Source organism: Xenopus laevis, chromosome 5S, assembly GCF_017654675.1.
Source record: "Xenopus laevis strain J_2021 chromosome 5S, Xenopus_laevis_v10.1, whole genome shotgun sequence".
Classification (NCBI taxonomy): Eukaryota; Metazoa; Chordata; class Amphibia; order Anura; family Pipidae; genus Xenopus; species Xenopus laevis.
Window position 1 is genome coordinate 87,554,455 of NC_054380.1, and position 72,089 is coordinate 87,626,543.

A 72,089-nucleotide genomic window follows, 5' to 3' on the forward strand; every position below is an offset into this window, starting at 1 on the left:
CAAGAAACATTCTTGAATAGATTCCTTGCTTCCATTCGTGTGCTGGAACGTCTTCTAACACCTTCATCTCTATAAATTCTTCCACAGATCTCTGCAAATTTTCTTCTTTTTGCACTGACTGTAAGAATCTGCTTATTGGACGATGACAAAATTTTATCTGATATCCTTCTCTTATTATATTCAATACCCATTCGTCTGTTGTCGATCTCTCCCATTGGTCTTAAAAGAGAGAGAGTCTGCCCCCTACTTCTTTGCAAAAAGGCCTGGCGTCAGAAACCCAGCTTTCTGTTCTTGCCATCTTTGGCTTTGGATTGTCTTTTATTATTTCGATCATATTCATTGACTTTATACTGTCTAGGTCTTCTGAAGAAATCTCTATTTCTTGCTGCATATCTTGGTTGTTTTGCTCTGGGTGAACGACTTCTGGACTTGTGACGAAAAAATGGTCTTTTAAAACCTTTTGGTCTGTCTTGTGGTAAAGTTTTTGCTTTCTCACCTTGGAGTCTCTCGATCAATGAATCCAACTTGGTTCCAAACAACCTTCCGGCTTCAAAGGGAAGTGAACACAAACTGTTCTTTGATGTTACGTCTGCCTTCCAAGCTTTCACCCACAGAGCCCTGCGGCCCACTGCTGACAATGCCATGAGTCTTGCTGATAATTTTACCATTTCTACAGCAGAATCACAGAGAAAATCTGTGGCCAACTTAATATATTTAAACGAGTCTAATATTTCATCTCTTGATACACCGGAATCAATATCTTCCTCTATATTGTTAATCCAGCACTTCAGTGTTCTTGAGACTGACACTGAAGCAATTGCAGGTTTTGCCACTGCTGCTGCTGTTATATGCGCCCTTCTGAGCGATGTATCTGTTCTTCTGTCCATTGGATCTTTCAGCCCTGCTATGTCTTCCACTGGGATTGTTGTTCTTTTTGATAATCTAGCAATAGAAATATCCACTTTAGGAGGCTCTTCCCAAGATACTATATCTTGCTTATGTAATAGAAACATTTGTTTAAATCTTCTGGACAGTTCTGGCCTCCTGGTAGGATCCTTCCATTCCGCTTCCATCATCTCCTTAATAACTGGATTGACAGGAAATGTATCGGCTCTTTGTTTAGAGAAAAACAGCAGTGAATCTTTAGAAGTACCTGTACCTTGTTCTTTCTTTTTGTCTTGATCTTCCACTACTTTATTTACAGCTCTAATCAGCTTTTGGGTTTTGTCTGTCGGAAAGAGATATACACCTTCCCTTTTCTCCTTTTTTCCAGATGAAAAAGAAGAAGATGAAGTTGATAATTCGCCAGATTCTGAATCCCCTGAAACTTGATCCAAAATTATAAGATCATCGTTATTATCTGATGTAGAAGGACCCACAGCTTTTGCCAAGGGGTAACCCCCCCCCTCCGCTTACCCTCAGGTAGCTTCGGAACGGCCTTCAAGTCCCTCAGGACCTGGTTCTTGATCCTCTTCGCTACCTATCCCAGGTAGGACAGGAAAAAACATGAGTGGGAGGGGCTTTCTGTGGGGTTTAAAGTCTGTGTTCAACTATTTACTACCTGTCCTACCAGGAGGCATGGGATATTAACCCTTGATGTGCTGCCTGTAGGACGTAATGGAATGGCTAATTTTCGCCGGGTACTGAATTTGCCCCTATGTAAGAGTTTAGGAACTATCACATGGTTGTCATACCCAATGGCTTAAATCAGCCCCTACGCATGCTAAACACAGAAAAACATATATATTTTGCTAATGATTGTTTGTTGTAAACAAAAATACGTGTGTTTTTATGAATCTCTGTGAATGGGTCTGGGCAAAAAATACTTCTCACTCTATTATGCAAAAACGCAGATCATGCAATGATCCAAGAAGTGGGTTTTACTCACAATGATTCACATTCTGCCATATCCTTAAAGGACAAGGAAAGTCTAAAATAGAATAGGGCCAGAAATGCTGTATTTTGTATACTAAATATAAACATGAACTTAGTGCACCACAAAGCCTAATCAAACAAATGATTTATACTTTCAAAGTTGGCCACAGGGGGCTTTCATCTTGTAACTTTGTTAAACATCTTTGCCTGACCCTGGCCCTGCACATGCTCAGTGTGGTCTGGGCTGCTTAGGGATCGTCATAAACAAAGCTGCTTGAATTCTGCATGGCTGGTAAATAAGGCGGGGGCTCCCCCTGCTGTTCATAAGTATGATTGTTTCCCTGCTCAGCAGTTAGGGACCATCTGACAATTCCTATCCACAGCAGTAAATGAAGGGAGAATTTCACTGCATACAATCAGGTTTCTTATAAAAACGGTACACATTTTTTAATAAAAGTATATTGGAGATAGGTTTCTTTTTCATTAAAGAAAGTAAAAATGGGATTTTATTTTTTTGCCTTTCCTTATCCTTTAAGGCAGGGATCCCCAACCTTTTGAACCCGTGAGCAACATTCAGAAGAAAAAGGAGTTGGGGAGCAACACAAACATGAAAAATGTTCATGGGGTGCCAAATAAGTGCTGTGATTGGCTATTTAGTAGCCCCTATGTGGATTATCAACCTACATTGAGGCTCTGTTTGGCAGTATACCTGGTTTTTATACAACCAAAACTTGCCTCCAAGCCTGGAATTCAAAAATAAGCTCCTGCTTTGAGGCCACTGGGAGCAACATCCAAGAGGTTGGAGAGCAACATGTTGCTCACGAGCTACTGGTTGGGGACCACTGCTTTAAGGGCTATAGCACATAGAGGGATGTGGGGTGAATGTATTTTAATTATTATTTACAGTGCTTTAATTACCTTCCCATAACACAAATATCTCACTCCCTCTTTGATTGTGCCGAAGAGGAAATGTAAATCCCTCTAAAGTGGTGCGTAAACATATCAGCTATAAAAAATAAAGTATAATCATTCATTTTCAGGTTGGAATTAGATCAATAAGGGATAACATGGGGAGATAATACTTAAACTTTCATTTCAATCACTAAAAGACCAGAACTTCTGGTAGAAAAAACAGTTAATAGTGATGGGATTGTAAATGTACAGAGTCTTTTTGAGCTTTCAGACACTTAATAAACCTGAATATCTGGTTCATGCCTGGGAACCCTGTTTTTTTTTCTTTCTATTACCACAAGTGCTGCCCTGGTCAAATGTCACCTGAGGCAAGGTTCTGACTTTGCATCATAACAGAATCACCCCTTGTGTCAACATGTTGCTTCAATTGCTCAGTGTTTAATAAGTTAGGTAGCGCTAGTATGTTTGACTTTGCAAGCCTTGCACTAGATATGCTAGTGGAGAAAACAAAAAGCAACACACCTTTCAATTTCTCTGTACTCTATACCATGCTGTGCACTCCATCTGCCCTACAAGCCAGGCAATACAATGTACCAGAGCAGAGCCTTCTCAATAATGATCCATGGTAGTCATGGTATAATAAGCTGGCCATACACATGCTGATAAAGTTGTACCAAACGATTTATTGGTAGCCCTATGCTCCTGAATTTTCAGCAAAAAAAGAAAATGTACTACAAATAACTGATGTGAATAAACTCACAAGGACAAGGTGCTGTCAGCTATGCAAACAAAAGGGGGCCTCTAGGCACTCTAGGAAATGCACAGGGCCACAGACAGTGTCGGATCCGCTTCTCAGTGGCGCAAAAACGCAGAAGGGAGCATTCTCATGCAATTATCCAAGAAGTGGGTTTTACCCACAATGATTCACATTCTGCCATATCGTTAAGGGCTATAGCACATAGAGGGATGTGGGGTGAATGTATTTTAATTATTATTTACAGTGCTTTAATTACCTTCCCAAAATATCTCACACCCTCTTTGATGCTGCCGAAAAGGAAATGTAAATCCCTCTAAAGTGGTGCGTAAACATATCAGCTATAAAAAAATAAAGGATAATCATTAATTTTCTGGTTGAAATTAGATCAATAAGGGATAACATGGGGAGATAATACTTAAACTTTCATTTCAATCATTACTATAATGTAGCGCACATTCTTGTTCTCGCAGAAAATAAACTCATTGGCAGGCTAAGTTGTACTGGCACTCAAGGCGTGATGCTAAGTAAGCCCCCTGCCACTTCTCTCTCACCCCCTTAAATTGCTAACTTCTTATGCACAGGGCCACAGACAGTGTCAGACTGGGCCGGCGGGACAGTGGGAAAAAACCTGGTGGGCCCCATGATCTTGTGGGCCCCGCCGGCCCAGATCCGCTTCTCAGTGGCATGACCCCTCTTTGTCGGAGGCCCTATGTGTTTTGTGCCCAGCTGCACCAAATTGTCTAAACTTTGACCTTTAGGCTAGGGTCAGACGATGTCAGATCTCGCCTTGTGGAGAAACACAAATTGGGAATCCGCTGCTTTGCTGCTCTTCTGCTCTGCCTGTACCCGGAAGCATTGTTTCTGCTCGGGTGCAGACAGAACTGGCAGATTACTGCTGAAATGCGTCATTATGCATTATGCAGCAAAATCCGTCCGCAGTCAGGAAGACAAGCGGAGCGGCATGGCAGCGGATTTTCCGCTCACAGAGAATCTTCTTTTGTAAGGATCATCTGGCCGTAGCCCTATTACTGTTATTATCTAGCTTTTGTTGCTGTAACTACTTGCTGATTACAAAACAGAATGGTAAAAAAGCAGTCTACACATTCTGACAAACTGACACATGTATGAGCTTCTATAAATGTGTCAATTTTCTAAAACATTATTGACTGGAAAACTGAGTGACTGGATAGATAAGGACCAGTCAGAGAAGAATTCTGCTGCTCGGTGAGTGTAAATAAAGCATGGAGCTAGTCACTGGATGAGCCAGAAAAGAAAGAATGTACACACAGAGCTACTAGTAGCAGCTACTTGTCACAGCTACAAAATAGACAATAGTGATAACTGGCTTTACACTACATGTGTTTTAGAAGAGGCAATTCTCAGTACTGTCTATGGCAGGGTATTTTTAGCATTTTGTAGCTACAACAAGAAGCTGCTACTAGGGTAATTGCACACTGTGAGATTCAGAGAGATTTAGTTGCCCGCAGGGCCGGATTTACATAGCAGGCGCCCCTAGGCCAACTGTCGTTCGTCACCCCGTCCCCTCCCTTTTATTCAATCAAATTTCCATCATTGGGACCAGAGCAATGGGGAATTGGCGTGCAGGAGATTTTAAAAACTATTATATCTCCTGCACCTCCCCAGTGTTTTTGAACCAATGTGGGTGTGGTTGGGCAGCATGCCGCCCCTAAAATCCTGCCGCCCTAGGCCCGAGCCTTGGTGGCCTCTCCACAAATCCGGGGCCTGGTCGCCTGGCGACTAATCACCTCTTCTTTAGGGTGACTGATCTCCCCAAACTGCTTCCCTCTGTCTTCTGGCTGCTACAATGAGAAAACGCCTATGGCATGGCACTCGCGGCACTTCGTTTTCCGAAGTTGGCGAAGTTTCCTCGTGAGGCAATTTTGAATGTCTTCAGAAAACTAAGTGTCGCGAGTGTCATGCCGCAGGCATTTTTTCATTGTAGCAGCCGGAATACAGGGGGAAGCAGTTCGGGGGAGATTAATCGCCCCACAGAAGAGCCGATTAGTCGCCGGGGCGACTAAATCTCCCCGAATCTCCAGGTGTGACCTTACCCTTAGTATCACCATGTGTCTTCACCCTAAAGCTAGTGGTCTTGGTGCACTTGGCAACCTGGCCAGTCACAGCGCTCAATAAGCGCACTTGCGCATGCACAAACGAACGTGCTGGAGGCAGAGAAAGTACGTGTCTGGCGCCCCCCAGTTTTGAGCCCTAGGCACGTGCCTACTCTGCCTACCCCTAGTTCCAGCCCTGCATTTATGTGTCAAAATCTGCTTCCTGGGGCAGTGAAAATATGTGCCCAGCTCATGTTTATATTGATAAAGCTGGACAAGATTGGTGTTTTTAATGTGCAAACATTTATTCATGCTAGGATTGTCCTTACGAACTTTTTAAATATGGCATAATCACAAATTGCAAATATGTATGTGCACATTTATGTTTGGGTTACACTACAACTTTTATTTAAATTATATTCACAAAATTACTGTCAACGCTAAATTTGTGCACAACGATCCTGTACGTTAGCCATGCTCACGTGAACACCTTTCTCATTTGTGAGTTATTTGCAAATATTTGTGCTCAGTGTGTATTCCAAAGATGTGCCCAGTGTGGCACTAGCCTAATTTGGTATAGCAGAACACAGACAATAAGATTAGTAGGGGCTTGAGCAAAAAGAACAAACACATTAGTCAGTGATTGCCATTTTACCAGTGTGCACCTATTCAAAGGCAAAGAATAACAGCGCCACCTACTGGTAGATTTTCTGACTACTGTACAGTGCATTCTTATGGAAGAAGTTTATTTAATCCTTCTGTGCACTTTGAAACATCCACAACAGGGACATCACAACATGTGGCTCAATAGCCACACAACACAGAAGCAAATGAGCTGTAAAATGTTTATGGCAGTATCATTCTCTAAATGAATAATGTATTGTGCAAATTGGGTTGACTGTGCTATGCACTCTTTTAATAAAGCGGTTGTTAACTTTTAAATTCATTTTAAATTCATTTTTAGTATGATGTAGAGTGATATTCTGGCAATTTGCTATTGGTATTTTTTTTTATTATATGTGGTTTTTGCATTATTTAGCTTTTTATTTAGCAACTGCAATCTGCCCAAAGTTTATCCGTATTTGTCGTTTCCTGCACATTTAAGGTGCAACTGCTGCATAAAGGAAAGTTCTGTCCCACAAATGCCGTTAAAAATATCAGTGGGTACATTGCTTATGCTTTTTTCAATTGTGTGACATTATGTGTCTACATTAAACTCTGTACATTATTCTAGGGTTGCACCAAATGCAGGATTCGGTTCGGGAATTGGATGGGATTTGGCCTTTTTCAGGAGCATTTGGCCATATTCAAGTGCCTGGGCAAACAGAATCAGAATCCTTAAAATTACATTACGTTTTGTCATGTGAAAAAGGAAATTGCTTTTTTTAATTAATAATTTGCAAATTAGGATTTGAATTCAGTTTGGGATTCGGCCAATACCTTCATGAAAGATTCGAGATTCAACTAAATACCAAAATAGTGGATTTGGTGCATCCTTACAGTATTCTCTGTAAATTCTCATTCTCTCTGTTAATCTCTATTCCTATGTCACATGTTGTATGCCATTTACACTACTAGTTATATCTACATAGCCTTTATCAATAAGGAGTTTGTTTAGGCTGCCTCCACTTGCATATGCCATGACGATTAAGGTGTGTAGCTTGTAAGAATGACAATATTAAAGTGAATGTACGGGAAAGTGACAGGAACAGATGTCACAACAATCTTAACAAAAAATGTGGACTTATAAAAAAAACAAAGAGCCCAAAAGGTGATAAATAAATTTACAGCCAAACAAAATATACCTATTATCCTTAAAATGTTGGCTTAGCCTGCCAGGATGAAAACGACTTTCCAGCCCAAGACAGTTTCCAATAGCCCTTATTTCCACCTGGGGTCTCTGTGACAGCCATAACAATTAGCAATGACTACGTCTAGTTATTATGAGAGTGGGCCCCCTGACGTCCGGTTCTCTAATAGGTCCTACAAGGCTCGGTCCAACACTGTATTCATATAGCCTGTCCATAAAGTATATTAATTACTTGCACTCACCATCCTACCCGTCATATTTTCCTATAAAATCTTAAACCTTAAACGAATGCAGCAGCTTGGAAGTCTCCATACTTATGAATTAGCAAAGTTAAAGAATGGTTGATGAGAGTATATCTTTATGAGAAATGAACGGCTCAATCCTTAGGGAGGTACAAACAATTTTTTTATATATGGCATCCTTGGCAGGTGTATTCCCAACTGGAGGAACATTGAATGGTTCAATCATTGTATATTAATACTTATTGATGACTGGCTATGAGCTGATGGTAATGTAGAGGAAGATGCCCCCACCCCCCTTTTTTTTTTGTTTTGTGTGTATATGTTTTATTTTTGTTTTGTTTCTTTCTTGGTTTATAATCATAAGTACAATTGGAATCGATGATCTAGATTGGGTGCTATTATCATATCATATTGTGATATTGTATAATGTGCGTTCTGCTGGACTGCCTTTATCTTGATTGTCTTATATGTTATTGGCAATATGATCACTGTACTGAAAAATTTGTTGATAAAAAAAAAAAAATCTTAAACCTTAATTATTACTAAAGCAACTAAACACTTCATTTTATATATCCAAAATATGCCATAAGTGCAGAGATGCAGAGAGGAGTTAAAGTTAATTTTTCAATAAAATTGATGATTCAGCTATTATGTCTTAATGTCTCATATATCTACTATCAATATATTGGTGATGGCAGTAGCACACAGCACACAGTTCCCAATAAATAATTTATGGCCAGGGGGCATTTTGTATAGTCTATCTATCTATCATCTATCTATCATCTATCTCTCTATAATGGAAAATAATGTTATTTTAACAACATATGTAGTAGAGATACTAACATCTACATGGGGACATCAGGAAAAAACCTGGTGGGCCCTGGACCTCATGGGCCCCGTCAACCCACTGTGATTGGAGGAAAGGAGGCAGAGTAATGTAAGCGGGCTTCGCTTACATTACTCTGCCTCCTCTCCTCCAATCACAGTGACGGAGAATGAAAAGATGTTGCCGGGGGGTGGCCAGGAGATGCATCACATGGGAGGGATGTTTAGACATTAGAAGGGGGACCTGTGGGACATAGGGTGGGGACCCTTAATATAGCCTTGCATACCACGGAATCCCCAGTCCATCACTGTTTGCACCCTAATCAACATAAAGTTCAAAATTCAAAACAGAGCACCCTTATGTTCAGCAAAGCAGTTTGTGCAAATTAAACAAAATCAGCAAGGCAGCAACAATTCAGAAGTATCCATTTTATCAATTGATAAGATTTGGATAAATCTGGAGTAATGGCAAAATGAATCTGTTTCATAAATCAGTTTTATTATTCTTCTTTTTCGCAATTTATTTAGTGAAATGCTAAACCTACAATGATTTTATTGATGGCAAACAACACTCATACTGTAAACCGCCAACAGATTTCATTTGCTCCATCTGGCTGATTCCAGGATGTGTCAGCAATTTGCAATGCATTGCAGCATGCTTGAGTTGTTTGAAGTAGGAAGAATAGTAGGTTGAAGAAGTACATAAACTAAACTATATGCTAAAAACTTTAAGGAATAATAAAATCGATCTGTTAAAGGAATTAAGCATCCACTACAGTTGACTGAATGTTTATCTCAATAAATGTCAAGATCTAACAAACCTCTCAACCAAAATATATTTAGCAAAATTCATAGCATTGTTTTCAGTGGACCAGTTTACCTTTTTGAACCTACCCAAAATACATCCTAACAGGGGCAATAATATAGTGAGCGCCTTATTTAGCCCACCTAGATATAATCTTTTCACCCAGTGTTCAGGAGAATCAGTAATTCTTCATATGTTTATACATTTTGGGGGTTATTTATTAAACTCCGAACTAAAATCCCGAATAATTTGTGATTTTTGTTTAATAAAATATGACTTTTAAAAAATCAACAATTTTTCTAAATTTATTAAACCCCAAGGATGGAAAAGTCAGAATCAGAAAATCCAGCATCTCAGACCTGTCGATGTTGCATATAAGTCAATGGGAGAAGTCCCAATGATTTTTTGATGTGCGCTGGGTTTCGTGCAATACCCCAAAGTTTTCGGGCAAAAAAACATAAGAAATCAGAGTTTTCGGGTGAAAAATCCGAAAAAAATCTTGAAAATTCGATTTTTTTTCCCACAAACCACATTTTTGGGAAAATGTAATAATAAATAAGCATAAAAAACTGAGTGGAATTGATCGAAGTTTGCAGCAGAAAAGTCGGACTTTGATAAATAACACCCTTTGTGTCTGTACCTGGGAACCTTTAATCAGCTTGAGAAGAAAATCTCGGGTGTCGGGGGAGTGAATCCTCATTGCTCTGAACGCCACATGTCTCTCTTAGGGTAAGGCCACACCTGGTAATTCAGGGAGATTTAGTCGCCCAACGACTAATCGCCTCTAAACAACTCCCCAAACTGCTTCCCCCTGTCTTGCGGCATGGCACTCGCGGCTCTTTGTTTTCCGAAGTTGCCTCACAAGATAACTTTGTGCGACTTCGGAAACCGATGTGACATTACCCTTAAAGGGAAAGCTTCAATCAGTGTGGAGTGCCAGCAGTTAGACAGCTCCTACTGATTGTAATTACTTACCTGATACCTCCGGCCAGAGCTCCTGTTAGCAGAAACCTATACCGGCCCAAGGTACTTCTGTGCCAACACCAGAGAGCAATACTGTTCCTTCATTCTTCTAGTGGGTGTGCCTGTGCAGTAAAATAAAAAGATGAAGTTTAACAAAGAAGCTGACCTTTTCACTCTACTGTGCATGCAGTGGCCCACAAGAATATGTTTGCTATGTGCATCCCTAATTTAATTGATTGACACTAATCTCACACTACAAGTGGTGGGATAACAGGGAGGGCCTCCCAAGACAAGCTTCCCCCACTTGGATTGACATCCACCCTCCCATTTTGTGGGAGACGCACCACATACCCCTGCATTGAGAAACAGAGGCACATCAGCTGTGGAGAGATTCAGCCAGAATCTGTTGAAAGACTAGTAGAAGGGCTAAAACCTGGGGCTCGACTATGAACTAAACTGCTGTGCAGTTGCCAAAAGTCTTTCTTTTATTTTCTAACTTTGACTGTAGACTGATTGATTGCTACTGGCAACTGCACTTGTGTCATTTATCACTTTTGTTCATAAATCAGCCCCTGTATTTGTATACATGTACAAGGAAGTGTTATGCTGAGGGGTCATTGACAAAACTCGCAGTCAGAGATGTAGTTCATTGTACTGTCTACTGCGGAGTGTTATTGTAATATTTATGCTATGGATCATTGTGCTGTTTAATAATGTCACTGTACCATGTTTTTCTAAGAGTGACTTGTTCTGTACATGTGTTTTTAGTTTCTGTGTTTTGTATTTATGCAGAACATGTAGTTGCTACATAAAGCAGCTTTGGTGTCTAGGCAGCACATACAGTAAGACTGCGATCAGATCATAAAAACAATAACATGAAGGCATTGTCAGTAAAAAAATTACTATACCAACAAATGCAATGGCCCACAAACAAGAATCGCTTGGAAATTCCTGAGCTTTACTTAAATGCATTGTCCTGGCTCAAAAGCAAAATAATCTCCATGGTTTAAAAAAGAATAACAATAATAATAACAATACGGGGAAAGGAGTCAGCTGCAAAATAATGTTGTCTATATGTTACAATTTGTTGAATGTTATGTACCTAAAGACCGACTGCTTTCAGAGCTATGAATGTGTATAGTAGTGCCCCTCCTTTTGGATCATATAAAAATGACTCCCAGCAAAGTACTTACAATGTAAAAATCTGTTAGCACAGTACCGATGGTATTATTCCAAGAATTTAGAAATTAGACTTTATTTCTGTATTTTGTATTCTTTATTCTTTTATTATAATAATATAACAAAATATCCTTTGTATAGTGGAACAAGCAATTGCACAGGGAGAAAGAGTGTTCAATTCAAATGATGCCCGCACTGCCTGGCCTCCATGTTTCACTGGGCAGTTTTGGGCAGGTGGGTCAGGACTCACTGGGAATATACCATTAAAAAGAACTAGGAGAATGCATGAGGTACATGAGGTGGAAGGCACATGTCAGAAAATCAAAAGGTGAGGTGTTGCATTTGTTCGGTAATCTTACTACCATCGGTGCAGTCGCTCTATTATGTACAATGATCTTATTACCATCTATGTAATGCTCTGAATCCATTTGATACAGATTTCTTACTGACATGACTGGGGTTAATACAATTCTATGAAACAATTTAATTCAGTTCAGCGTTGGACTGGGACACCAAGGGCCCACCCAAAAACCTTAGACCAAGGGCCCACTCCCAGTATTATTTTTCTTCCTTTCTTCGCTCAACTTCTATTCCCCTAGTCTCTTTTCTTTACATACTATAATCTATTATTCCATCTTTTTAGCCTTTTCTTTTAAATTTAGCCTAGAAATAGGGAATGGCCATGAAATAAGCCAAATATTCAGAAGCAGGAGGGCCCACTGACACCTGGGCCCACCGGGAGTTTTCCTTGTATCCCGGTGGGCCAGTCCGACACTGATTCAGTTATTTTATCAGCATGACTGGGATTAATGCATTGCACATTTTATACATTGATCTAAGACTGGAGTTAATGCTGTGCTCTGAATCCATTTAATATCAAGAAATCACATGAAATAACATGTCTGGAATGGCATTATTTTTTTTTTTATTTGTAGTTTGTAAAATTAAATATTACTGTCAAACACAAGCATGTTATGACTGTGAATAGATTTGCTTTTTATATTACCTTGCAGCCAGCTATTTTTTACACCTCATCATAAATTAGCCATTAACAAAAAGGGAGCGAGCAAACTGCAGTTTCACCACAAAGTGTTTTTTTCCAGAATTTCAGCACCATTGAATCCTATGGATCACCAGGGGAAGATGTGCTTGAAAAATGTCTTACTCCAGTTGGCATAATTTCCAGAATTGCTGATCTGCATCGCACACATATATAGTATATATTGAGGCAGCACCTATATAAGTTCTCTGCACTCTTAGGAACTATAGTAACCACTCACAGGCCTGGGCTTAGGACAGAAGAATTTTAGGGGTGGCATGCATCTGAATGGGTTCCAAGCCCTGGAGACATGCAGGAAATGTGTTAGCTTTTTAGCTGTTTTATTTGTTAGATGTCCCACAAACCAATCCCCAGTGCCCCAGACCTGATGAGAAAGGACTTGCACATGTGTGCACACGTACAGGAAGGGACGGGGAGCGAAGAGAAGTACTAGACCACTAATTTATCTAATGCTATCCCCCCAGGTATTGACTGAAATTTATCATGACATGTGGGATGTTCACCGAATTCCATAGGAGTGCATAGGAGTTTATAGCCATTTGCATAATCCTTAAATAAAATATCCATAGCTGTGGTTTTGCTACAGATGTCCCATAAAAAGGTATGGCTATTGTGAAACAACTTCTAGTAAATACAATATGAAAGCACCTAAAGATGTATTACGATTATCTGCTATTTATAAAATTGGCTGTATGTAACACGGTTAAAGATTTATGCATTGTTCTTTTCTGTATGGCTAATATTATTTTAAGATGGTTGCCAAAGATCAATATACAATAAAATACAACAATAACAATATAAAACAACTTTTTACACATCGCTATTACAAAAGAAATTGCTTTCACTAATTCTTCTGTGACCGGCGCTGCATTTCCAAATGATAATCTTGGCATTTAATAGGCTGTTAAAGGAGAACTAAATCCTACAAATGAATGTGACTAAAAATGCCATATTTTATACACTGAACTTATTGCACCAGATTAAAGTTTCAGCTTGTCAATAGCAGCAATGATCCAGGACTTCAAACTTGTCACAAGGGGTCACCATCTTGGAAAGTGTCTGAGACGCTCACATGATCAGTGGGGTCTGAGCTGCTATTGAGAAGCTAAACTCAGTGGTCATCGCAAATTATCTAGCAAAAAATTAGCTTTGTCTGTAATATAAGCTGATGCTACAGGGCTGATTATTAAATTCTGATTCTAGTTGCACTGGTTTCTATGCGGCCATGTAGTAATTATCTGTATTAATTACTAATCAGCCGTATATTGTGACATTTTTATTCTACGAGTACTGTATATTTTAAGTCAGTCACTAAGCTCAATAAGTGACAGCAGCACAGAGTATGTGCAGTGAATCAGCAGAAAAGATGAGGTAGCTACTGGAGCATTCTTGGAGGCATGGATCTTCCCTGCTAAAGGGTTGTGGTTGCATTAAGCTGGTACAGAATGCCAAAACATAACGTACAACATTTCTAGTCTACTTTTTTTAGTTAAGCTTAAGTTCTCCTTTAATAGGGAGACTTATGACACAGGGCTAAATGTACAACATTTCTAGTCTACTTTTTCAGTTAAGCTTTAGTTCTCCTTTAATAGGGAGACTTATGACAGGGCTAAATGTACAACATTTCTAGTTTACTTTTTTAGTTAAGCTTAAGTTCTCCTTTAATAGGGAGACTTATGACACAGGGCTAAAAGCCTTTAAATGACACCCCTGAGTTGTTGAGCTCCATACAATTCTATACTTGGCAATTGATCCACAAGGGAAACTTTAATACTTTAAAGCCAAATGGCACTGGACTAGACCAGCAGGACACTAGGAAAAACTAGGCCCTGGTTACCCACCCAGACCTACTCCCCACTTAGGACCTCTCTGTGCTGCCTTCTGATCCCCCCCCTGGCCCCGATCACGGCCACAGGAAAAGTACAAGGCACTTTGGGGAGGACAGCCTTGTACTCTTCCTGTGTGCTTCTTGGGACCCTAGCGATGTGGTGGCACCTGAGGCAGAAGCCTTGGTACCCCGGTCCGATACCGCACATGGGGCAGTTTCTCAGCCTGTGTATAAGCACAGGCCAAGAAACAGCCCCTTTGCTTTACAGTTTTCTGTCTGCACCTGGAGTAACCGTGTCAGCCTGGGCGTAGACACACAGAGAGGATTTTAGCATTGAACATGTTAGTTTGCATATTGATGCAAATGTGTTTGTACCTAGACTCACACAGTGGCAATTGAAATTGAAACAGCCTTTCTGATTCCCAAGTTTTCCTGTTATTTCATAATCTTAGCTGTGAGACTAATTTCTCTGAATCAAATTTTAGAGGTGCCAAATGCCCAGAGATTGGTTTATTTAGAAATCATATATATCATTACATTGTGGTATTACAACAGTTTGTGTTTAGGTTAGTCCATTGCCACACGTTAGCTGTTATTGGACTCCAAAGACTACAGTATGGACTAAAGTTTATGGACTCTGACCCTGTAGCCCCTTTGTGACCTGAGGGTATCTGCTCCAGTTTCCTAAGGCAGCTGTCAGTGGCTGCTAGTCCTGCTTATTGTGCCCCAAGCAGATTCTTTGCCTTGCTTGACAACGTGTACCAATCAGTTGCTCTAGTGAATTATTTAAACAGCTTTTGCATTGCATTTACTGGTTATATTGTATGTCCTGGTGCATTAAACATGCACAGGTTCTAGGTATGTGTTCTGGAGCATAATATAGAGGGGGTTATTTACTAAAGTCCGAATTTTTCTGGGGTTTTAAAGGAGAAAACAACAATTTTCGTATAAAATGTGTTTTTTCTTCAAAATTTATTAAACCCAGAGGCTGCATAAAGTCTCTATAAAAAAAGTACTCATCTGAAACCTGCCGAGGTCACGTGGAAGTCAATGGCAGATTTTACAAGAGGAAGACATTATGATCTGCGCTGGGTTTCATATGAGAATCTGAAAATAAAATTATGGTTTTCGGGCGATTATCTGAAAAAATCAGAGTTTTTGGGCGTCAATATGCACGATTCAGATATTTTCACTATTTTATTGAATCTCTTCACCAGATTTTCTTCGAGTTAATTTATTGATAAATGAGGTAAAAATGCGAATGGGAGTTTGGTCAAAGTGGTTTTACTAAAATAATGAGAAATTTTGGGATTTTAGTAGATAACCCCCATGTTTGCTCTGCATATGTACTAGGCAAGTGTTCTGGGGGATTAACCATGCTCAACATATCCCTAAATCAGTGTTGTGCACCAAAAAATTACAGCAAAGAATAAGAAAAAGATGCATTTAGTGTCATGACAGTAGTTATTGGAGACAATAAGGATGCAAATGTAGGACATCTTTTATGATAAAGCCATGGGGAAACATGGAGGTGGTACCATGAATGGAAACAGAGAGAGGCTTACTGCATTTTGCACCATGATCAGTTTTGCCATAGGAGGTACCATGTTCCCAGGAGAGATAGAAACCAGACTGACCGCTTAATGATTTACATTACCTGGAAACATGCAAGAAAAGGTAACCATAAGAAATCGCAGGGCACCGTAGGGGAACCTTTTCTGAGCCTCCTGGGCCTATCCTCCCCAAACCCACTGATGGCCAGAGCCCCCTGTAAAAGTTAGAAAAAACATTGGTGGCCAGGGCCCCCATACATGTTAAAAAAAAACAGTAGTGTTCAGGGCCCCTCACAAGTTAAAAACATTGGTGGCCAGTGCCCCTACATGTTTAAAAAAAGGCACCAGGGCCCCCAACACATTCAAAATAACATTGGTGGCCAACCCCTTGTAAAAGGGGCACCCTTGCACAAGTTTAAAAAAAACATTGGTCGCCGAGGCCAAGTCTGGACTGAGAATCAAAACAGGCCCTGTCATTACAGGTCCACAGAGGCCCAAACAGCCTGCCCGGCCCACTAAATAGTGATAGTCTATGGATTCTTACAGCAGCCCCTCAGGCATTTGCCAGAACCCAGTCCGGGCCTAGCCAAGCCCCCCTTCAATTTAAAAAACATTGGTGGCCAGACTCCCTACAAGATAAAAAAAAAATGGTGGCGTGTCCCCCTCGCCCCACATGTTGAAAAAGGGATTTATACTTACGATAAATATTTTTCTAGTAGGCCCGAACTGTCAGTGCAGACGTATGGGTTATGTCCAGGTTCACCTCTGGAGGCAGGACAGAAGAATTGGTCTCTTGGCCCCTCCCTCAGGATATATAGGCTGGCTCCACCTCTGTTCCTCAGTTCTGTTATAAAGCTCAGTGAGGTGGTTGAAGAGACAGCAGATATGAAGGAAGGTCAAGAGAAAAAAGTAGGATCATAGAGAGATAGAGAGACAAGAGAATAGAGTCCACAGACCCATACTAAAATCAGCCTGGGTGGGACTTACTGCACTGACAGTTCGGGCCTACTAGAAAAATATTTATCGTAAGTATAAATCCCTTTTTCTCTAGTCGGCCCTCCTGTCAGTGCAGACGTATGGGACGTTCCAAAGCTGTCCCTCAATAATTTGGGTGGGTATAGCTGATTTAAGCCAAATGAATTTCAGACCTGTCTACCAGTAACTGCAGTGTGCAAAACTTTACGGCCAAACACGGCCGACGTAGAAGCAAAAACGTGTAACTGGTAAAACTTGATAAAAGTGTTGGGCGAAGCCCATGTAGCAGCCTTGCAGATTTGTTCTGGAGTAGCTGAATTCTGGAGAGCCCATGAGGTGCTCTGTGCTCTAGTAGAGTGAGCCACCACTCTGAACGGTTGCTGTTTGTGGCTGAGCAGGTAGGCTTGGTTGACAGTCTCCACGAGCCACCTAGCAATAGTGCGTTTGGACACCGCTAGGCCTTTGTGTGTAGGCGAGTAGGAAACCAAAAGAGAATCCGATCGGCGAAAACCAGCCGTTCGCTGTTTGTAAATCCGAATTGCCCTCACAACGTCCAACTTGTGAAATGACTCTCCTTGTCATTATGCGGATTCGGGCAGAATGAAGGAAGAACAATGTCCTGATTAATATGAAAAGCCGAGACGACTTTAGGGAGGAAACCAGGAACAGTGCGAAGTACAACCTTGTCGTTGTGAATAACCAGCCAAGGCTCTTTATGCGACAATGCCGCTATCTCAGACACCCTCTTGGCGGAAGTGATCGCAATGAGAAAGGCAACCTTAAAGGAGAAGGAAAGGTTAAAACTAAGTAAGCCTTATCAGAAAGGTCCATCTAAATATACCAGTAAACCCCCAAAGTAGTGCTGCTCTGAGTCCCCTGTCAAAAGAAACACAGCATTTCTTTCCTTCTATTGTGTACTCATGGGCTTCTGTATCAGACTTCCTGCCTTCAGCTTAAACCTCATTGCCCTGGGCAAGAGCATGCTCAGTTTGCTCCTCTTCCCCACTCCCCTCCCTTTTCTACTGTAATCTGAGCCCAGAGCAGGGAGAGACTCAGGCAGGAAGTGATGTCACACCATGTTAATACTGCAGCTCCTATCCAAAACAAACAGAGTGTTTTTAGAGCTTTTTACTCAGGTATGGTAAAACATTCTACAGAATAAATATAGCATTCTAGCTTGCACTATTGCAGCTAATCTATTGGCAATAAAATGCCTCCATAGCTTTCCTTCTCCTTTAAGAGTCAACCATCTGAGGTCACAGCTGTGAAGAGGTTCAAACGGCTCCTTTTGTAAAACAGATAAAACTAATGTCAGATCCCAAGGAGGCGCGGGGTTCCTAAATGGAGGCCGGGCCCTCAATGCCCCTTGGAAAAACTGCTGAATATCCGGATGATCCGCCCACTTCACTTGGAATAGAACAGAAAGGGCAGAGATGTGAGCCTTAAGAGTGCTAGGTGCCAAACCCTTTGCAAAACCTGCAGCCAGGAAGTCAGTAATAATCTGTGACGTGCTACTTTCCCATGATTGTTGATGGCTGGAGCACCAGGCAATGAACGTCCTCCACACTTTGTAGTAAGCTTTGGCTGTATTCTTTTTACGAGCTTGCAGCAGAATATCTATAGCCGCCGGGGAAAACCCCCGTTTGGACCACAACTTGGTTTCAAGTGCCAGGCCGTCAAACGCAACAGAGGTAGATTGGGGTGACGTGCTGGTCCCTGCAGGAGAAGGTCGGACCGCATGGGCAGTCTCCAGGGTCTGGAAATGGACATGCTGATCAGATCTGAGTACCACAGTATGTTGGCCCAGTCCGGAGCAATGAGGATAGTGGTCGACCCTTCCTGCTTGATTTTGGCAATGATTCTGGGTAGAATCGGAAGCGGTGGGAAAGCATATACCTTGTGAAAGTTCCAGGGAATCACTAACGCGTCTGTGAACGCTGCTCCGGGATCTTTGGTTCTGGAGCAATAACATGGAACTTTGAAATTGTGTCGGGATGCCAGAATGTCGATGTCTGGTACCCCCACTTGTTGGTGATTTGGGAGAACACCTCGGGATGTAAACTCCATTCCCCCTGGTCTAGTGTTTGTCTGCTGAGGAAGTCGGCTTCCCAATTGAGGACTCCTGGGATAAACACCGCTGAGATGGCCGGAACATGGAGTTCGGCCCAGGTCAGGATCTTGGCAGCCTCCAGCATCGCCTGTTTGCTGCGAGTTCCCCCTTGCTTGTTGATGTAGGCTACTGCCGTGGCATTGTCTGACTTAATCCTGACCGGGTGCGCCCGGAGGAGGCTGGTCCAGCCCTGAAGAGCCAACACAATTGCTCGAAGTTCCAGTACATTGATTTGTAGATGGGATTCTTGGGGGTCCCAGCGACCTTGCAGAGTGTGTTCGCGGTAAACAGCTCCCCAGCCGAACAGGCTGGCATCGGTCGTCACCACTTCCCACTTGACTGGAGCCCAACTTTTTCCCGATTGTAGGTGCAAGCGGTTGGTCCACCAAGAAAGGCTGCTCCTGGTGTGAGGAGAGATGGGAATGGGTTGCTGAAGATCCTGATGATCTTTGTTCCAGCATTGTAAAAAATTGCGTTGTAGAGGACGCAGATGAAATCTTGCAAACGGAACTGCTTCGAGAGCAGATACCATGAACCCTAAGAGCTGAAGGCAATCGCCGGCCGTCACAGTGGTTTGCTGTAGAAGTTTGGTGGTATTGTTGACAAGATTGTTGATCTTGTCCTCGGGAAGCTGTACTATCTGGTGTTGGGAGTTGAATTGTAGGCCCAAAAAAATTATGCTCTGGGAAGGAAGGAGGGAGCTTTTGCGGTGATTTATTAGCCAACCGTGTTGTGACAGGGTTTGCAGAGTGATCTCTGTGTCCCTGACAGATTGCTCCTGAGACGTAGCTTTGAGCAGGAGATCGTCCAGATATGGTAACACATGAATCCCCATTGTTCTCAAGTGAGCGATCAACGGTGCAAGCACCTTGGTAAACACTCTTGGAGCTGTACAAAGTCCGAATGGGAGAGCCACAAACTGGAAGTGTTGGTCGTTGACTGCAAAACGGAGAAAGGGTTGAGAACTGGGGTGGATGGGAACATGGAGGTACGCATCCTGGAGGTCGATCGACGTCAGGAAACAGCCGGGTTCCATGAAGGCTATGGCCGACCTGATCGACTCCATTTTGAATTTGTGGTTGTGAATGAATTGATTTAACCTCTTGAGGTTCAGTACTGGTCGGAAGGATCCCTCTTTTTTTGAAACCAGGAAGAGATTGGAATAGAATCCCTTGAATTTTTGAAGGTGTGGCACAGGGACAATAACTTGAGATTGTTGTAGGTCCAGGACGGCTTGTTGTAAGGCTTGTCGTTTGTGTGGAGGTACTACGGATGGAACAAATTTTCTTGGGGGCAATTTGGTAAAATGAATTCTGTAGCCATTCTGGATAATTTGCAGAACCCAATTGTCTAGGACGTGAGTTTCCCAGCATGACAGGAAGTTTGACAATCGACCTCCTACTTTGGATGCTGGGTCGAGGTGGGGGCAGTCAAGTAGAGGTGGGTTTAGTGGTGGTAGGCTTCCGGTGCCTACCCGGTTGTTGCCACTGCGTCTTGTTACGTCTTGCACCTTGGTCTGAGCCGGTGTTACGAAAGTTAGGCGAGCGAAAGGAACGAAAATTGCGGTTAGGAGTGGACCATGTCCGCCTATTGGTGGATCTGTTGGGTTGATCCATGCGCCCTCTTTTTCCTGGTGGAAGGAAAGTACTCTTCCCACCGGTGACTTCCGTAATGATTTGCTTGAGGTCAGGGCCGAACAAGGACTCACCAGTATAGCACAGTTTCAATAGCTTATTCTTAGAGGCGGTATCCCCTGACCAGTGACGAAGCCAGAGAGCTCGTCTGGCCATCACCGAATTTGCGGAAGACCGTGCTGCTAGTCGAATAATTTCTAACGCTGCATCGGCTAAAAAGGAAAGGGCCGTGTTCAGTCTACTCATGTCCCCTGTTAACTCCTGGGCTGAAGTAGGAGGGTTCTGGGCAATTTCTTGCGCCCAGTGTCTAGCTGTGCGAGCAAGGCCTGCAGCCGCTGTGGCTGGTCTGAGGATTGCTGCCGATTGAGAATATGCTCGTTTGAGGGAAGACTCTAATTTTCTATCCATGGGGTCTTTAAATGCGGACTCTTCAGTTGGTAATGTAGTTTGTTTGGAGAGTCTAGAAATGGCCGAATCTACCCTAGGAGGCTTATCCCATACTTTGCGCTGTTCCTCAGGAACAGGGTAGGTGTCATAAAAACGTTTTGACAAGGTAAAACGGCGGTCAGGTTGTGACCATTCTGTATCAATAGTTTTAGTGATGGACGTAAAAATAGGAAATGCACGGGCTTTCTTTTGATGGACCCCCAGCACCTTATCTGCTTTTGAGACTGTCACAGTTTCATCTTTTATTTCTAAAGTAGCCATCATCTCCCTCAGGAGTTTCTTTGAAATATCAGGTTTAGCAAAAGTAGGCTGTTCAGTGTCTGAATCACTCTGTGAGTCTGAGCTCAACTCCCCTGACTCTGGTGCAACTGAGTCCAAACAGGACATGGCATCTATGCGGGAGGAAGGACCTGCCTCAGAATCTGAAGCATCAGGTGTGGAGTCCAGCGCCTTGCGCTTAGTGTGTTGGAAAGAGGGTGGCTGAAGAGCAGTCTTTACCCATTCTAAGAAGTCCCCTAGTTGTGGAGGAACTTGTGGTGCTGCGCTGCCTGTGGTTGGTGTATGAGGCAAAGAATTATCATTACTGTGCTCCAACAAGGGTGAATTGTTATTTGTGAGCTGCTGAGGAGACAGGATGGGCGGCTCCATGGGGCTGCAGTCAGTACAATATATGGATTCTGACTTACGAAGTGTATGCTTACATTTCTTGCACTTGGCCCCTTTAACAGGCTTTTTAGCTGGTCTCTTAACAGATTTAGCAGTCTGTATATCCTCCCTGAGTTCTTTCAAAGAATCTGACCTCTCCATATTATAGAAATATGATGCCTTTACCAGACTCCGTGTGCTGTTGAAGCTGGTGGCTGCTGCTGAGACACTGCCAGATGCTGCTCCTAGCGTGCGCAGCTTAACTGTGTAGCTGGAAACACGCCAAAATAGGTAGAGGATACTGCGCGCCCTGCAGCTATGCGCTCGTGGTAAAACAAAATGGCGGCGATGACGTCATCGCGCCGCGCCATATATGGATAGGCGCATGTGCGCGACCTAGGCGCGCCAACCAAAGGCGCACTATGATCGCGTCATCAGCGAATGGCGCGCTCACCACGCCAGGGAATCCCAGAATGGCCTGGGTCGCTGTGGAGGGCGCGCCCTTAGGGAAAAAAGACACCATGCGATCTGCCAAGTGAGACATGAGCAGGGCTGATAGCCACAACTCATACCTGGCCAGGGCGCTGAGTGAAGCAGCACCACTCCACTTGCTGGAATGACAGCAAGGAGGGATAGGCAAACGAAGGAGGCGACAATCAGAGAATGTGGTCTCCTGATTTTACTTGCTGCAAACTGCCAGCAAAGATAGATAGGCATACCAGTGAGGAATAGCCAAACAAACCCGATGGCTTGTGGCCCTCTGATTCCACTTGCTGCAATATGCTAACAAGGAGGGAACAGGTATAGAGTTGATATATTGCCTGAATATATCCTTAGGATGTGTGGTCAATATTCCACTTGCTGCAATATGCCAGCAAGGAGGGAATAGACAAATGTTGGGAGACAGCACTGCATGCCTCCATCTGTAAAAGAAATAAAAATAAAAAAAAGTAGTAGTGAGATTTCTATCCTTCACCTCCAAGGCAGGACAAAAGAACTGAGGAACAGAGGTGGAGCCAGCCTATATATCCTGAGGGAGGGGCCAAGAGACCAATTCTTCTGTCCTGCCTCCAGAGGTGAACCTGGACATAACCCATACGTCTGCACTGACAGGAGGGCCGACTAGAGAAAAAACCATTGGTGGCCATACCTACTGAAAAGAACAGTTTGGTCACCAAAGAACATTTGGGTTCAGTGGAATTTACCTTTAAATTTTGGCAAGTGGTCTTCTTCATTCTTTTCTGTCATGGCTTCTTCATTATTATCCAGAGTGGCTTTTCATTCTTTTCCATCGCAGCTTCTTCATTCTTTTCCGGAGCAGTCTTCCTCGTTCTTTTCCACTGCTTCTTTTGCAGCACGGCCAGGCCCCCCAATAAAACCCAAAATCCCCTAGGCCCAGGACGACAGTCATCCCTTGTATCTACACGTGTGAAACTAAAACTGAGGAAAACTGAACAGAAAATTAGAACACTGAGGCTTCATTGTTGGAAAATGAAAGGACTCTATTCTTGAGACAACCCCATATCAAATTAATGGCATCAATATAAGTTGGCACAGAGTAGTAACTGCAAATACCAATACCAATATCAGCATGGAATGTGATAAAAACAGGAATAAGCGAATCAAGGTGCAAATCACAATAGAAAATGGAAGACTACTTAAATCTGACTAAGATTTACACTGAATAATGCCTGGCAGTCTACAATCTTGCTGTACAGGCAGAAGAGGCAGCTAGTAAGGGAGAACAAGGGAATGTACACAAAATAAACTTATTTATGGAAAGAAGCAACGCATATCAGCTGCCCCTGTAAAAAGTAAGAGGGAAGTCAATTTGCAGCTGGAAAAATACATTGGATGGAACACTTGAATAAAACCTTAAACAGCCCTCTGTACAGAATATCAAAGGGTAAAAATGTAAAACATTAAATAATAATTCTGCACCAGACAAAAGAAAGCCACTCTGCATGAATAAATGTTCAGAGCATATGTGCCTATCTGCCTATTGCCAAACAATTTTAAAGGAATTATTTATGTACTGTTAGGTATCAAATTTAAAATATTTTTTAGCATTGTAGGAAAATATTCCACTTTTATAAAATAGACCTGTCCAAATAGCAGCCCACAACCCTCCCCTTATGTGGCTCCCCACACATAAAAGTCTGGCATGCGCAAGCTTTAAAAGGTATCAGTACCTAGATTTACTTGCCTTAGTACAATCACATACCCATAAATTGACATGCAACAATTCTGAAGAGAACACAAAGATCAGCCTAACACAATTATTCTCTAGGTCCAAAATGCTTTCACATTGCTTTAGGTTATATTATGTTAGGGTTTGAATGTAATTTGCAGTTTGGTCACTAGATGGCAAAAACTTCTAAGGTTGTTGGATAAGACTCTCCTAGCAAGTTTCAAGCGAGTGGAAATCAGGCGAAAATATGCACTCATCTCTAACTACTATCATAATCCAAACTAGTTCATGGTGGAATCTATATATGAGGCTTGACCGGCCTTATGTTTCCATGCATACTGTATTTCTCTGTTTCTTCATCCTAACTGCTTAGTGCTATTTCTGTAAATTGCACAAAAATGTGAGGAACTAAAGCCTTTTTTTAACACAATCACTTCATTTCAGGGGTTTAAAAGTAGTTGGACAAATTAAAAAACTGAAAATAAAATGTTCATTTCTAATACTTGGTTGAAACCCCTTTGCTGGCAATGACAGCCTGAAGTCTTGAACTCATGGACATCACCAGATTCTGGGTTTCCTCCTTTTTAATGCTCTGCCAGGACTTTAGTGCAGCGGCTTTCAGTTGCTGTTTGTTTGTGGGCCTTTCTGTCAGAAGTTTAATCTTCAACAAGTGAAATGCAGCTTAATTGGGTTCAGATCAGGTGACTGACCTGGTCATTAAAGAATATTCCACTTCTTTGCTTTTAAAAACTCCTGGGTTGCTTTGGCTGTATGTTTTTGGTCATTATGAAACGCCTCCCAATCAATTTGATGGCATTTAGCTGGATTTTACCAGACAGTGGGGGTCATTTATCAATACTGGGCAAATATGTCCATGGGCAGTAACCCATGGCAACCAATCAAATTGCTGCATTCAATGTTCTACTTGTAGGTGGCTTTAAAAAACTAATCTTTAAAATTGGTTAAGGTTTTAGGCGGTGAATATTCTTAATTAGAACCATTTTCATGGTCGAGGTGTGATAAATCGCACCTCCAAATGTACATTCGAATTGGGGGATTAATTGACATTAAAATAAATCTAATTTACTATTTGACCCTTAATAAATCTGCCCCTAAATGATGGATTTTTCTTTCCCTTTCTGACAGACTTCACTGGATTTCAGCTATACTGTATAAAATAGCTGCAGAATACCAGATATAATGAAGATAGTCTCACATAAATTATTCAAAAGTAAGCCATTTTGTCTTGTGGTAAGAATATTTTCTGGGCTATGGAGTGGAAGTTGAACTCCAGAAATTGAATGGTATGGCTCGGCTGAAGAGCACTCTTGCTGCAATTTATGAGCCAGCCGTGTTGAGTCAGTACCTGAAGACACATACTTCCAAAATATGCACTTCACCGAGGGACACTCTCCTCCTCAGAATCTGAAGCCAGCCCTTCCACTTCCTCTGAATCCGGGGCTAGCGACCAAGGAGCTTCACGCTTTTGTTTCTCATTCTGTATGTGTAGTACTCTCGTCTGCTGTGTTAGACTGTTTATGATTCACTGTAAATATTCTCCAAACTGATAGGACTTGGGCTGAGGGTTGGTTTCAGAGCATGGGTACTTTGTGGTAGTGGTGAAGGAAGAGTTGGTCCAGGAGGCGTGTTGAGAACTGAGCCCTCAGAAGCTTGGGTAATAATGGGTTGTGGAGATAACACGTGCATCTGTCTTATAAAAATTAGGCTTACAATCAGAGCAATAGTTTCTTTGACTCTTTTGTGGCTTGGATCTCTGCTCAGTAAGAGAATCAGCTTCTCCATTATTTATGGGATTCAGCTGGAGCAGTCACACGCTAGTAAGGTAGTTTATCAGGTGCAGTTTGCAGAGTGAGCTGGAGGTGCTGCTATGTTCACCTGCTGATTTGGCTGGAATGGCATCCTTCGGAACTCTCCGCTAACCTTGTATTGCTACAGGCCTTTCAGTTATCCTTGCATTAAAGATGCCTATATACAGCTCTGCATGCCCCATATGTCATGTGTGCCTTAAGTTACTAACTAAACTCATTAAAGAGAAAATATGGAGAATTGCAAACCAGCGTTAACCTCCAAGGCAGGACAAAAGATCTGAGACGATGTGGAACCAGACCAATATATGCAAGGGGAACTTTGCGGCTCAGAACTAACATAGTATACAGTGCTTGTCATTGTGCCGTTGTCTGTGCTACCTGGGAGAGCCCCATTGGTAAATAAATACCGCATCTATTTTTTTTACCAAGCCATAAACCAGACATGCCAGGACAACTGCTCAAGCAAATAGACAAACATATTTGAAGCCATATGTGTCAATATATAAGTAAAATGAATATCTGGCATTTTGACCCTAGACATGCCAATATAATTACAAAATAATAAACATATTAACCCGACAGGCATGTATACTTCCTACTGATAAGGGATAATTAGCATATTAATCCTCACTGTGCTAGTATAATCTATGTAGGAATGGCCAATGAGTACTTTAATACAAAACTGTATATTATCTTAAAGGAAAGTGTAGTCTCACAACATCGTACCATAGGAAACAAAATGGGTTTAAAGTTCTGACATTATGAAGGAAAACATCCACTGTTTAACGTAAACACTGGGCTATGTTCATTCAACTTACCCCCCTTTCTTTATAAAGAGGGAAACTTTTTCAGCTCTTCAGATGTACCTTTGAGCAAACCACTCCTTTAAAGGGGAACTTAAAATTAGCTTCACCAAACTGGAAAAAACACAAATTAAAGATTCTGTATGGTTTCTGAAATAAGTTTATCTTCAACATTCCTCTCGGCCTCTGTTTCTCCTCATCCAGTCTTCATTCAGGAGTTGTGTCAGATGAATGATCAAATATATATATCTTAATAGTGGGGCTCCTTTTGCCTAGAAGATGCATTAGAGCTCACTATTGAAATGGGAATTGGTTATTTGAGTGAGCTCTAATACATCTGATAGGAAAGGGAGCGCCCCCCCCTTAAGGAATATTGTATGTTTCATCAGACACCCCATTGCTGCATGAAGACAGAATGAAGAGAAAGATCCTGAGAGAGAAAGTGTATATAAACTTAAAAATTCTGCATTATTTCTGAAATTAATTGGTTGTATTTAGAAAGTTTCTTAATTCAGTATAAGGAAGTTTATATTATTTTTGCAATAGTTCCCCTTTAGGCAGCAGCCACTTTTAAGAAACTAATCACGGGTTTCTTAGTGGAGTGGTACTTGGCTTTATCAGCTTGTTTTATAATTGAAACTAGCAACAAGAAGCTTCATTTTCTTGAGTGCCAGAAAATCAGAATACCAGCAAAGCTAAATGTGGTAATAAATGGTCAAACGCAGGTCGTTGCTGCAAAAGTGGAGATGCTTTTAATTTGAACTCAACATGTTTCAAGCAAGACCTCTTTCACAAGTGTGCTTGAGAGAAAGCTCTTGCTTGAAACTGTTCAAAATAAAAGCACAAACTTTTGCAGCAACGACCTGCATTTGACCATTTACTACCACATTTAGCTTTGCAGATTACTGGCTTCATTGGACGGGAGCAGTGGTTAATAGGTCAAGGAATCAAATCCACACTACTGATTAAAAACAAAAAACCCAGAAAACTCCATTGCAAAAGGGTGGGAATTGTGCACTGCTATGCCAATTATCTACTTCACAAGAACCAAATGTGAAAGTTTTTGGTTTGTAAATATACCAGTTCAATTCACACTTCTGTTTGTGAGGCTTAAGCACAAAAAAGACTGCAATTTACATGGGTTTAGTAACCACTGCTTCATATATTCTTAAGTATGAAAGCACTTCTTGCATGATTATGTGCTTGCTGCATAGATTATTTTGGTAATTAAGGCTGCAAAAGAAGCCTTTACCAAGATTAAAAAAAAAAAAATTAAGCCTTTAACCAATTATGGTATACAATTCTAAAACAGAACATCCAATAAGGCTTCACAGGTGTTTTAGTAACTATATTCCAGTTGATTTTCCACTGCTTCACTACCTAAAATGGTTTAATGTTTTTCCTATACATTAGCCAGAGTTAAAAAGGTGGCCACTGCAATGATGTGAGTGAGCGCCAGAGCTGCAGCAGAACAAGTAAGCCAACAACTGCAGACAATCTGGAAACAGTTATACTAAAAACAGGTAACCAGATGAGGTTCTTTAATTTGAACAAGACAAGCTGCTGAAGCACAAACCATTAACATTCTGCACTTTTGAGCAAAATACTAGAGGAATTAAGAAAAAAAAAAAATCAATCTTTTGTACAGTGGGTAAAACATAAGAATTTGCCAAGTCCCAGCAGGGTTTCTGCTCACACTTTAAAAAAAAAAAAAAAAAAAGTCTGTATAAGGACAGTCAAGCAGTCCCATCTTCCATGAAATGACTTGGAATCCAGGTGATAACAGGAAAAATGTATTTCCACATTGGAATGTCCACACAGGAGGCTCTGTCAAGGCTAGATTTGTTTGGGGAAGGGAATCCTGCCCCCAGAGTCCTTTCAGGGAGATGGCTTGAGATTTAAAGGGGAGATGAAAACTGCTCAGTCATCAAACCTTATCTTCTTTCCCTGACCCTGGTTTCCACCTCCGAATCCTCCACCTCCTCTTCCTAGATTAAAGAGTATTACATATGTAACAAGTCAGTCAGTAGAGGTTAAAACAAAAGCATATGCATTAAGAAAGTTGTCAGGGCAAACAACATGTATACATCTTAAAGGCTATAGCAGCATTAAGGATCTAGTGATCATGCCAGTTTAACCATTTGTGGCTTAATTTTAGAGTTCCCATATTGCAAAGGAAAGAGTTTACTTTGCTGTGACGAGGCTACATTGGACAGGATCACTCTGCAAGAAGCACTAGAACACAGACAGATTAGCCATCTGATGTATAGCAGTGTAGACCTAGCCTCATGTCCTACACAGTCTGAGGGAGTGGTTACAGGGCATTTTGCAAGTGTAATGTAGGGAAATCTTTCCCTGAAATTGCAGATTACATAAACTCAGTCAGTGCTCATAAATACAAAAAGCACAAGGGTGACCGACAAACTGGGTAAATGATATGAAAAGCACACAATTCCCTGGTTTCCCTTTACTGCTGGCACCTGAGCACATTTTAAGAATATGAAAATTACTAATGCCAATATTTCAGATGGTGAATTTCCCTAGCAGCTGTATTTACAAATAAAAGTTTCAGCTTGCACATTATTTCCATGGCAAGAAGTCTTTTAATCAGCCTAAAAAGCTGGATAACTTACCTCCAAATCCTCCTCTTCCACGTCCACCTCCACCTCCTCTGCCACCAAAACCTCCACGGCCACCTCCTCTGCCACCAAAACCTCCACGGCCACCTCCTCTGCCACCAAAACCTCCACGTCCGCCACCAAAGCCTCCGCGTCCTCCACGTTGGGAATCTCCTTTAGGTTTTGCGAAGTCAAGAGTAACTTTATTACCATCAATTTCCCCATCCTCCATGGCCTCTCTGGCAGCTTTAGCATCTTCAGCAGAAGAGAAATCTACAAATCCAAACCTAAAAACAAAGCAAAAAATGTACTAAATCAGCAAGACATTTTGTGCCATGGTATTTAGAGGCAGGCAATTGATTAAGTCACAAAAGTGCATTAATAATAATGCAAATACAACTTCTGCCATAAACTGCTGGCAGGACAGAGCACAATGAACATTTAATGTATTTATACTTTCCACAGAATATTCTAATTAACTTACCCCTTGGATGCTCCAGTATCTCGGTCTGTTACTATCCTGGCATTAATGGAGCCATCAAATGCTTCCTTTAAAGTTTCTTCAGTGGTGTCTTCAGAAAGTCCTCTGACAAAGAGTGTTTTTGATTGTACTGAACCTAGAAAATGTTGACAGGGCAGATTAATTTGGTTTCAGCTTTCACATATTGCACAGATCAAGTGTGCAATAAAACACTAGTGCTTTCCTTGGCTACAAATTAGATCTTGGCCACAGCTTCTAAAACTTTAACGTAAGCAAGCATGTATTGAAGCATTTTTAGTTCAGTGTTTGAGGTTGATGGCAGACAATATTTGTTGCTTGTACAGATGCTGGATCAGTACTTGACTATCTAGAGAAATGATTTTCATCATAAAAATTCTCAGATAAAAGCTCATCACTTCCAGCACCTTATCCTCCTACCAGAACAGAAGCTTCAAACTAAATTTTTTAGCATGCAGAATTCTGAATACATGGCTAGGTACAAGATGCTTTCTGTTTCCTTCTGGAATAAAAGTCACATCTCCAAAGAAAAATGATCAATTCAAAAGCTTAAGTATCAAGTTTGATCTTTTAACCTACCTCCCCTTCCACCACCTTGAGGTCCACCTCCTTGGCTAAACTCCAGCCGTATCGACCTTCCCTCGACTTCTGTGTTGTTACAAGAATCCATTGCCTCTTTTGCATCTTCCATAGAGGAAAACTCAACAAAGGCAAAGCTGTGAAGCCATAGAATAAAATATAATTAACTGTTTTTTTCTGTCCGTCTTTAAAAGGGAAAATACCATGGGGGGGGTATTTTTTGGCTTTTATTAAAGACAAATGGTGTTAGAAATTCTGAAACTCAAACATGTAAAAGTCAATGGCAGATGTCCAGTTAACTATAAGATTTTCCAAGCAGCAATGGGTTTATGGAAATAAAAAAAAAAAATTAGTTTTAGTCGGAGTAGTTTTCAGAAAATGAAAACATGTCTTTTTGATTAAGCAACTCCCTAGCTGTATCAATAAGTTAATAGCATCAAAAGCTAGATAGATACACAATTATTGCATCACACCCATTACTGCATGTAAAATATATAGCAGAGTTTACATTTCAGGGGATCCGCACAATGGTGTAAAATCAAGAAGTGCAATATATGATAGGACAATACAACAGTAAAATGATGGGGAAATTTAGGGTATGTAAATTTGAGGTTTCACTGTAAATGGCTAGCCAATATGGAGAGTAATTAGCCAAAATAAACCTTAGGATTAAGTCTAAAGTATCATTATTCATATACTTATATCTTGGGCAAAATCAAAGAGGCACAAACATATTTCCATTACTCACCCTTTAGCCCGTCCCTGGTTCTGTGGTATCCGAATAGATGTTGCTTTTTCAAAGACTTCTCGCAAACTATCTTCTGTAGCACTATATGACAAGTTGTTTACAACAAGAACCTTAGAATCACCTATGGAGAGAAAAAAAAATTACTGTTTTTTTGCTTGCATAATCACCATGACTTGCTAGGGGTATAGAAAAAAATCAGCAACAAGCAAACATGAAATCAGGGCAGTTTCATATATAGACGTTTTCTGGATCAGATCTAATTGCCCTTCATTGCAATCTGCATTTTTCATATTTTGCAAGATTGCAGAACACTGAAGGTAGGTCCATAGCGGTAGTATAAAACCACCTTGTACACTAACCATTAAACAAGCAGCTCTTGTAAACCAACCATTAAACAAAGCAGCTTTTGCCATCAAAATTTATATTTTTCTCATTAAAAACGGCACATGATCATCACTAAGTGAAGCCAGTCAGCCCCAGCACTAATTACATTCTATTATAGACTTGCATAAAATCACATGCTGAAATACATACCTGCAGGCCCTCTTCTGCCTCCAGAATTCTGGCTCTTTTCACCAGTGAAGTCAACAAAGAGAGAGCGTCCTTCGATCTCTGCTCCTTGCTTTTCTTCAAGAGCTTTGTTTGCCTCAGCTTCAGTGCTAAACTCAACATATGCAATCCTGCAAGAGATCAGTGTTCACATCAAGCAAGGAAACATATTCAGGACTTAAGGCTGCAACACATCCTCCACAAAGGCTTTGCCAAACCTAAAGCAAACAACTTAACTGCAATCAAAAAAAAAAAAAAAAGGCATTCATGCTTGCTTTGGCTAAACTGCAGTCCATCTTTCCTTTAAGGATTAGGCTGAATCCAAATCCTCCAAAACTAGGTGTGATGCAGTTTACTTTTTTATAAAATGGAAGTTTTCACTTTATATATGGATAGTTGAAATTGATTAATTTTACCCTTTATTTGATCCATCATTTCCAGTAGGAATTCGAATATCTTTAGCATTTTCAAATATCTCCTGCAGCTCTTCAGCACTTGTGCTATAGGGAATGTTCTTCACAAACAGAGTTCGAGAATCCCTCTCTGCAGAGGAAAAGTTTAAGATTGCATAAACCGCTAGTAATGCAGATTAAATAAATTAAAGGTAGTTTTAGACAAGCATGCTCCTTTAAAAGCAGTTTGCAGAATGCATTGCTACTGTTCAGTTTTTGTTTTTTAACTGTGAGCCGCACTCAAATGTAAAAACAAGTTGGAGAGCAACATAAACATACAAAAAATTCCCGTGGGAGTCAATTATGGACTGTGATTGAGTATTTGGTAACTCTAAGGACTTACAGCCATCAGGAGTCTGTTTAGCAGTACACAAGATTAATGAAACTACAGCCAATATAAATGAGACAACAGAACATACCTTTTTTATTTTCAGCATTTTTATTTTTGTCAAAAGCCACTGCCTTTTCAATCTTCACCTCTAAACCAAGTATCTTCTTCCCAGACAGTTTCAGAGCCTTCTCAACCTCTTCTTCAGAAGAGAAATCCACATAGCCGAACTTCCTGTGTTAAGAGGGTTTTTTTTTTTCAATTAAAAGGAAAGTCTTTTAAAGCTTTGAATATGCTATTTCTAATTCTGGAGATATCTAGGGACATTAATAAATGTGCGTAACGTCATAAATAAACAGAAGCCATGATTGTTCAAAAACCAATAATCTCAACTGAGGATTGTACAAATCTGGTCTTTACAAAAACAACAACTAGACAGCCTTTAACTGCTTAATTTAAAGATTCTAACACAGTAGCCTTGCAAAAACAAACATCTTTGCCATTTTGATGTAACAGATGCTTACTTGGTAAACTTTGCTAAATGCTAACTGGCCAAGTCCATCCCTCTACTACTTTTAATGCAGAATGCAAGAGCAACAGTTTAACCTATCTACATGTCCTGTCTCTTCCTCCTCGTGCAGCAGAAAATGAAGAAGTGCCATGCAGACTTCAAGCTGCCGACCAGGAAAGCCCTTCCCTAGTCTTTATTAAAGCATGAAGAACAAAAACAAAAAAACAAAAAAAAAAAAAAAAAAAACAGCTACTGGTGTAACTTACCCAGTGCTCTCAACCACTTTTACCTTTCTAAACATTCAGAACAGTTTAGCAAACTGTAAATTACATATTAGGACTGAATTTCCCAAGTCGTATTTTTAACGATACATGGCTTCCCCCAAAGCAGTAATAAAAAATTAAGATAATATGGCAGATCTTTAGACAATAGAGAGATGCCAAATATGCATTTCACAGCCAGTATAAATGTCTTTTAGAGAGATATGCAAATATACTAACTTTGTGCCTCCAATCCTTACATCCTGTATGGTTAGGTTCTTCTTTGAAAAGAACTCCCTCAGGGCATCTTTAAGCTCATCAAAATCCAATGTGGAGTTTAAGTTGCCAATAAATATGGAGAAACCTGAAGAAAAAAAAGTGTAATTACCCCCAAGGATAGATTAGATTGTCTTGTGTATGTATAATATATATCATACTCAGGCTACAGACACTTGGCAAAAAAAATAAATTGGCTTTGAAACAAATTTAACATACCTTCTGATGCAGTGTCAGTTTTAGTTTTTTTTGCCTCAGGAACATTATTTTTTGGCATTTCTTTTTTGCGTTTTGCAGGGCCTAAGAAAACAAAAAGCCATGTTTTATTGAAAGGTTAACTGGGTGTGGGGGGGGACTATATGGACTGTGAAACATTAAGAGAAAACCACCTTGCTGTTCATCGTCATCATCCTCCTCATCGTCTTCATCATCATCGTCATCATCATCGTCGTCATCGTCATCATCATCCTCCGCTTTGGCAGGGGCAGTTTTCTTCCCCTTTTGAGCTGATGCAACCTCCATTGGCTCCTCTTCATCCTCATCTGATTCTAGCAAGAAGGTGGATACAATTTCCTCAGATGACACAAGTCACTAAATTATATGGGAAGTATTGTCCCAAGAGCAAAACACAAATCTCAAAACTGTAAAGCATATCAGCAAGTTAAAGACATCAAGGTTTTCAGTATTAAGTCCCATATTGTTCATCACATATGCCAGAAAAATTACTTATGATAGAGCATAAGGTTTATCACAACAAAACAGAACCACCAACCTTCATCCTCAGATTCCTGTTTTTTTCCTGCAGGTTTCTTTGCTGGAGGTTTCTTGGCAACAGGCTTTTCTTCCTCAGACTCATCTAGAAGAAAAGTTGCTCGTTACACCATTAAGAATCATAATCCTTGCATTTCAACCAATATTTAAGTTGAGCAGGAAGTCCTACAATACCAATGATTTAGAATAGACTACCTTCTTCATCATCAGATTCCTGTTTTTTCCCTGTAGATTTCTTTGCTGGTGTAACCTTAACTGGAGGGTTCTTGGCAAGAGGCCTCTTGGCAACAGGCTTTTCCTCCTCAGATTCATCTAAAAGAAAGTAGTTTTTTTAGAACACCAAGCATTAAAGATCAGCAATCAGGTTTTATTGGATTCTGAAAATTTTAAAATTGGCTTCACTCTGCAAACAAGGGAATTTTGCATAGCATTCAGTGTAGTACATATGGGAACTTACAGAATGTTCAATTCAACTTTATGTTTCAATTGCTTAGCTTTCAAATTATCTGCCTTCCCCTACTGTTTCTAATTTAAAATGCAATCCCTTAGCAGCTATTTTTAATTTGATATCATGTTTCATTCAAGGACTTGAACTTGAGGAGAGACAATTTGTATTTGGTTTTCATTTGTAGTTTAGCTTTTTATTTAGCGGCTCTCCAGTTGCAGTTTCAGCTGGTTGCTAGGGTTCAAATTACCCTAGCAACCATGCCCAGATTTGAATGACAATATGGATTAATAGGGGAGGGTTGGAACAGAAAGATAATATAATGTAGCAACAACAATAAATTTGTAGCTTTACAGAGCATTTGTTTTTAGACGAGGTCAACGACGCCCTTTTGAAAACTAAAATGTCAGAAGAAAGCAAATAATCCATAAAAAAAAAAATAATGAAGATCAATTGAAAAGTTGCTTAGATTTGGTCATTCTATAACTTACTAAAAGTTAACATGAACCACCCCTTTAATAGCCATGAAAGTCTTTACCTTCATCCTCATCCTCATCATCTTCCTCAGACTCCTCTTTCTTTGCTACAGCTTTCTTAGCAATTGGTTTTTTAATAGGTTTCTGGTCTTCCTCATCTGCAATAAAATATGCCATTTAGTTGAAAATGTCCTAGCAGATAGTTATACACTTGCTCAACTTAACAGAATCATACCAGAGTCATCTTCCTCTTCTTCACTCTCTTGTTTCTTTGCCTGCTTCCCATTCTTGGCTCCTGGAGTGGCCCCCTTCTTTCCTGGTGTGACTGTAGCTTTAGCTGGAGTGGCTGCTTTTCCAGGCGTTGCTTTGGCTGGAGTGGCTGCTTTTTTGGCTGGCGTTTTCTTCACAGGTACTTCCATCTAAACAAACAAGTGGACCCAAAGCAAGGAAAAGGTGTCAGATAAAGGTTTGAAAAGCCCTTGTGATAAAAAAAAAAAAAAACCAAAAACCTTTTGCAAATGTATTTAAAATGTTCTGTTTAGAATTTACAGACCTGACTCACATCTGTGCTCTGAGCTCTCTGTAGGGGGATTTACCAAAAAAAAAAAAAAAACCCACCACACTGACCTGGCTTTATTTATGCCTCCATCTCCCGTTTCATTTGTACATCTTTGATGGGATTGGCTGGCAAGATTTAGCCAATAGGATTAGTGAAATGTAAATGAAGCAGGAGGGGAGGCATGCGCAGGAACCAGATCAGGGTCAGCTTCCTGAATGGGCAGGCTGGAGTGTCTGTGATACCTAGCCGAGAGGCAGCCGAGGGATGAGAGGCTTTTAGCAGCAGCAATCCACAGGTTATGTGGTCTGTAACAGGAAGCAGCATGGGAGTAACATCTGCCCATTTCTTGTATGTATGCCTTTCAGTTGAGAGCAAAAGTAAGCTAGACTGACTTCAGTATTTAATATGGCTGTGTTTCATAGGAGTACCTAATTGCACCCACAATTAGAAAAACACTTCAAAGTTTATTTGAAAGATTAAAATACAACTAGAGTAACCGCTATCAGAAATACATTAAGCAGGGAGATTACCTGTAAACTACCTTACAAGGACCAAACACAAATTTTTCCTGTTTGGTTAGGCATTTTTTCATTTTAGCCGGCGCAATCACACGCGGCAGTTCGTTTTCTGAAGTTGCCTTTCGAGGAAACTGCGGGCGACTTCGGAAAATGAATCACTGTGATTAGCGTCGGCGTTTTAATTGTAGCCAGCACAGATTCAGGAAGGCATTTGGGGAGATTGGTCGCCGCAAAAACGAGGCGATTAGTCGCCAGGCGACCAAATCTCCCCAAAACGCACTGTGTGGACATACCCTTAAAGTGCCCATACATTATAAGATAAGCTCAAATGACGAGGTCACAAAAAAACAAAACAAAACTTTCCCCCTGTATACACACCAAAGACATTAGTGTTAATCCAATTATGTGGCTCTAAGGTGAAACGGGAAAAGGGACTGTGGGGCAAGGACCACAAAGACATTACGATCCTCAATTTGGGAAACGTCAAACCTGTCCAATCGACACCTGCCTAATTATTGGCAAAACCCATAGGAGAGTCTCCATACATTAGCAGATAACTGCCAAATTATTATTTTTTTTTTAAATAGGACTAAAGGTTTTTCTGTTACAGTACAAAGTTATAGAAAACCCCGTTACTGGAACAGTAACTTAACATTTCTTATGCAAGAAATCAACTGTAGCCTGCACCAACAGTTCTAGCCTTCATAAAAGCTTATATTCAATGCTTTAACAAAAATACAGTTATAAAACAGCTTCTGGAAGTCTTTCCAATAAGGCAAAAGGGCGACATGAACGAAGTAAGATCCAAGGGGCAGCACTCCACATTTCGGACTAGCCAGACTTTTAAACTGGAAGCCTCACTAGGAAGACACCCAGAAGAGTTTTAACAGTGTGTTTTGATCAAAAATTAAATTTAATAGACTTTTTAAGATGGTATTGGGGCAGGGTAGTTTAAAAAAAAAAAAAAAAAGTTGAGGGTTACTGTTGCTTTAACATGGCTGTTCATATTTTGAAAACAAGCACCTTATATAAAGTAAACAGCCTGGACACCCATCATGAACAGTAGCGTTTTTTTAATTTTTAAATGATTTAAAAACATAGCAGCCCTTCAAGGAGGTTGCATGAGATGCCTATTTAGCGTTTAAACTTACAAAGTAATTAAGATAATATAGCGAAACCTTTGTGCTTTGTTTTGCTGTTCATTACTTTACAACCATTACATCTCTCTACAAAAGTACAAGACAATCATCACCTCCTCCTCACTGCTTTCATCTTCAGAGTCCTCCTCTTCATCACTGTCATCCATATCTTTTGGAGGTGGTGGCGCTGCCTTCTTGGGCTTAGCTTGTGTTTTTGCACCCTGGTAAGGAAGATAAAAATTGTAATAAAAAAAAACTCCACAGAGTATCCAGCACCAACAGGAACACAGGCACTATGTACAGCATTTGTATAAATGAAATCAAACTTATCAAGAAAAATATAAAGGGACACTGCACTAAAACCAATTCATTCACAACAATGGGTAAATTTTATCCCAGCCATTATATCTATTATAATACTTATTGACTGGTAGAGCTAAACAAGCATTCTACCACTTGCCAGATAAACTGGGATCAATGTCTGGATACAGCACCAGTGGCCACTCCCCCTGAAGAGCCGACAAATACATTGCTACTACTCCACGTGTAGAATAACCCGCACGTGCCTTTAGGGTCCTTGGGGAACTTTAGTTTAAGGCACACAAAAACGAATAACCAAAAAAAAACAATGGCAGAAGGTAAAGCGAATAACACTCAACTGAATTGCCTAATGTGCAGGAGAGCATTTGAACCTTTTAAAAGATGTAGCCTAATCCTACACGACCACGTGCATCTGCCATTGGGGGAACTGTCCACGTGCGTGCCCCGGAAGTAAGGCCACGTCTCACGCCTTTTCACTTAAACTAAAATGGCGCCGTCACGACGGCAAATAGAAAACTATAATGGACTACTACAGTTGACGGAATGGGAGAACTACTATAGTAAGCACATGGTCTATACAAAACAAGACACGGATACATACAATTACTTTAACCTGGCAATAACACCTACATAACCGCTTACCGACTGTCACGTGGTGTAATAACGTCAAGCAAAATCGCCAAAGCGCGCTTTAAATCTCGCAAATGCGCATGCGTTACTTTGCAACCCACCGCCTTTCTTGTCTTTGGTTCCATACTTACGGCTAACCCTGCTTACCGCGACAAGTACCCTATAAAACCTTACTCGAGTGCAAGGCTTCCGCGGAGATCATCGAAGATACAAAAAACGCACTCATGCCTGTCATTAATATCCGCGCATTTTAGGCGCGTTAATGACAATAGGCGGAATGATTTCAGGCACAGATTGATCAGATATTAAATCGCAACAAAAGCGAGCGCATTAAGAAAAATATCATTACCTTAGCTAGTTTCACCATGATGGCCGGTGTTGTATTTGTGAGATGTGAGAGATTGATTATTCACGTGTCTCTAGAATGGAACCAGACAACACAATGCTCCTGCAACAAGGAACCGACTGAACGCAAATCTTTGGCGAAGGAGCTAATAAAGACTTCTTATCACGTGCTACTGAGCAACCAATCCACACGTCTCTAAGAAAGAATGAGGTCCACCCCTTATCCAGCAGCCAATCGCAGTATATGCCAGGATCTGACCAACCGCGAGCTAAAAAATGAAGTTGGAACGCAAACTTCTGACTCTGCTATTCCTTCAGCGCGCGCGAAGCAATCTGGGACCAGATCGCGATCTCTGTAACCAATCGGCTTTCACTTGTGCGGTTTCGTAGCCATTTTGAGTGAGCTTACCATGTGCTTTGGTAAATTCTACCAAGATGGTGGGTGAAGCGTACACATCCCACGTGGTTAACACGGAGTGCGTGCCTCGCGACTTATTTAATTGGTTGCATGGTTTCTGTAGCAAAATGGGTCGTCTTGCTAGTCTTATATACGGGCACGTGGTTCTAATGCTGCTGAATAACTTTGTATGCCAGAGACTGAGCATAAGATACAGTGTATTTTACTAACTCATTTTGTAGCCGCTGCGGTATTTGCATTGGCTTATTACCTTGATTGTACTATCTTAAGTAATAGGTTAGATTTTGTTGACCACTTGTTTTATCGACCAATATGGAATGTATATTGACTGTGTGTGGGGTCGTTGGCTAAACGTCCAGAATCGGAGTCCTCTACTACCCTTCTCGCATAGAATGTAAACTCTACAGGTCAGGGTCCGCCTCCCTCCAGGATCTCTCGGCACATGCCACTTAAAAAGATAATAAAACATGTATATTTAATTTATTTGTATGTGTGAGAGTTTATTACCTCCATTTGTGCTTTAAATGTGTTCTGCACAGAGTTGTGTAAGAAATAGTGCTGTATAAATACCTGCCGAAATATCCAGTCTGCAGCAGTGCAGCTATTGAGTTTTAGGTGTGCAATGGATAGCCAGCAGTGCATTAGTGTCAATATAACTAGATATGCCCATAGGCATGACCTGTTAGGTATAGCAAAAGGTACATACATTATTATTGAAACATTTCAGAGGCCTCTACTTGATAAGAGAACTAGATCAGAAGGTGATTTTTGCAAAAGCTTTTTATGTGTTTTCTTTTGTTACATAGACTCTGTTAAATAACAATATTATATATACTTATGAACCAACAAGCAGCTAGCTGATAGGGAACTGAAGCCTGTCTGTACTTGTGTGACTGCAGGGCTGTGATTGGCTGTCCCCCTCCTACTGTGCTTCTGGCAGGGACCGTTAGGACACGCCCACCCCTCATTTGAAACACAGACAGGGACCAGAGAACATCTATAGGGAGCTCCAATTAAGGGGCTATTTTTTAAAGATAATAATTTTAGCACCATGTAAAAGCAGCACCATAGTATATTACTTTTAATTGCCTACAAAATTAGGGTTTTTCCCTTTAAATCTTAAAGGAGAATTAAAGCCTTTTATAACCAACATGGTGCCTTTGCAGGACCCATTCCCCATCTGCATTACCAATACTCCAGGAAGGGACCCCAGCAGTTAAAGGAAAACTATACCCCCAAAATGAATACTTAAGCAACAGATAGTTTATATCAAATTGAATGACATATTAAAGAATCTTACCAAACTGGAATATATATTTACATAAATATTGCCCTTTTACATCTCTTGCCTTGAACCACCATTTCGTGACTCTACCTGTGCTGTCTCAGAGATCACCTGTCCAGAAATACTACAACACTAACTGTAACAGGAAGAAGTGAGGAAGCAAAAGGCAGAACTCTGTCTGTTAATTGGCTCATGTGACCTTACATGTGGTTTGTATGTGTACACAGTGAATCTTACGATCTCAGGGGGCGGCCCTTATTTTTTAAAATGGCAATTTTCTATTTATGATTACCCAATGGCACATACTATTAAAAAAGTATATTATTATGATAATGGTTCATTTACATGAAGCAGGGTTTTACACATGAGCTGTTTGACTCAGTATCTTTTAATAGAGAACTACATTGTTTGGGTGGTATAGTTTTCCTTTAAGGGCCCAGCGCAGAGCTGTCAGTGTTGTTGGTTACTGACATACTTTGTAATGTCACATCGTGTCAGAGTCTTTAAAGTAGTTTTGGTGGAGACCAAAACCCCATATGTAATAAAGGGCACTAGATTTGTCCAGGAGCAATAGCAACCAATAAGATGTTTGCTTTTAAACATGTGGCCATATATGTAATCATGACGATCTTTCTTGGAAAATATCTTTCAATACACACGTGTAGAGTTGAAACGTCAGATATACAGGTAGAAAGTAGTGATGGTGTGGTGGATTAGGTTGGGTGAGGGCAAATTAAAACCTTGCACCAAATCACTTTCAATGCACATACTCCTGGTTAGGATGGGAATGAGCTAAGTATGGCAGGAGGAGTACAGTTCTGTGCAGGTGTGTTTGAAGTTAAATGGGTGGTTCACCTTTAAGTTAACTTTTAGTATGTTATAGAATGGTCAGTTCTAAACAACTTTTCAATTGGTCTTCGTTATTTTTTAATTATTTGCCTTTTCTTCTGACTCTTTCAAATAGGGGACACTGACGCCATCTAAAAAACAAATGCTCTGTAAGGCTACAAATGGTTGGAACTTTTTACCACTCATCTTTCTATTTGGGTCCTCTCCTATTCGTATTCCAGTCTCTTATTCAAATCAATGCATGTTTACTAGGGTAATTTGGATCCTAGCAACCAGATTGCTGAAATTGCAAACTGGAGAGCTGCTGAATGAAAAGCAAAATAAGTAAACAACCACAAATAATATAACAACATGAAAACCAATTGCAAATTGTCTCAAAATACCATCTACATCATACTAAAAGTTACTCAAAAGTGAACAATTCCTTTAAAAAAATGATTCCCCTTTAAGGTCTAAAATTTGGTCAGGCGCACGTGCAGTAGAGTAAAAAAGCTGTCTTTTTGCGTATATGGCTTTTCGGACACTAGCTTTTTTGGTTTTTCAATCTACTGTCCATGCACATGCCCTGGCCAGAACATTGAGAAGATGGAAGAAACTTGAGACAATGGTGACAATGAGCTTCCATGGCAACACACTAGACTGGTGCAGTTTTTTGCTTACAGGAACATCGTCCTGGGGTATCAGGCTTATTTGGTTTTTCAATCTACTGTCCATGCACATGCCCTGGCCAGAACATTGAGAAGATGGAAGAAACTTGAGACAATGGTGACAATGAGCTTCCATGGCAACACACTAGACTGGTGCAGTTTTTTGCGAACAGGAGCATCGTTCTGGGGTATCAGGTCGATTATAATCAATGGGGTATCTAGCATTTTAGCACCCACCAGTGATTACAATTTTAGTTCTCTATGAGGTTTCTGAGATATTTGCAGTTTCCAACGTCCAATACCAGTCTTTCGGCTCAACTGTTCCAAGGGTTAACTGAAGGGTTAAGCTGGAGCCTGCATATGAGAATAACATGGGTCTGAAACTGTTAAAAACTGTTAATGAATGTAAATTGCAACAGTACTCAGGGAAGTACTTTGGGTAGATTAACAGCAATTTATTTTTAGGATTTTAAATCCCCTTTAACCATTTCCTAATGATGTTACAGATATAAAGTGTGAGCAGGAAGCATTTTGCAGTCTTCGTTAGGCTTCCCTAGCTTTATAAGCATCAATTAGTTAAATTTTTCAGATTGCTTACCTGGTTTCTCCGAGTGACAGCCAGTGGTATAACTATAGAGGGGTAGACCCCACAGGGATGCCCAGGAAACAGGAGGCTTGCATGTGACCCAGAATATAGCCTAAAATTTGGAGAGTTAGAGATTTTATTAAGTCAACAGATGACAACTCCTAATGGCTAATAAGCCGGTGAAGTACAGAAAGGCCATCTCCCTTAGACTAAAAAGGATTTCCTTTTTGTCTGTAATAAAACAGTACATTGTACTTGACCCAAACTAAGACATAATTAATCCTCACTGGAAGCAAAATAAACCTTTTAGGTTTATTTTATATTTAGATAAACGAAAAGTAATGTGGGTCGCATCAGAGCTCACCCAATGCACTTCAATATTTACTTGATTTTATAGTAGACTTAAGACATGAAGATCCAAATTACAGAAAGATCCATTATCCAGGAAGCCCAAGTTCCTGAGGATTATGGATAACAGGTCCCATACCTGTACCACAATAACTATTTTCTTTGATATGCTTTAAAGGGGACCAGCCACCTTAAGAAATAATTCCAAGTTCTTTATTATCGTGTTAGCTGAGCAAAATAAACTTTACTTACACTATATGTATCATTAAATTTTGTTTACTTCAGTTTTAGAATTACACTATCACATCAAGAAGGCAGGAGCCATTTTGTGGACACTGTTATTAAGATACATTTTGTATCACCCCAAAAACTTGTGTATGCACCAGAATGGGGAAAGTACTGTCCATACACAGTGCCCTACATAATTATAGAGCCTAAGGGCTATTCCACACGGGGAGATAGCCACGCGTTTGCGGTCGCGGCGACAAAGCGCCGCGCCAGTCGCCGCGACCGGCGCAGGCGACAGTTTTGTATGGGCGCCTATGTAAAAACGCCTGTGCTAACCACACGAGGCGATGCGCTTTTCAACAGTCGCCTGAAAATGCCTCGCCCGTGTGGACTAGCCCTAAGGAGGGAAGGGGCAATGTGAAAAGTGCAGTGATATGTAGGCGTTGCAGAATTGAAAGTGAAGGTAATTGCCTGATCCACCTCTATGCCTCAGGCATAGAGGTGGGGCATATAATATTGGATTGCCAGCTCAAATATTTAAATACCTTTATAACGGGTATGAATGTTTTAATGAAGAAAAAAAAATTGTGTTTCATGTTTTATTTGCAAAGGACTTTCATTGTGCTGCTTTTTATGTGTAGGTGACAGGTCCATTTTAAGATTTGTGAAATAAAAGTAAATGTGTATTATTTTCAACTATGTTGTTTTAACGCACTGATTGTTGCAACAGCTTTTTAAATGTAGGTCAGCCAGGGGTGCTCAATCTTTTGCATTCAACTGAATGAGAAATTAACTATTTGCTATTGCCAAATACTTACCATACTAATGAGTAAATAGGAGGGCAAATAGGCATTCATACCAAACCCCACTTTGCCGTCAGCCTAGTCCCCTTATTGGCCACCTCAGAAGAGTTAATTTTGTTATAAAATTCATAAGGAGGCATTTTTGCATGATTATGTGATTCAACTGATTTGGAATACAAATTCTTTTTTAGTTAGAAGACATTTCTGTGCCATTTGTTTGATGCACAAGAGGTGATTTTGTGTGGACGGGCAACTGAATGCCACATCTTATTGCCCTTAGAGTAATTGGAGTTTCATGAAAACCATTTTCTTTCCACCTGCATCATCAAGACCTAGAGACAACATTTTTACGGAGGAATGTAATAAAAGTCACAAAGAACAAAACAATTCCCACCAATATGAATAAAAAGCCAAATCTCGCAATGTCATATTGTTCCTTAAAGGGATACTGTCATGGGAAAATATGTTTTTTTCAAAACGCATCACTTAATAGTGCTGCTCCAGCAAAATTCTGCACTGAAATCAATTTTTCAAAAGAGCAAACAGATTTTTTTAGCTGCCCCCAGCTATGTTTTACTCCTGTATTGCAAGTTGGAGTAAGATCACCCCCATCCCTCCCTCCCCCCAGCATCTTAACAAAAGAACAATGGGAAGGTAACCAGATAGCAGCTCCCTAAAGCTCCCTATAGAATCGACGATTTTTCTTGCCGAACGACCAATTTTAGAGAAGTCCAACAATCCTCCGAACTTATCGTGCGGTTAGTGGGATTTGAATGATCGTACATCTTATGATTTCTCGGCCGACATCTGTCAGGAAATTGATCGGCCAGGTCAAAAAATCTTTGTTGGTCCCAGTGCAATCTATCTATGTTTGCAGGGCCAAGCAGGCAGCTCCCCTTTGTTTTCCTGGCAAATTGGTCTTTTTAGTTGATGGTTAATTTGTACGATCGTTCCGAGAAAATCGTGGTCTCACGATGAGGATCGGAACTTTTAAAAATCTCAACATCTATGGCCAGCTTTACACAAGATAACAGCTCCCTGGTAGATCTAAAAACAACACTCAATAGTGTCCCAAGTCCCACTGAGAATGATTCAGTTACAGTAGGAGAAATAGCCTCAGTAAGAAGTTTTATTACATTGACTGCGCATTGGCGCAAACATGTTTTTTTATAAAAGAAGAAGAATATAATTGAAAGTGCATTTGTACATAAGGTTTACTGAAGCTTTTTTTATTGCATAAGAAACACGTCCGGCAAAAATAGAGCAACTGTGATAATCACATGGTAAACTTGTACAGCTTCATTCCTCAGATATATAAATTAAATTTGACCTTGTCACTAGCTATATCTAGGATCACCTAGGGCTATTGCAATGAGAAGTGATGAAAACCTGGGTTCTTCCTAATTACAGCAAGAAACTCTGTCATCGGACAAATAGTGCTAATGGGGTTTTTAATAAGCAAAATACCAGTAAATTTAATTAATTAGCAAAAATACCATAAACAGAGTGGATTTTCTTGATGCAGATATGTCTTTGATTTAATTCTGTTCACTGCCGTCACATGGTGTGGTGCAGTTGTTACTTATTTCTTGGACATGTCACTCCTGCAGAAGCTGCTGAGATGACAGCATCTACAAAAAAATATAATTCCTGATCTTGTACATCTGGTTAAGGATTTTCTGTGTGGTAGTGCAGAAGGGGGTCCATTCCCCTCAATGAATATAACTACAGTACTACATTTGCACTGCAGACAATGGCAGATGAAGATAAAATGAAGTGTCAGGTCAGGGAAGAAGCTGCTTGTAACATCTAGGGTTGCCACCTCACCCTTTTAAAACCAAACACATATGGAATTCACAGCCTGCATGGCAAATTAGCAATTAATTTAGATGCATGATGCATGGCTGCACATAAATCAGTTCAGTCTGCAGCATACATCTAAATGAATTGCTAATTAGCCATGTAGCCTGTGGATTCCACATGTGTTCGGTTTTAAAGGGGTTAGGTTGCAACCCTAGTAACATCACAAAATTGTACTCATTGCACATTCTGTTAATAATATGGAAGTTATTAAAACAGAGTCATTATTTGAAGACTATTCTGTACAAAATGTTGTACACGAGAAACCTGCAAATAAATGACACTTGTTTATTAACTTTAATAACTTCATTGTGAAGTGTGTGTGGTGAGTTATAAAAATGTGTGTCTTTGGACTAAGCAAATGTGGCTTGCTAAAGACTCCCAGGATTGCATACCATCAAATGTACTGAGTATTGCCAATCATTTTAATAATGAAGCTTGTTATAATGCTTTATGTTAGTGTTCCTCAAGGCAAGTCATACTGCGCAGCTGCTATTGGTTATATTAAAGAGACACTGACACCAGAAATTAAACCGTAATTGACATCTATCATGACATTGTCTTTGCATGCTATCTATAATTTTGCCATAAATGTATTTGTCCAATGCTTTTACATTATCCATCTGATCCCCCATGTTCCCTATGAGTGGGCTGCCATATTTGAGCTTCAGTAGTCCGTTAGCATAAGAAACTCTGACAAGTTGAGATGGGACAGTCAGGCAAAACAGTCAGGTTTAGGAACTTCAAGTAACAATTACAAAATCAGACCTATTAGTGAAAAACGATCAACATGAGCTACAGGCATCTTATAATGTACATTAATATTTTGAAGATTTTTTTTAGTGTCAATATCCCTTTAAGTATCTCTTTCCTTCCCTAAATTGACGTGTGTACTAGAATCGTGAGAGAAAACAATTACTTTTGCATCTCTGTATTAAAACTTTGCATTTCAATGTTCTCATTGTTCTGGGTACATTTCTTTCTGCAAAGGCAGTGTTGTCAGTACCATATCTTCCCTGTCTAACTGGACACACCACCAAGATCTCCCTCTTCCATATTGATTTCCCAGACTATTGACACTAAGGGGTCTATTTATGAAGCCTCAAATTCTTCTGGTTGAGTTTTAAAGGGGAAGAAATCTGAATTTTTAGAGGAAAAAAACTTGATTTTGTAAAAAGATTTATTATGATCCAAAGCTGCTAAAAATTAGAATCCAAAAATCTTCCTGCTAAAACCTGTGGAAATCATGTAAAAGTCAATGGCAGATGTCCCTTTAACAACTGGAAGATGTTTTTTGCCTTCATGATTCTTGATAATTTCAGGCAGTTTGACGCTGGTTTTCGTTCGATAATCCGATAGTCAAAGTCGAGTTTTCCAGGCGACAATTTGAAAAAGTCGCACGATTCCAATTGTCGCACTATTATAAAGAAATTAGAAAAATACGAGTTTTAGTAAATATGCTCCTAGTTCTTACTATTTGATGTTTGCATTATAACCTGTGACAAGAGAAATGCTAATTACAGCTATTCACAACTTTCCCTACACGGACAGAGTATTGGCTGTGTAGCATCTGTATAGCCAATAAAAAGTGAACAAAGGAAAAACATTTTTGCAAATTACATTTCATTGGCTTGTGGATACACAAAGCCATTTTTTTTGGAAAAGAGGCCACCAGAATCATGTCCAGCAGATCCCTTTAACAGAGGAAACAAGCGGAGGTTGTTGTGGTGGACAGAAAACAGGACCTTATTTGATCCCATTCAATCCTATGACCTCAAGTGGCCAACCTGTAGCCTTTCTAATTCCTATAACTTTGCAAAATATAGTCAGATAGTGGGATTGCATCTCTTTCTTGCCAGGGACACTAGCTAATCAGACAACCTAACCATACAGTGCTATGAACAGTTGTTTCGGGCTTCTATATAAATCAGGAAATTATTCTCTCTTCCTTCTACCCTAATCTTACAATGTACCTAAATATTAGTTTAAACAACTACAGCCAACAGATGTTTCAGTGTCCTCCTCTGCCACCATAAACTGAATAGCAGTATCCAAGAGAACAGTAGCTCACAGGCTTGTTGACACAATAAATCAACCAGAAACAAAGGGCCAGACCCTTTTTCATGAGGGCACATTCTACAAGAGCACAGAGCATGCATTCAGCCATGCAAAACCTAGCTGAACATATTAGCAAGGCCTCTGCCTGGTAATAGGTCTAATTCAGTTTTGTACTTTATGCCAGCTGTTTTTGGGCTAAAAGTTCTACCATCAGCTTTTCCATAGTAGTCTCAGACTACTGTAACAGTTGTTTTTTGTGGTTCTCCCACTCTCCTTGAGAGAGAGCTTTTAGTTATCCTCACACGTCTGCACTGACGGGAGGGCCAGCTACAGAAAATGGGTATTTTGTACATATTGGGATATCATCGTCTGATAGGCCCAAGCTGTCTGTCCAGTAAGTCAAGGCCAATTTAGTATTGGTAGGTGAAGATCTCTTCTACTACTATTAACTACTCTTTTGTCCTTCCACCAAATGTGTAAGAAGACTAACCCAACAAACAATGTTTTCTTCAGCACACCACTTACTGTTTCAGGGTGAATCCACTCCCAAGCTGCCTCCAAGTCAGCCCAATTCCTTATCTTGAATAATAGGATATGAAGCACACCATCCTCAGGCTTTGCCTTTAAAACATTTTATTCCAGCGGAATTCACACACAAGCTTTCGGGGGAAAACCCCTTCCTCAGGGGGTTTCCCCCGAAAGCTTGTGTGTGAATTCCGCTGGAATAAAATGTTTTAAAGGCAAAGCCTGAGGATGGTGTGCTTCATATCCTATTATTCAAGAGAAGACTAACCCATACACCTGCAGGCCCATAAGAGACAATATTTTTCTTCCAAACAGGTGATGCAAGGCTATTATGATTAACATTCTAGTCCATGGTATAAAAAAAAAAACAACGTTGCTCTACTGGGCATATTTTCAAAGCATCAACAGACAGTTTGCTAATGGCTCCAGACTTGTAACTGCAGCCCTCTTTCTAATTATAGAAATAAGAGTTTAATGCAAATCTCTTTTGGGACATCATGATGCTCCAATAATAATTCTAGTGCAATCTGGGAATAAAGAGTAGCAAAGGTGTTACAGAGATGAGATAGAAAGCATGAATACCAAGGTCTCAATGTATACTATGGCACTGCATAAAAACAAAAACAGACATGGAAAGATAGACCCCAGTCATTTAATGTAGAGTATATGACCACAGCTGTTTACTTTTTTTTTAGCATAGTGCTATTTACTTCTTTAAAAATTGCCCTTGTCCTGTTGTGTCCCCTTGCCCTAACCACATGCTATGTTAGCGTACTGATGTGTCTTTCAGTCAGGGCCATATTTAGGTCAGGTGTCACCCTAAGCACTGCACCCCCCGAAGTTGTGTATGTGATATCACAAGTGGGTGTGTCTCACTTCCTTTTATGTGTGATGTCGTGTACCATGATGAATACTATAGCCCATCCAGCTCTGCCGCTGGATTTACAAGGCTAGACTATGGTGGTGATGCTCTGCGGAGAGTTTTTTTTGTTTTCTTTTAGTCTAGTAATCTAGTACATAGGTAACCAGGAGGCGCCCAATAACCCATAACTGCCAAGCATGTAGGAAATACGTGCTGGCAGGAAAATGGTCTGACTGCCAAGCACATAGTACAAATGTGCTGTGCAGTAAATGGTTCACTCATTGCACTGGTGGCTTTTGCCACTGTACAGGCAAGTTTGATGTGCCTCCAACCCCCTAGGCAATGAGCCAGGGGGCTGCCATCTCAGTCCTGCGATGTGATCATCACAGGACCCAACTTTTTACCTTCCTTGGAAGGAATCACAGGACATTGACAGGAATGCACCAGCACCCAGAACAAGACCTATGCTGGCAGAGGATTAACATCTTCTAAACATTGCTTCCTAGACTTATGAATGGCTAGTTTGGCTAAAGCTAGGAGCAAGTTGGAGAGAAGGTCTTTATTGTCCTGGGACACTGGGCATTCAAAAATAAAAACATGAGGGGAAAAGTGTAACCAGAACTGTAGGTGGAGTTTACTCAAAAGAACCAAAAGAGGTTGCAATCTGACACATGAAAAATAAGCATGAAACACTGACTTCCCTTTGCCACAGAATGGACAAGCAACTGGGGCGTCTGTAAAATGGCTAAGTGCTCTCCTATGCTCAATGCATCTTGCCCAAATTAAACATCCTCCTCCACATGGTATCATATCAGGGAATAATGGCAAGGAAGTGTACAGTGGGGAGCATGAGAGAGTACAGTAGCTTTCTTGTCATTTCATAAAAGAATGTCAAGGTAAAATTCCCCAACTGGCTCAAGTTGGGGGAAGGAGGTGCCTGAGGGGATAGACATGTCTTGGGTGATATTATCATGGCTGGAGGTGGAGAGTTCCAAACAACTTTTTACACTGATTTGCGTTATTTCAAAAATTTCTTGTGGTGATTCCTTGGGTGCTCCGCCTCCGGCATCCCTTTATAGATTCAATCTGTAGTAAAGTTTTGGAAACACTCACAAACGCAGCTTAACTGCAATTAGGCTTTTATTCCATTACCACACAACATGTTTCGGGCACCTGGCCCTTTCTCAATTAAGCTGCGTTTGTGAGTGTTTCCAAAACTTTACTACAGATTGGAGGTGGAGAGTTCCAAGGTGGACGTGACTCCCCAGTATGTAAAACCCCATCAATACAGGTGCAAGAGTCAGGAGAGAGGGTGTCCTTGATCTACTGGAGCAGACAATGTGAAACGCTAGTGGTCAGGAAACCCATGTGCTGCATAACTACCTGAGCTTCCACCCAATCTGACCTCTCAAAATCCAGGAGATCCCCAACTCTGGTAAGCTCAACCCATCAAAGGCAGTGGCGGATTCTAAAAATTCTAGTCTTTAAAGATGGATTTTAAATTAGGGGCTCGGTTAGAATGTCCTCCCCTTGAATTACTTCTTGCCTTAACACGGAGACCATGCTCCAGATCTTTTAGAGTAAGCCGGCAATGGTATGTACTTCTTAGGAATCCTTCAGGCTTGATGACAAACAATTGCTGGTCATACCCCATGTTCTGTACCTGGTGATAAAAACTGGATGCTAGTGTACACCACTGTGGAGAAGAATCTGCATACAAATATCTCTGTATCTGCTGGAAACAAAAGGTGTGCACTAAAGTGCATATGCACATAACTCCCTGACCTTCATATATCACCTTGAAACACCTGCAGACACCCAGTACTTTCCCATCCAGAGAAAGTCCAGTAACCTTCTCTGAATCATAGCAACTAATTCTTGGGTTGGGCTAAGCCATATCAGCCAATACTAGAGCTGAGCGGCCACCAGCTGGTTGATCACCAAAGCCCTCCCCCTCATAGAAAGCACTTTAGCAAGACCCTTCCACTTTTCCAGGCGGGTAAGGACATGATCCTCAAGTTCAATGAAATGCTGTAAGATGCTCCTCAGCTGACAGGTAGATGCCTAAATATTTGATGACTTTAGTCTCTTACGACACGTCATGAAAAGCAGGAGGCAGGGAGTCTACAGTACTACAGTAGTGGACCCTCCAGGAGGCCTGAGCTCTTGGACCAGTTGATCTGAGCAGATGAGGCAGCAGCGTAGCCCTCTTGACATTCAAGTACCCTCTCAAGATCAACTAGGTCCTGGGCCACGGGATTACATCATCAGTATATGATGAATGAACCACCCTCGTGTCGGGTTCTCTGAGCACCAGTCCCATGAGCCTTTTCCTTAGGATACACATGAAGGGATCAATGGCCAGTGCTTACAGCTGCCCCAATAAGGGGCATCCTTGCCGAACTCCTTGTCTAAAGGCCAGAGGTGCAGTAAATTACCAATTTATTTTAACCAAACACTGTGCAGAGGTGTACAATGTTTTCAGGTAGCCTACAAATGGTGGGCCAAAGCTACAGGCTTGCAGAGTGCCTAAAAAATATTGGTGATCCACCCTTTCACATGTTTCTCTTGATCTAGGGAGAGAAAAGCGAGAGATAGACCAGCTCTCAGAGCAAAATGTAGTAAGTCTCGGATCAGAAGGACATCATCAAAAATTGTTCAACTAGGGACTGTATAGGACTGGTCAGTGCGAAGTGAGATAGCTTTTGCTATAATCTTATAATCTGTGCTGGGTAGTGAGACTGGTTGCCAATTCTTAATAAGGCACAGATCCCTTTTTTTATGTAGCAATAATAACACTACCCAACGGCATGAAAATAGCATCTCACCAGTCTGAGGGCTTCAGTTAGAACCCTATGGAAATCAGGTCCCAGAGTATCCCAAAAGAACTGGTCAGTCCATCCAGCCCCAGAGATTTATTATGGGGCATTAAATGGAGTGCTTGAGAAAGTTCACCCAGAGTGATTGGTTCTCTCTCTTCCCCTCACTGACCTCTGGAAGCCCATCCCATAGCTCCTTGTAGGCATCTGATGGGATCTGGAGAAAAAAGGTTCTGATTGAAAACTGGGCTCTGTCCTGGATAGCCTCCAGATCCTCAAGGGGGTGCTGTCCTCCACAAGAAGGCATGTGATTTGGTTTCGGTTCCCCTTCTTTTTTTCCAGAACATAGAAGAATCTCTAGCCACGATCCATATCGCAGAGTAACTGCATGTGGCTTTGCACATTGGCACCACGAGCCTGTTGTTGTTCCATGTTATGCAGAGTGTCTTTCCTTTCTACAGTATATATTCACACTGCAGGGCTTTGTCTTCAGAGCCTAACAGCCTTTGCTCAAGATCAAGCACCTCTCCATTTAGTGCCTCAATCTCTGCATTTCACTGCCCTCTCGGGACCACCTTTGTGAACTCTTCATCCTCTAATAATCTGTTGTTAAAGTGCCAATAGGCAGCTTTAGGCAGAGATGGTGCATTTGCCACTATCAGGGATGCACAATTGTGGTCTGAGAACGGTGCCAACCTAATGGCACTGGATCAGACCAGTGACATAAGATGGCTCGATATATATAGCCTATCAATCCGTGACTGAGACACATGACCATCCCTTACCCTAACATAGATGCAGGCATCGGTTTCTGGGTGTTGTTCTCTCCAGATGTCAACCAAGGAGAAATAGTCATGTTCCGCAAAGCTAAATCTGATGAGGCTCTTTTCCTGGGGAACATTGTGGTCCAGAGTCTCAAGGGGGTAATTGAAATCACCCCAATAATAAAGGCTTTATCAATCAATTCAGTCAATTGTCTCCAGATAGGCTAACAAACTTTCCACACCCACTCTGGTCCAGTAGTTGGGGCATAAACGTTTATCAGATTGTATGTTCTGACCGCCTAGGATGGCAGAAGAGGGTTACCACCCCACATGATGTCCATGTGAGGAGATTAAAGATCCTGCCCTTCCACTCCAGATGCCAGGCTGCTTCAAGCTCTGGAGTGGTATCAGTCTCTTGATGGAAACTTACAGGGTACCCTCCTTGGTGAAGAAAGTAGAATACCTGAAACATTCAGAAAGGCTCCCGACAGCCGTTTGTATTAAACTCAGAGCCATTATTGTGTGTTGGTATGTGCTTTAGCCCTCATAGGTGAGGTCTGGTGAGACAAACACTTTTTGTGGAACTTAACAATACGGAGATATTCTGCTGTTCCCCTCATCAATAGCTCTTACTGGCTAAGGGATTGATAATTTTCCCACTCCGCTGGAACTTTGAGAATCTTTTGAAAGATTTTGCAGGTGTAGCACCAGAAGCACCAGTCATCAGGAGACCCTGCAAAGACTCAGGTGTTCCTTGGATTTCACCTGGAACACCCTTAGAGATGTTTGACTCAGGGATAATAGATGGAATTAGCCCCTCAACAACAGTGGGAGCTTTAGAGGCTCAATGGTTACCCTCTGCCCTTTGCACTGCCTCTTGTGCATCCTGAATGGCAGTAACATTGGGGTCAGTGGAAGATAAGGAAGAAGAGATATTACCATGAACAGTAGACCTTACAGGGCTGATTTTTTCATAGTCTGTCTGGCTACCCTCCTACATATTCATAACTCCAGGCTCACCATTCTTCCTTGCAGTCTCATCTGCAGGGTCCTGTATGGGGGTTATCTCAATATTCTCCCCTTAAAAATGGAAGCTGGTTGTAGTTCCCAAAGCTCAGCACCTTAGGAACACTGACTGCCCTCTCTGCCAGGGGTCTCATTAGGTGTCCGTTTATACTCCAAGGGATGAGCCTTTTATATTTGTTGAAGGCAGATGCTGCACCCCTGACTCTGTGCGAAGACCCATATTTCAAGATCCTTGTTCAAGGCTCGAAAGACCATTAACCTCATTATTCCTCACCAGGTCTGGAGACAAGAGTGCATGGTCTGGCACTGGTTGACTACGTCCAACAGTTGGACCAGACAATGTTACCACATGAAGAGCGGATGTTTTGCTGCCTTTTATTTTAAAAATTCTTCCCCCTTTCCTTTTGCAGTAGTTGAAAGGCAGACTGCAGCCTTAGATAACTTCAGTGAAGAAGGAGGAGGTTTGGAGGTTTCAGAGGTGGGTTGTTTAACAGCCACCTTGAGGTTCTTTAGTGAAGAGCATGTTCCCTTTCAGGGACCTGCTGCAATAGTCCTAGCAGGGTATGATGTTGCATTAGAGGTACTGGGGACAGGAACAGGGGCTGTGGTCTTCATAAGCCCTTAGGGGCAACTCTGGTGAGTATGCCCCAGGTTCTTGCATCTCATTTATTCTGTGCTGTAAATTTTTTTTTTTATACATTACCCCCTCAAATAGAACCCCAAATGACCCCTCAATAGTATCTTGACCCCAAGGTAAAGGTAGTTGCACCTGCCTTTTAAAGGAGAGGACATTTCTCAATCTGCTCTCCTTGCATCTCAATGGAATTCTATGCATATATTTGACTTTATTTACCCAAGGACTTGCAGGTGTGGGTGCAATAAGTAATCTTGCAGGAAGAACATTAGATAAGACTACCCTGATGCCCAATCCTTCTAGGGGTTCTACAGGGACATAACTCCTCCCTACTGTGATACCCTCTGCACCAGTGTATGCACTGCAGTCAGTGTACGGGCAAAGATTATGGTTTGACCATACATTTTACTAACCGCCACTACTACAGAGGGGCCCACCACTTTAGCTGCAGCTTTTATACCTATTTTAAACCTCTATGCCATGAGCTCCAGACATTAGACACCTAACTCCATGCTTCCTTGTCAGCTGCTCTACCCTAGCAGTGTCCTGTGTTTTGTTACTGTTGGCTGCTACTGCCTGCGCAAATGTTTTAGCAGGAGTCACATTGGCTGCAGCTGTAGAAATGGAAGCAGTGGAGCTTTTTGACATGCGCTCTTCCAGGTCTTTCTGTTCCTTTTCCTTTCGGACCTATTGCATGTATTTGTTTTAATAATTTTGCTTTGTATTCCCTCCCATTACTTTACAAAACAACCCACAAAAAAAAAATTCTATTAATCAATAAAAAGTAAATGCTAAGGCGGGAGGCTTTGGCAGGGAGAGGGTTAATGTGACCAGGTGCCTGGGAGCTGCACTGCTCCTCGAAAATATTTTATATTCTTCAATCATTCCCCCATCAGCTTTCTCTCTGTACAAAACTTAGTATAAATTAAAAATACACACACAATCTATGCAAAAAATTGAATTGATAAAAAGCAACTGAAACTAACACCCAGGTGCGGGGGTGGGGATCTTGTAGCGACAGGAAGTGAAGGAAACTGGGCTAGCAATCGCTCACCTTCTGGTTAAAAATAAATGTCAATTTTAAGTAAAGTAAATCTTCTGAAAACTCCCCACAATTCACACACCAAATGAACACAAAAAAATCCTGCCTCAGGCAGGGATTTCTCTGCTTAATTTGAGAACAAACAGTGAGCTTTCCTTTTTGTGGCTTCTGCAGTATCTGGAATTACAGAAGTGATAGCTCGTATGGGGTGTCTTCATTTTGGGGCCCCTATATGCTACATACTTAGGTAAACCTATGCATATTTAGCATCAAACTATTCAGTGGACCCCTGGCGTTTATAGCCTGGAAGCTCAGTACAATTGCTACATTAACTGACACATTTCTCAGCATCTGTGGAATGTTAGTATGTGGTGTATTATTATAAAAAAAATAGAAAGCAACTGAAAGAAGTCTACCTGTTATCCTCATGCCCCTGCCCTTGGTTGTTTTAAAAGTTGTTAGTATGGTCCCCTCACTTGGAGAATCCCAAACTAATGCCCCTTTGCTGCACTTTTTTTGGCCATTACAATCTAAATCTGACTGAACCCTAATCATAGATTAGTCATTGTTTTATAAACTGCTGACTTGGCCAGATATCTGCAGCCAGTGTTGGTATTTGCAAACCTTCCCAGATTTTTTTTATGAGTGCACATTATGGAATATGTTGCTGTTTCATTAATATGTGTTTATAATAATAAATATGATAATATTACAGCCCTGGTGGTGGCAGAGCAGGGGTTTGGGTCTGGGCATATCTGGCATGGTAGATATTTCTGCATGTGTATGGCCACCTACTGTATAAAGGGTAATAATTCTTTATACATGTGAAAATCTTTCAGAAGTGTTAATATTTTTTTATCCAAAAGATGGCAGTATTATTCCTTTAGAATAAGTGCATGAAATCTGAGCAGTTGCCAGTACCTTTTCCAGCTTTATATAGCGTAGGAAAAATTACAGTGGATTGCTTAACTATTTCCTTTGCATTTTTTAAAAATTATGTTACATAATATGAAGCCTCAGAAAACTTAAAGAAAAAATGCTGATGGCTAGGTATTAAAGGGGTTGTTCACCTTCTAAACATTTTTCTCAGTTGAGTTGTTTTCATATTGTTCACCATAAATAAGAAGACAATTCATTGCAGATGCCAGATGGATGTTTTTTTCTGAACACACTGAAATCAAGTGTTTTTTTTTTACCACAGAGATTTAATTTTTTTTTATGATGTGAAAATTTTTATGACAAAATTTTGCCAAAACATTAGCTGTGGGAAAATGTATAATTTTGCTGTGAATCCATGCTTGCTGAAAAGCTTCACTCCGGTGATCAAAGGCACACTACACCAATTTCTTAAAATAACCTTAAAATAGTTTTATTTGAAGAAATGCCAAATCAACTCACTAACCAGCATACAGATATCTTCTGCTACTCCCAGCCTGGACAGAAGATAGTTAATTTTAAGAACCCATAAAGCCCACCACCTCCTGGCTCACATCAGTCTTTTTCTTCTGTCCCAGCCTGGGCATAGTGTGAGAGGGTTAACAGTTTAAACTAACTCTCTTTTCTTTATTTTACAGGACAAGAATGTACTCACTTATTTGGCAAGTTGTAGATTACCGGGTGCAGTTTTGTTTCTGGAGGTTCTTTCTCCACCCGTAGCCCCTGTTCCGTATTGACAACTGCGTTGTCAGGAAGGGGACCCTGTGCGGCCGGGGTATTATTGCTGCTGCTTTGCAGTGCCTGCTGGTGCTTTGCACACCCTGTATAGGAAGCTGTTCGGCGCCAATCTGGATTTTCCTTGCTGCTGCTGCCTACATGTGCACTATGAGGATCTGGCTGCATCTAAAGGAGCTGCTCCAAAAGCTGCAGAGTGAGTACCATGCTTTGCACTTCGAAAAAATAAGAACCTCCAGAGTGTTATGCTTATTATGCATTCTCTTACTGGTTTAAGTGCCTCTGCTCCTTCTGAAGAGCCCAGTAAAAGTGGGTAAGTGAGATTCAGAAGCATTTAACAAGTCTGCAATGTCTTTCTAAGAATATCTGCAATATCGTTCTAAGAAGGTGAATTGTTTCACATGATGCAGCCATTCCTTCCAACTCCTTGCCAGATCAGGAGTCTTTAATTAAGAGAGCAGTATCCCAAACTCTTATCAAGATTTTCTCTATCTAGGAAATTTATTTTATTAAAGGGACAGCTGCTAAGCTCAGTGACATGGTCAGCTATCAAAGAAAGCCTACAGCTGTACTCATTTGCCTTGTAGAAAAATCAAACATGCACCTTTTATACAGCTTAAGAAGGGGGGCTGAGAGGGAGATCTCGCTATTTGACCAAAAGCTTTTAATCCCCATTGTTAAATGTACCCTCAACCTGGAGGAGTTTGACCAACTAACCACTTCTCTTCTTTTTCCAAGGGCTCAGACCTTGTGGCACAGCGCCTGGTTTACGGCTGTGGAGCTTTGAGTTTGAATACCGGCTGTGATCCTTTGATGAATACTTAAGTGCCAGATTTTATTCAGGCAGAGTAGTTTAAAATCTCCAAAAGAGTTCTGGTTGAGAGATAAGTGTAAGAGCTGTATCATTTTTTTCAGGTGAGACGAGTGGATCTGATGGCAGACTCCAATGGCTAGATTAGCTAAGAAGGCGGCTTTGTCAATAGATGACATTTCAGCACTGAAACATCCCAGGAATTAAAGAAATGTTATATATCTGGATGGCCTATAGCCTACTGTAGCTTTGTGGCAATTACAAAGGCCCTTTCTATGTGGGCAAAGAATCTGGAACAAACCGTTGAGGATAAAGTTCCCCAAAAAAATAAATAAATAAATAAATAAAATTTAATAAAAGGTCTGGATGATTTCAGAATAAGCCTCTCTAGAGCTTGTCCAGCTGTCAGCTTGCTCTTTGTCATTGAAGTTGCAGCGCAGAGCCCTTTGGGTTAAAACGTGGTTTGTAGATACTGGCTCCAGGAATTTCTTTGCAAGATGCCTTTTGAAGGGAAAGGATTATTTGGGAAAGTCTTAGATGACATGGTCTCCAAGTCTTCAGGGAGAAGAGTACTTTTCTTTCCAAATCAAGGCAGTTCCATGACAATTCCAGGAACATTTGTAGGTCTTCCAGAAGAAGGCAGGACTCCAAAAATTTCCAATCCGGAGAATAATTTAGATTTTCATCTTGGCGATCAGGACAAGGTTCTTTTAGGTCCAGAGTTGGAGTCCCAAGATCTCCCAAACCTTCCTCATTTACAGTCACTCCATCCAGCCTACCCCAGGTTGCTCACCTTTCAGGAAGTCTCGGCTAGAAAGGTTCAAGATTCATGGGTGAAAACTTATGTATCTTTCAATTATTTGTTCCTACTGCAATTCCTCAAGACGTAGGGAAAAGGACATTTCTTGCCAGTTTTTCCAGGGCAGTTGTTAAGAGATCAATTTCAGTGGTTCCATCTCAGGAAGAAGGAAGAGTTTTCTATTCTCTGCTATTTGCTACTGGAGACTTACTGTACGTCCCATATTAGACCTTGAGGAATAACAGATTACCGAAGGGCCAAACTTTAACTGAGACCCTTGCTACTATAAAGTTTGTAGTTTGTCCAAGAGATTGGCTAGCCTTTTTAGATTAAAGATGTCTATTTGCATGTGTCCATTGCTTTAGAACATCACAGATTTCTACAATTTTGTCTCTAAGACCAACATTACCAATTTTGATGTCTTCGCATTGATGTTGCTACTTCTCCCAGAACTTTTACCCAAGTTCTTGTTGTGATAATAGCAAAGCTAAAGGGCAGGAGAACATAGAGATATACCATTACCTGGATGATTTACTTTTGGGGTGAGTGATCCAGCCACATCACCATCCATCTCATAAAAAGGAGGTTTAGAGAAGTTTGGCTGGATCATAAGGGTAGCCAAAAGTTAGATGATACCATGCCAGAAAATGGCATACCTTGGAGCTCAAATTGAGACTATTTTGTTTAAAAAAATAAATAAATAAAATACAATTTTTTATTGTCCTTCAGGTAACGCAATTTTGGGAGAGGTCATTCATCTGCAAAGTAATCCGTGATCATTCTGGGCCTTCTGATTTCAACTATAAACTTTGTGAAATAGACCTAATGGAGGATGAGTTCTATTCAGTTATTTTCTCAGGCAGTAGGATCCTATAGCTTGAAACTGGCAATTCAGATCAACACAGAGTGCAAGAGACATCTAGCCTGGTGAAAATACCCAGCAATCCCTGCAAGGAGTTTCCCCTCAGAAAACCAGCTTGGAAAGAGGTGTTCACAGATGCCTAAGGGACAGGTAAAAGACCTTTTCTGAGATACTGACCAATATCCTGAAGCTCAGTGTGGTTCTCCTAGGGTCTGCAGTGAAGATCAGACAATGCAGCGACTGCAGCTTATTTTAGAAATCAAGGGGAACAAGGAGCAATTTCTTGCTCAAAGAGACTGTCCTAATCATGGAATAGGTTTAGATCCACCTTCAAGATTTAACTGCTCTGTAAATTCCAGGAGTGCAATATCTTGAGGCAGATTATCTCAGCCAGCATCTATTGGGACTGTCCGGAGCTGAATATGATGGCGATAGATCTGAACTCCAAGCTTCAGATCTTCCTCTTCAGAGTCCCTTGTGTGGGACGGTGGCAGTGGATGCCTTCTCCCAGAGTTGGGTCTGTTTGCTTACATCTTTCCTCCAGTACAGATAATATTGAGTCCTGCAAAGGATCTTATTGTCAAGGATGGACATGAGAAGACTGTCAATTGTGTTTGTTACTACTTCCACAAACCAGAGGTCTCCTTCTCCAGGGCAGTTGGAAGCATTCAAACCCAATCACCAACTGATGGTGTGGAGGTTAAATGGAGGATCCTAAGAGAGTTTGAATGTTCTGATCAGGTCAAACCCTTATCAATGCCAGGAAATGCAATACAAATTGTAAATATTATAAAGCATGGCAGATATTCTCTTACTGGGCTGTTGAGATGCATCTTAATCCATAACACTATCTGTGGTGGATATGCTGAAGTTTCTTAACATAGGGCTACAAAAGGGTCTGAGTCTCAGCACTCTGAAAGACCAAGGCTCTGCATTGTTGGCGATATGGAGAAGAGGTGGTCGAGATATCCATTAGTAGATATGTTTAACCAGTCAAAACTCAAAATCCATCCACCGACGAACTGGTCTATTTGTCCAACCTGGGGTCTTCCTCTTGATCTGAGATCCCTCTCTACTGCATGACTGAGCATTTAGATCAAGTTCTTTGTAGTTGCTTACTACTAGTTAGCTGTGAAGTCAAATCTTTTTGACGTCAGCCCTTCAAGGGCCAGGCCCTTCGATAGATGCTCCTTACAGGATGTTCCATGAGGAGAAAGTATTTATCAGACTAATCAGTATCCTGCCTTAAGTTGTTTCTAAGTTCCACATTAATTAACCAATTGTATTACTGTCCTTGGAGCCTCCACCATCCTCTCGGGACGAGAATTCAAATATAGATATAGTCTTACAATGTTTTGAGATTTATTTAGAAGAGGAGAAGACTTCAGAAGGTCTAGAATACTTTTTGCTGTGCAAGCAGGAAGGAGAAAAGGGGAAATTGCCTCCAAGTCTACTCTTCTTGGATAGTCAAGACCATATCAAGGGCTTGTAAATAGCAGGGCAACTATTAGCCTAGGGGAGTGAGGTACATTAGACACTTGGTGTGCCAGCCTCCTGGGCATCAGAGGCAGGAGTGTCTTCCGAAATGATCTGCAGTTACCCCTACTACGTTTCTTTTTAGACTCTACAGATTAGAGGTTATGTCTTCATCTCAGGTCCTGTTTGGACAGTTAGTTCTCTTATTTTTTAGATTGTTGGGCCATATAAATTGAAGTATAATTATTTTCCCTCCCTTGTGGTTTAATTGCTTGGGTATGACCCATTAGTGAATTTTCATGTTGACGGGGGATGGCCAGGAAAAGAAAATTCCGGTAAGTATGATATTAATTTTCTTTTTTCTTTACAGTCTTACAGGTGTTTCCTCATTTCCCCACAGACATTGGACTTGCTAACCCAGCCTCTTGGCCTTTCTTGCACCACCTACTGGTCAGGCAGTCCGCCATACGTCCTACGAGCCCTCCACCTTTCCCCAGTAGGAATTTCGGTTGTGCCACCTTCCCTCCTTCAGCTAGAGGGCCACCACAGCAGTGCCCCCTAACCTTTCCGGGTAGGGTTTTTCAACACAAGCCTGGGTTGTCCACTCTGCCCTGTCTATCTCTCTTTTCCCTATCTGTGGCCGAGCCACGGCTACTAAGCCTTTTACTCCTTGGTGGGGTGTCAGCTACCCTTTCTAACTTTGCCCTCACTGGCTATGGCACCTAGTGCCCCATTAAAGTTCTATCTTTCTAAACCTTCTGATCCGACTAACCACATGCTGGTTGGAACCATGCCTTTTATACCTTTTCTGCCCTGTCTCACTACTTCCCTCTAGTGGCCGGGGCAGGAACTACATATTAAACCATTATCGAACCCTTTTATAACTAATGGGAACCCACTGCCATCTAGTGGACAAACCCTGTAAATATACCTTTTAACAATTCAACTTTTCAACACCAAAATTACACATGCACATAACAATCATTTTCTCACATTTCCATTACCATTCACTACATTTTAGTATAACACCATTTTCATCCGCCTTACAAGCTTCCCCACAACTCAACACTGAGACAAAATTTCACTGCTCTCTTTTCCTCTATATACATTTAAGTTGGAGAGCAACACAAGCATGAAAAAATCCATGGGGATGTCAAATAAGGGCTATGATTGGCTATTTAGTAGCCTCTATATGCACTGGTAGCCTAGAGGAGGTTCTGTTTGGCAGTAAAACAGTTTTTTTTTTCAACTAAAACTTGCCTCCAAGCCAGGAATTCAAAAATAAGCACCTGCTTTGAGGACACTGGGAGCAACATCCAAGGGGTTGGTGAGCAAAATGTTGCTCGTGAGCTACTGGTTGCGTATCCCTGCTCTATAGAATCTACTTGCTAAGTATTTCCTAAAAATTAGGGATGCACCGAATCTAGGATTCGGTTCAGGATTCTGCCTTTTTCAGCAGGATTAGAGAATCCTTCTGCCCGGCCGAACCAAATCCTAATTTGCATATGTGAATTAGGGGCATGGAGGGAAATTGAATAACTTTTTGTCACAATACAAGGAAGTGAAAATTGTTTCCCCTTCCCACCCCTTATTTGCATATGCAAATTAGAATTTGGCCGAATATTTCGCGAAGGATATGGGGGTTTGACCGAATACAAAATAGTGGATTCGGTGCATCCCTACTAAAATTCTTATAAAAGTGAACAAAAGAGCAGTAAATTACTCTCTGGTGTTTTGCCCTCTGTTAAATACTGTATACCTCCTTACTATGTTTTGCATGAACCCAAGGCTGTCATCAGAAGGGTACAGGGGTACTGCAGTCAGGTGCCCTGTGCATCTATGGCCACCTTAACTTCACAAGTGCCATACCAAAAAGAAAAATAAGATTAAGAGAGCAGTATCAATAATAGTCAGAGCCAGCAGTGGCATAACTAGATTTTACTGGGCACCACAGCAAACTGATTTTAGGGCCCCCAGGTTGTACTGTTTTACCAATATACATGGGTGTCCACAGAATATTTTTCAGGGTGGGGCAAGTAGCTAAAAGCACCACAAGCAAACTATATCTACAAATATTTTCATGGCAAAGACACAAATCTAGGAATGGAACCGTAGTTTTTCTTACTTACACACTTGCATTAACTCACACACTTGCACTAACGATCTCAGACTAGTGAGAAACAACTAGGGTTGCCACCTTTTCTTAAAAAAAATAAAAAAAATACCGGCCTTCGTACATATTTATCTTTTTTAACTGTTTCTTTTAAAGTAATCTATGGTTTAAAGTAATATTCACAGTGGTAACAGATTAGGTTCTGACTATCAATATTCAGTGATTAGTGAAAAAGAAATTCAGAAATGTAGTCCAAATGATCGTTAAAGATATTGCCATAAAGGATACAATAAATAACAAAACTTAATGACTCACTCCAGTTAAATTTGTTTAGGGCATTGGCACACAAGGAGGTCTGTCACTTGCAGGAAATCTGCATTACTGTGGGTGAGAAATCTGCCCTTTTCTTCACTAAGATTCAGATGGCCACATATAAAACGTGTTACTTGTGATGATCTGGGTAAATGCCCCAATGCCTCAACTTCCAATCAGGTTTTATGAGATAGCAATATCCTGTTCATATGGTCACATTGAAATTCGTCTCCCTGTATTGTAACAATAGTATTGCATTGTAGATACTTGTGTGCCTCTTTAATGAGTGAATTATCTCTCAAAAGTTCAGATTCATATCAGGTGGTGTTTTGAAAGGAGGAAATTGTCATTTTGTTAATTGAGCAAGGGAGATGAAGTATGCAGACCATTGTGTAAGAAATGTTGCTATATATTTTTCTTTGTTTGTTGTTTTAAGCCAATCCACATGGAAAATGTGATATAATTATGGTTTAAAGAAGTCTGTACATGGGGAGTTTGCAGAAATGCATTGATGTAAAATTGTTTTTCTTGCTGCTGCTAATCATTCCACTAGGCTTATTTTAGATTTTGTATGATTAGTATTCTGCAATAATTTGCTAAAAAATGTCAAATGTCAAAAATGGCTATATCTGATATATCTAAAAGGTGGATTTGTCTTTAGTGATGTCTTTCCAGAGGTGATTGAGGGGGTGATTTTGTCTAAAAAGGAGCATTGGTTAATGCAGTGTTTTTAATGAAGAGTAGCTGTAAAGGAGAGAATCAACACATATACACCAACTACATATTCCCCCCCACTCTATAGCCTGCAAAAATGTGCACCAATTATTAGCAATTTAACCTTGCACCTGCTATATTAGCTTTTGCTATTGTTGTGTATTCAAATGTTAATAACTTTGGCAAATCTTGAAACTTAAGTTTCTTTTTATCTGTTTTATTGTAGTTTACTGATAACATACTACTAATAGATATTTTCAGCATATTATTTATGCTTAAAATATCCTTATAATACAGGGTTGCTAAGACAACCTCGTCTTTGTGATGACCAGCCCTGCATCCAAGTTAGTAAGTAAATGTAACTAATAACGAGATGACATACAAAAGGTCATTTGTGAACTGTTAATACAAAAATAGCTTTCAAATGTTAATTGCTATCTGTTCCATCTAGTTCTTGCTACTCCCAGCTATTACCTCTCCAAAAGATCTAATGATCATATAGGATTTTTATGTAGTCTATTTGTCTGTCTTATCTAATATAAGTCTGGAATGCATTCACCTGACCCTAGTTATCTTTATATCTATATATATATATTTCATAATCTTTTATGGGTAAAAAGCAGTTGGCAAATCTGGTCCAAAAATGCTTTATGATAAAAAAAAAAAAAAAACCCTCTATATAAATAATCATTGAATAGCAATGCTTATCTGAAGCATCTTTCTATACTACACAAGTGCCATTATCTTGGCTTTAGTCATCCACCAGCTTCCAAGCAATTATGAAATAGACCTGCTATAAAAATTATATATTTTCTAATATTAATGAAAGGACTGATAGAATTCTAAGCATGGATGTTTCTTTGCTGTTTCTGATATTTAGTTCTGAGGTCTTAGCTACATAATCCATATTTGGCCTTGAGATAGAAAGGCTTGATATTTTTCCAGTGTGTAAACAATTCACTGCAACAAGAGTCTGCGTGATATTTCTATGACATCTTGTCATTAAGGGGTTAACCCCTTGGGTGCCATAATGGCTAAGCAACGCTATAGCAAACACATAATATAGTTAATGCAAGGTTGTGGACTACAATAAACTAAAGAATATGATTTTACACTGCAAATGGAAATCCCTGCCTCACAATATCCTGTCTACCAGAGGTTAAAATATTCAGAACAACCCAGTTTAAGCATGTCTACACACCAAACCCCCAACTGTGTTCTACAAGTCTACCCTATACAGTATGTAACTATATGTGACATACAGTTATAGTTTTAGACACCTAGTATGCTCATCATAACTTATATAAAAGCAGCCATAATGGTTTAAATGTCTTGTTTTGGTTTTGAGGGTTCAATTGTCCTAGGCTAATAATATCTTCATGCCTGGACATTCAGGTAGATTTAGGTAACCCAGACCCCTGCATACCCATAGGGGCCAGAATGGAGACAGCATATGCAGGCATATTGTTAATATGGTTTATTAATGTTAGCATCTGTTGTGAAATATAATAGTTGTGACCTGTTTCCCATCCAAAGTGGAATTGTGTTCTTATTTAGAATAAGGTGGTGCATAAAGTGTTCAAATGAATTGAGCATGCATTCAGAGAATGTCTACAGTACTGTATTTATGGGATGACCCCCAATAATTGTTCCCATAGTGCAAGGTGCAGAGAGAGCAGGGTGCAAAACAAGTGCCCATATTTTGCACTTTGTAATATGAAACCTTACATCTCAAATTGCCTGCTTTTATCTCAGTGCCTCTGGATTGGTACGAGGAACATAAAACCTGGTTTTGAAAGAAATTTTTTCTTTCAAATTTCTAAGTAACTAAAAACTAGGATAAAACAAGGTGTTTTGATGATTCAAACACTTCTAATTGGGTCTGATGTAGTATGAGTAACTTTTATTTGCTGATGTACCATGCACAAATTACATTTATTAAGTCCTTGCAGCACCAGTAGAGACATGAGTCATTGATTATCAGAAACGGCTTTATTTATTTTTAACTTCCCACGAGAGAAGTCAACCAAAGCTGGCATTTCATTTGGAAATCAATGTTAAACTACTAAAAGCAAGTCTTTGGTAAGTCTATCATTTGACTAAATGGGACTAATAAATATAAAAAATAGCCAGGCAGTGGCTTGAGATAGACTGGACTATGAATAGTAATGAAGACTAATCAGAAAGAAAAGTAATACAAAGTAGAAGTCCCGGATTGGTGGAAAGGCCACCTAGGCCCGGGTCTAGGGTGGCAGGATTTTAGGGGGGCGGCATGCTGCACAACCACACCCACATTGGTTCAAATACACTGGGGATGCGCTGGAGATACAATCATTTTTTACATTTCCCCATTGATGATGAAAATTTGCACGAATAAAGGGGAGGGGACAAGGGTCACGAACGGCAGTGGGCCTAGGGGTGCACAATATGTAAATTCGGCCCTGCAAAGTAGCAATAATAAACAAAATTATAGCCTCACAGAGCAATCGTTTTTCAGCTGTTGGAGTCAGCGGCCCTCATTTGAGAACTGAAAAGAGGCAGAAGAAGGCAAATAATTTAGAAACTAGGAAAAATAAAAATGAAGACCAACTGAAAATTTGCTAAGAATTTGCCCGTTTAATAACCGTTTAATGAACTAAGGGGGTCCTGACCAAAGGTTGTACTTCCAAGGTGGACTTGAACAGATAAAAGTCAAACAACCACTGTTGCAAGGAGTAGTGGCAGACACATTTTAGTATTTGTAAAATAAAGGCAATACTATGCCCCAAAGTAAAACCTACTTGAACATTTACTAGTTAATTTTGTGAAACTGTCTGAAAGGATATTATATATTCTATAAACAGCTTGCTTTTTATATTTAACTAAATACATGTAATGTAGTATTTTATCTCTGGACAGATAATTGCTCTTTGCTTTTGGAAACATATATAATCCATGGTCTAGGCTCGCCTTGCACAGTAATACAATACAAACAATTCTTACAATGACACTAAGCGATGTCTCATTGCATATATATTGATTTCAGTATGGTGTACTTTATCATATACATACAGTACTGTAAGTACTGGTCAAGCCCTTTTCACGAGGGATATTTCCATATATAAGACAGAATACAGACATACTAAGATTGACATAATTGGAAAGAAAATGTAAAGGTAACTACTGTATCATGTCTTATGTCACAAGTGCAACTCTTTTACAAGCACTCTTAAAACAATATACAATACAATATTACTAAATACAATATACAAAATACAGATTAAAGGACCCAAAAACACACATTAAACAATTTTAAAGTACATTGTTTATATGCTCAGGCCAATATAATAAGTCACAGTTTGATCAGTAAAATACCATAGACCACTGGTATTTCATGCAGCATGCTTTGTTGTTGCCATGTGTAATTCTTGGGCTGTGGGTTTCTTGAGAACCTAGCAATAAGAGAGATAAAAAATTGTGAAAGAGCAAAAATATGTAAAATCCAAATATGTGTCCAAAATATATACCTCACGTGCCACGTCAAGGCACACCATTGTCCTATTGGTATACTTACCTACTGGTAACTTCTCTCTTGCAGCAAACAGTGTGACTGATTAGTAAGATCATGTTGCACTTACCCTTAACTCAGGAGCTTTAGTGAGAGAAGCAAAGAAACTTTTGAGCTGCAGCCAATAAAGGTTTATCTGTGAGGAAATACTAAATACTGAATGGCAGCTTAAAGCAATATTAGGCAACATTGATCTAACCTATGCTATAGCACTGACCAGCAGCTTGAAGCACCTATAAGCCAGTGCTTGGTCTAACCCACATTCTATAGTTGACCAGCTGCTAGAAACAATACAAAAATACAAATAAAAGTATTCTTAATACATTTACATATGTATTCAGGGCAGCTTCACTAATCAACATTTTTAATTTTTTTTTAGAAAGACATGTATCTCAAGGAAAAAAAACAAATGGGGACTATAAGCTTAAAGGTGGCCACACACGGGACAATAAAAGCTGCCGACAGACCGAGTCGGCAGCTTATTGGCCCGTGTATAGGGCCCGCGATCGGATCAGCCCAATATTGCCCACCATCTGGGAGAGATCCACTTGTTTGGCGACATCGACAAACGAGTGGATCTCTCCGTGTATGACCACCTTAACATTCACTTGTATTGGCAGGCATTTCTTAAAAGTCCTTTTCAGTAAATTAACTCTCACACAAGAATTTTAAATCGCCAAACGAGCGGACCTCTCCGTGTATGGCCACCTTAACATTCACTTGTATTGGCAGGCATGTCTTAAAAGTCCTTTTCAGTAAATTAACTCTCACACAAGAATTTTAAATGGAGTGAGCCATTCCAAAATGTAAATGTGAAAGGTTATTTCATACAACAATGCCTCCTATGAATAACGTTCTAAAAAGTCATATTCATAAATGGGGAAGAATGAGTATAAAAATTTTAAATGTTACGCTCAGTAATCTGTTTTATAACGAGTGTTATGTCCTGGCAAAGTGGCAAGCTACTTCTGTATCTGCTAATGCCTTACGCACCCCTAAGCAGACTGTGCCCTCCCCCCTACACATGTCTTTGCTCCAAATTTCCACAACCAGTCATTAGCTATGCTTCAGATAACATAAGAAAGTATATGTTGGACTGTATATGTAATAAAACTGATATAGAGAGTGCAAGAGCATGCCACTTACTGGGTAGTTGCGCTCTGGATATTGCCAGTCTCTTCACAGAATGAGAGCAGCATCAAGAGGCACAGGACCCCTGTCTTTACCTACTGCCTTAAAGGAAAACTATACCCCCAAACAATGTAGGTCTCTATAACAATATAGTGCATAAAACATCTCATATATAAAACCCTGCTTCATGTAAATAAACCATTTTCATAAAATACTTTTTATGTAGTATGTGCCATTTGGGTAATCATAAATAGAAAATTGGCGATTTAAAAAATAATGGGCGCCCCATGGAATCCTAGGATTCACGGTGCACAAAAACCATACGTTAGGTCACATGAGCCAATTACCATACAGGGTTCTGTCTTTTGCTTCCACACTTCTTCCTGTTACAGTTAGAGTTGTAGTATTTCTGGTCAGGTGATCTCTGAGGCAGCACACAGACCATCATGAAATGGCGGTTCAAGGCAAGAGATAAAAGTTAAAAGAGGATTGTCCAGTGTCAAGGGGGTTTGTCCTGTTAGGTTCTTGAGTGAGTCCTATTACAGTTTACAGGTTTACACATTTGGTTCTGCCTCTGGGCAGGCTTCAAGCCATGGGCCCACATTGCCTCCAATTTTTGGGGGCATTGTCTGGCCATATAAGTTAGTTTAATCATGGGGAGTTTACTGTTTACCAATGTAAGAGGGTAGGGGTTTTTATTAGAAAGGGGGTTTAGTTCTCCTTTAAGGCATATGTTCCTTCCCCCTGCATTTGGCAGCTCTCTGCACCCCAGAAATGAGCAAACAGACCTGCATTTACAGTAATAGCTGCTCCAGACTCACCCCTCGTGGGTCCTCCTCTCCCACTTGGTTGCACTCCAATACCGGGTGCTCAGCCACTAGCGCCCCAGCTGTGCCTTAGTAATATATGGAAACAAATAGGCGGCGTAAATGAATAAGGAGTATTTATTCCAACAAGAGATGGATCCACATTGCCTTATGTGTTTGGGAAGAGATTCCCTTAATCATAGCAGTTACACATTGCAGGATGCAGTGTGCAATAGTGATGTGCGGGTCGGGTCGAAACCCACAGGTTGGGTGAGGCACATGCTTTGCAGGTCACAAGTTAGTTTGGACTGGACTTTTCCTTACGCCCACCCCACCCGCTTCCTTACAATACATCTGCCTCCTTTGTGACATCATGTGCCCTGCCCATCTCACGATGCAGGCAGCAGTCTATGAATACATGTGACTTGCTGATGTGTATGGGTTGAGAGCAGGCGGGTTAGGGTCTGGTGCGGGTTGACAAAAAGTTAACCTGCACATCACTAGTGTACGAATTACAAAATTATATCCATTTTCTCCCTTTCTATGCACTGCATCCTGCATTGTAAATGACCCCTAAAATAAGTAATAGGCAAGATGATGAATTAGCAAGGTGAGATTGTAAATTGTATTTAGCAGGAAGTAGTATCATGTAATATTCAGTGAAGCTAATTTTAGGCTAAAAATGGTTGAGCTTCTCGAAAGAGAACGTGGAAGGGTATTGAATTCCAGAGTATAGGTGCAGTCCTACCAAAGTCTTCAATGCAAGGATGCAAAGAGGTAATGATTGATGTGCCGAGGAGTAGATTAGTAGAGGAGTAAGAAAGGAGTTTAGAAAGTAGAGTTGTGACTTGCTTAAATGTCAGCTACTGAGATTTCCAGTGATCTTGCAAAATGGTAATAATAGCTGTGTGGTAGTTAAAGCATGTTTAAAGGAAAACTATACCCCCAAAATGAATACTTAAGCAACAGATCTGCTCCCCAGATCAGCCCACTAAATAGTGACTTTCTATGGCATCTTGTGGCAGCCCCTCTGGCATTTGCCAGAACCCACAGATTGCCAGTCCAGGCCTGCTACGATCCTAGGGGGCTGTCCTTATTTTTTAAAAAGGCAATATTCTATGTAGAATTACCCAATGGCACATACTACTAAAAAGTATATTATTATGAAAATGGTTAATTTACATAAAGCAGGGTTTTACATATTTGCTGTTTTATGCAATATCGTTTTATAGAGACCTACATTGTTTGGAGGGTATAGTTTTCCTTTAACTGTTCACTCTGTTATGCCTCATTGTGTTACCATATTGTAGGGCTGATTAACTTGAGGCACAAAAGTGTTCCCCCTAGAGTGTCATACATCAAGTACATGTCTACTACCATAGCATAGTGCATTCTGTGTTCTCTTCCCTGCACTTCCATGGTGCAGTAAGGAAACCCTGTACATAATGCCTGCCTTGAGTTGTGCTTAGTACATAGCTCCGGGTGTGCCTTATTTTAGCAGGTGGTCCTAGTAAGCTTGTCTTATATGATGCACAATGGGTTATAGGCAGGGTTAGCAGGTGCTCTTTTAAGGCAGTGGTTGTCAGGTGTTTTGATGGTTTCAAGATATTGGGAAACATTGGTTTCTATTCATCCATTGTTCTGATCTAAAGTAACAGTAAATAATTCTTACCCTAACTACCCCAACCAAATAAGCCTTCAAACTGAGCTTCCCCCACTGATAATGCTCTAGAGTCCACCCAGGATATACTGGCATATCAAACCAATATACTGTGCAAGAATCTGAATTCTGTAGGCTGAAAGTTCATTTTGGTCTAATCTTAAAAGTTTTTACATTCACTGTTGTCATTTTATTCATACAAGGCTATTCAAACTAAAACTGTCAGTCTAATCCAGATCCCAGTTGCTTCAGATAATTAAGAAAGAGAATAAATCAAACACATTAGTTTATTATGTAATGCCAGTCATTATATTTTATTGCTATTTGTACTGTACAAGTATACCTAAAGATGCATTGGTCATTGCTGGAGAAGGGCCTATGAAGGCTTTCCCTCACCTGCTAAATATTGTTACGTGTTTATTTTTTAGAATTATTCCTATATATTCTTTTGAAACAGTAAACAATACTGCATTTTGGGCCACCTCCCTTCACACTTATTGAAAAACAGAATTAATTTCCTCTGTTATTCTGTCTAGAGAACTCTCTAAAACTTGAAACCCTAGTGCTAGCCTATAATGTGCATAGATAGCCCCCCTCCCAACTTTAATAAGTTGTATAATACACAGTACATGCAGCTGATTACTTTATCACCTCTGATATTTGTTCTGTGACAGCAAGTAACTGTTTTGCTTGTAGCCATCATTTTATCTGTGGTGCTATAGAACACTTTCGAGATTTAACAGGAATGTCAACCTAAAAAATAACTTCTTGTCTAATAAAAGAAACCATAATTTAAAGCAACCTTGCAATATACATTAATTGCAAATGCAAAGTTATTTGTATATCTTTGTAATGATTACATGGTAGGAGGCGCTCAAGATGTGAGGAGCATCA

At 40.5% G+C, this 72,089-nt stretch overlaps 1 protein-coding gene and 2 non-coding genes across 4 annotated transcripts; all 3 read right to left on the bottom strand.

Moving 5' to 3' along the window:
- Nucleotides 1–28,039: 28,039 nt before the first annotated feature.
- ncl.S (nucleolin S homeolog) lies at nucleotides 28,040–38,728 on the bottom strand. 2 transcript variants are annotated; one of them, NM_001088088.1, is given in 17 exon segments: nucleotides 28,040–28,503; nucleotides 29,149–29,420; nucleotides 29,618–29,750; nucleotides 30,212–30,348; nucleotides 30,960–31,080; nucleotides 31,494–31,639; nucleotides 31,925–32,051; nucleotides 32,380–32,522; nucleotides 33,300–33,423; nucleotides 33,555–33,635; nucleotides 33,725–33,883; nucleotides 34,108–34,191; nucleotides 34,302–34,418; nucleotides 35,090–35,185; nucleotides 35,263–35,446; nucleotides 37,357–37,464; nucleotides 38,544–38,595. In NM_001088088.1, coding segments are annotated over 17 exon segments (2,118 nt in total). In that variant the 5' UTR covers nucleotides 38,562–38,595; the 3' UTR covers nucleotides 28,040–28,435.
- LOC121394374 lies at nucleotides 29,962–30,035 on the bottom strand. Its single transcript, XR_005961696.1, has one exon. It is a non-coding gene; the product is annotated as a small nucleolar RNA SNORD20 (small nucleolar RNA).
- Nucleotides 33,984–34,050, bottom strand: LOC121394371. Its single transcript, XR_005961694.1, has one exon. It is a non-coding gene; the product is annotated as a small nucleolar RNA SNORD82 (small nucleolar RNA).
- Nucleotides 38,729–72,089: the final 33,361 nt, after the last annotated feature.

Coding starts and splice junctions, on each gene's coding strand:
- ncl.S (XM_041563915.1), bottom strand. Junction 34,421..35,097: donor GAGGAAGATGATGAGGATGA/GGATGAAGGTAA, acceptor CTACTTTCTTTT/AGATGAATCTGAGGAGGAAA. Junction 33,424..33,554: donor AACTGACACTGCATCAGAAG/GTATGTTAAATT, acceptor TTTTTTCTTCAG/GTTTCTCCATATTTATTGGC.